General features: G+C 39.7%; 2 protein-coding genes and 19 long non-coding RNA genes across 21 annotated transcripts; all 21 read right to left on the bottom strand.

The window, feature by feature from the left end:
- Nucleotides 1-13,755: 13,755 nt before the first annotated feature.
- Nucleotides 13,756-20,776, bottom strand: LOC113525489 (uncharacterized). Its single transcript, XM_053232767.1, has 11 exons — nt 20,734-20,776; nt 20,350-20,629; nt 20,103-20,257; nt 19,865-19,986; nt 18,558-18,619; nt 18,345-18,452; nt 17,971-18,149; nt 17,728-17,849; nt 17,561-17,622; nt 14,248-14,527; nt 13,756-14,025 (listed from the first exon to the last, which is right to left on the bottom strand). Exons 2-11 carry the CDS (start codon nt 20,457-20,459, stop codon nt 13,930-13,932), a joined length of 1,296 nt encoding a protein of 431 aa, XP_053088742.1. The 5' UTR covers nt 20,460-20,629; nt 20,734-20,776; the 3' UTR covers nt 13,756-13,929.
- A 2,574-nt stretch (nt 20,777-23,350) lies between these two features.
- Nucleotides 23,351-24,018, bottom strand: LOC128318038 (uncharacterized). Its single transcript, XR_008301478.1, has 3 exons — nt 23,976-24,018; nt 23,592-23,871; nt 23,351-23,499 (listed from the first exon to the last, which is right to left on the bottom strand). It is a non-coding gene; the product is annotated as an uncharacterized LOC128318038 (long non-coding RNA).
- Nucleotides 24,019-24,971: 953 nt separating this feature from the next.
- LOC117596826 (uncharacterized) lies at nt 24,972-25,639 on the bottom strand. Its single transcript, XR_008301477.1, has 3 exons — nt 25,597-25,639; nt 25,213-25,492; nt 24,972-25,120 (listed from the first exon to the last, which is right to left on the bottom strand). It is a non-coding gene; the product is annotated as an uncharacterized LOC117596826 (long non-coding RNA).
- Nucleotides 25,640-26,592: 953 nt separating this feature from the next.
- Nucleotides 26,593-27,260, bottom strand: LOC128318037 (uncharacterized). Its single transcript, XR_008301476.1, has 3 exons — nt 27,218-27,260; nt 26,834-27,113; nt 26,593-26,741 (listed from the first exon to the last, which is right to left on the bottom strand). It is a non-coding gene; the product is annotated as an uncharacterized LOC128318037 (long non-coding RNA).
- Nucleotides 27,261-28,214: 954 nt separating this feature from the next.
- LOC128318036 (uncharacterized) lies at nt 28,215-28,882 on the bottom strand. The gene is made up of 3 exons (XR_008301475.1): nt 28,840-28,882; nt 28,456-28,735; nt 28,215-28,363 (listed from the first exon to the last, which is right to left on the bottom strand). It is a non-coding gene; the product is annotated as an uncharacterized LOC128318036 (long non-coding RNA).
- A 954-nt stretch (nt 28,883-29,836) lies between these two features.
- On the bottom strand, nt 29,837-30,504 carry LOC128318035 (uncharacterized). Its single transcript, XR_008301474.1, has 3 exons — nt 30,462-30,504; nt 30,078-30,357; nt 29,837-29,985 (listed from the first exon to the last, which is right to left on the bottom strand). It is a non-coding gene; the product is annotated as an uncharacterized LOC128318035 (long non-coding RNA).
- A 954-nt stretch (nt 30,505-31,458) lies between these two features.
- On the bottom strand, nt 31,459-32,126 carry LOC128318034 (uncharacterized). Its single transcript, XR_008301473.1, has 3 exons — nt 32,084-32,126; nt 31,700-31,979; nt 31,459-31,607 (listed from the first exon to the last, which is right to left on the bottom strand). It is a non-coding gene; the product is annotated as an uncharacterized LOC128318034 (long non-coding RNA).
- Nucleotides 32,127-33,023: 897 nt separating this feature from the next.
- LOC128318033 (uncharacterized) lies at nt 33,024-33,748 on the bottom strand. Its single transcript, XR_008301472.1, has 3 exons — nt 33,706-33,748; nt 33,322-33,601; nt 33,024-33,229 (listed from the first exon to the last, which is right to left on the bottom strand). It is a non-coding gene; the product is annotated as an uncharacterized LOC128318033 (long non-coding RNA).
- Nucleotides 33,749-34,701: 953 nt separating this feature from the next.
- LOC128318040 (uncharacterized) lies at nt 34,702-35,369 on the bottom strand. The gene is made up of 3 exons (XR_008301480.1): nt 35,327-35,369; nt 34,943-35,222; nt 34,702-34,850 (listed from the first exon to the last, which is right to left on the bottom strand). It is a non-coding gene; the product is annotated as an uncharacterized LOC128318040 (long non-coding RNA).
- An 887-nt stretch (nt 35,370-36,256) lies between these two features.
- On the bottom strand, nt 36,257-36,990 carry LOC128318031 (uncharacterized). Its single transcript, XR_008301470.1, has 3 exons — nt 36,948-36,990; nt 36,564-36,843; nt 36,257-36,471 (listed from the first exon to the last, which is right to left on the bottom strand). It is a non-coding gene; the product is annotated as an uncharacterized LOC128318031 (long non-coding RNA).
- Nucleotides 36,991-37,943: 953 nt separating this feature from the next.
- On the bottom strand, nt 37,944-38,611 carry LOC128318039 (uncharacterized). Its single transcript, XR_008301479.1, has 3 exons — nt 38,569-38,611; nt 38,185-38,464; nt 37,944-38,092 (listed from the first exon to the last, which is right to left on the bottom strand). It is a non-coding gene; the product is annotated as an uncharacterized LOC128318039 (long non-coding RNA).
- Nucleotides 38,612-39,507: 896 nt separating this feature from the next.
- LOC128318032 (uncharacterized) lies at nt 39,508-40,232 on the bottom strand. The gene is made up of 3 exons (XR_008301471.1): nt 40,190-40,232; nt 39,806-40,085; nt 39,508-39,713 (listed from the first exon to the last, which is right to left on the bottom strand). It is a non-coding gene; the product is annotated as an uncharacterized LOC128318032 (long non-coding RNA).
- An 897-nt stretch (nt 40,233-41,129) lies between these two features.
- On the bottom strand, nt 41,130-41,854 carry LOC128318042 (uncharacterized). The gene is made up of 3 exons (XR_008301482.1): nt 41,812-41,854; nt 41,428-41,707; nt 41,130-41,335 (listed from the first exon to the last, which is right to left on the bottom strand). It is a non-coding gene; the product is annotated as an uncharacterized LOC128318042 (long non-coding RNA).
- Nucleotides 41,855-42,807: 953 nt separating this feature from the next.
- Nucleotides 42,808-43,475, bottom strand: LOC128318047 (uncharacterized). Its single transcript, XR_008301487.1, has 3 exons — nt 43,433-43,475; nt 43,049-43,328; nt 42,808-42,956 (listed from the first exon to the last, which is right to left on the bottom strand). It is a non-coding gene; the product is annotated as an uncharacterized LOC128318047 (long non-coding RNA).
- Nucleotides 43,476-44,372: 897 nt separating this feature from the next.
- Nucleotides 44,373-45,097, bottom strand: LOC128318041 (uncharacterized). The gene is made up of 3 exons (XR_008301481.1): nt 45,055-45,097; nt 44,671-44,950; nt 44,373-44,578 (listed from the first exon to the last, which is right to left on the bottom strand). It is a non-coding gene; the product is annotated as an uncharacterized LOC128318041 (long non-coding RNA).
- A 954-nt stretch (nt 45,098-46,051) lies between these two features.
- On the bottom strand, nt 46,052-46,719 carry LOC128318046 (uncharacterized). Its single transcript, XR_008301486.1, has 3 exons — nt 46,677-46,719; nt 46,293-46,572; nt 46,052-46,200 (listed from the first exon to the last, which is right to left on the bottom strand). It is a non-coding gene; the product is annotated as an uncharacterized LOC128318046 (long non-coding RNA).
- Nucleotides 46,720-47,673: 954 nt separating this feature from the next.
- On the bottom strand, nt 47,674-48,341 carry LOC128318045 (uncharacterized). The gene is made up of 3 exons (XR_008301485.1): nt 48,299-48,341; nt 47,915-48,194; nt 47,674-47,822 (listed from the first exon to the last, which is right to left on the bottom strand). It is a non-coding gene; the product is annotated as an uncharacterized LOC128318045 (long non-coding RNA).
- Nucleotides 48,342-49,295: 954 nt separating this feature from the next.
- Nucleotides 49,296-49,963, bottom strand: LOC128318044 (uncharacterized). The gene is made up of 3 exons (XR_008301484.1): nt 49,921-49,963; nt 49,537-49,816; nt 49,296-49,444 (listed from the first exon to the last, which is right to left on the bottom strand). It is a non-coding gene; the product is annotated as an uncharacterized LOC128318044 (long non-coding RNA).
- Nucleotides 49,964-50,917: 954 nt separating this feature from the next.
- Nucleotides 50,918-51,585, bottom strand: LOC128318043 (uncharacterized). The gene is made up of 3 exons (XR_008301483.1): nt 51,543-51,585; nt 51,159-51,438; nt 50,918-51,066 (listed from the first exon to the last, which is right to left on the bottom strand). It is a non-coding gene; the product is annotated as an uncharacterized LOC128318043 (long non-coding RNA).
- Nucleotides 51,586-52,539: 954 nt separating this feature from the next.
- Nucleotides 52,540-53,207, bottom strand: LOC117596913 (uncharacterized). The gene is made up of 3 exons (XR_008301488.1): nt 53,165-53,207; nt 52,781-53,060; nt 52,540-52,688 (listed from the first exon to the last, which is right to left on the bottom strand). It is a non-coding gene; the product is annotated as an uncharacterized LOC117596913 (long non-coding RNA).
- A 3,310-nt stretch (nt 53,208-56,517) lies between these two features.
- On the bottom strand, nt 56,518-60,690 carry LOC128318000 (mucin-5AC-like). The gene is made up of 2 exons (XM_053232336.1): nt 57,307-60,690; nt 56,518-56,530 (listed from the first exon to the last, which is right to left on the bottom strand). The coding sequence occupies exons 1-2, from the start codon at nt 59,799-59,801 to the stop codon at nt 56,518-56,520; spliced, it is 2,508 nt and encodes an 835-aa protein (XP_053088311.1). The 5' UTR covers nt 59,802-60,690.
- Between the last annotated feature and the right edge of the window lie 7,553 nt (nt 60,691-68,243).

The following is a 68,243-nucleotide window of genomic DNA, read 5'->3' as shown; positions in this document are numbered from 1 at the left end:
CTTTATGCACCCAAGACCATACTTCTAACGTGGGAGCATTAGCATACATGTCCATCAGGGAAGACAGAATCTGCTGTGTGTTACAGAAGGAAGACTACATGCAGCTTTGGCTGCAGCATCAGCCATAGCATTATCTAAAGCTTCAGCAGGAAGGGTAGTTATTTTTTCCCACCCAGGTTCTAAATGTTGGTTTACATTTTGGGAAAAATGGCACCGTATTGAAATCTGTTGTGTTTTTTTTGTGACCTGAGGTTGTTTGTTTGTTTATAGAAGTTGGCAAAGAGCACACAATTGTTATTTAGGCCCTGATAAATAAAGACATAGAATTGAAGAAGGGTGTACTTTCTTTTTCCTTTCCTTTCTTTTTCTTTTTCTAAGCATTCAGTTGCCTGGTCAAATTCTTTGGGATCAGATGGTGATCCAGTCATGATCAAACATGTTACCTGTCAGGATACTCTCCAGCCCCCAAGTATAAAATATTTTTAAAATGTGGGAGGAGACCTTGAACTTCTGAAGTTGTCTGAGATGGTACAGTCATGGAGTTGTGGGTATGGAGTGACAAGAAGAGGTCTTTGATGATATGCACATCAAGGTATTTGAAGCTGGTCACTCTTACCACTGGAGTCCCATTAATGATTAATGGTGCATATTTTCATGTTCGCTGCTTCCTGTAATCCATCACCATCTCCTAGGTCTTACTGATATTCAGTGCAGTATTATTAGCCAGACACCATTGAGCTAGGTTACCCAGCTGCTTAGTTCAGTGGTTCCTGGCCAAAACTTGGATTTTTTAAAAATCTCATTCCAGATTTAGTCCCACTTTGCTGTTGTAATAACCTCTCTTCTAGAAAGGCTTTCCATTTGATTGTGGAAGATTTTGGAGCATGGCTGTGGGGATTTGCCCATTCAGCCACAAGAGCATTAGTGTGGTCAGGCACTGACGTCGGGTGGGGAGGCCTGGGGCACATTCGGCATTCGAATTCATCCCGAAGGTGTTCAGTGGGGTTGAAGGCTGGGCTTTGTGCAGGCCACTCAAGTTCTTACACTCCAACCTTGTCAAACCAGAAGTCCCAACATGTAAACATTGATATGTAACTTATTCCACACAATCCAGACAAAAACTAAAAGTTTATTCGTTCACAGAATTGGGGAAACCCTATCAAGCATGTGCAAGAATGAATAAGCACTGATATGCATCTTATTCATATCAATCCAGAAAAAGTTTTTAAAAATAAAAGCAAAAGGTTTTGTCCTTCACAGAATGAGGGAACAATACAGCAAGTTGGAGTACATCCAAAACCAACATTCACTTTCTCTGAGATTATTGATACTTGCCTATCTATATTTACAAATAAATTAATTTCCTTTGAACCTGTACATATGTCAATAATTAAAGTTTCATGTTATGAGAACTATGTGAATGAAACATGGCTGTGGCAGCAGTTCAACAGGCAGGAAAAACAAGTTTTATATTAATTACTTTCATAGTTAACACTTGCATAGAAGGGACATGGTGCACTGCCACTCCCTGTGACAGAAATGCTATTAAAGGACCACAATATTTTAAACTGCTGCATTCTTCCAATGACAAACTGCACACCCTGACAGCTTCTTATTTGCCTCTGGGGATTGCCAGTTGGGATATCATTTGAATAGGACAATACATTTTTAAATATGACTTAAGGTATTTTACTTCATAGTACTAAAATGTGGATAAGAAAAATATTTTTTATAATCCCACTACCTGATTTTTTCCTTGCCATGCTAATCTCTGGTTTGTTCATCAGGAATCTAAAGCTACATTCAGTTTTCTATAAAACTGCCTTGTGACAATGTCTATTGTTAAAAGCACTTTTTAAATAAAACTGAATTTTGAATAAAACTGAATTGAAAAATTGGAATGGGGCACTTGTGTAAGACAAGCCTTAAAATTGTCCAAGAGTAAATATTATTATAACTTTTGAACTTAAGTCACCAACTATGAATATGACTCTTAATGCTCATAGTGATAATTATTTGAAAAAGCTACAGTTTGAGAAATCCAAGCTGTAAACACCATAGCATCTCTCATAGCAAACTCCTTCACCACAGGCCGCTTTGCTTTAATTTACGAGAGTAGAATATTACACAGAGGTTGAACATTTGGTGCAGCCAAAACCTGTAAAAAGACTCCGTTGCTAACAACTGACAAGACCTACTGTTCTACAATCCTCTCTGACATCATACATGATCTCAAAAGAACTCAGCTGTCACTCCAGATTTTACACCTGCCATCCTGTTAGGTGAGATTTGAGATTATCTGCAGCAGCAAAATAACTACTTATAAACAAATAGATGACATTTGTGATCCAGCTGTCAAAAAATTTTTGGGGACACGTGTTCAAGACCACTCAGTCACATGCACCATTGCCACTACTCACACAATGAAATCAACACTAATAATCATTAATATCCATTAATGTTCATGCACTGTTATTACTATTCAGAATATACTGAAACACATTAATAATGTGTTCACAAAGTGAAATTTGTCCTGTGTTTTTCAAGCCACTGATATGGACAGAGTGTGCTGCAGACTGTATCATATCACTATAAGAGGAACTTTAAATTAAATGTTAAATTAAATATTAAATATTTTATAATTTTCCAGGTTGAAAATAAAAATAAGAAAAAGAAATCACACTCTGTCCAAAAGACTGAAGTTTTGGTGTAACAAATCCCAACGTTGTTACATGTTCAGCAAGAGTTTTATATAATTCCTACTTAAGGGACAACGGTAATATTAAAATGAGGGGACGATGGGGACGACATAAGCGGTGTGCGAGGAAGGGGAAGTATGGCAAGAGGGCGGGGGTCGGGGCTAGGCTAAAAACAAACCCTAGCCGGCTGGCTCTCCTGTCCATCCTGCTCTCCAATGTCTGCTCCCTGGACAATAAATTGGACTATATCCGACTCCAGCAAACTACGCAGACTGCTGCATCTTTGTTTTGATGGAAACGTGGCTCAGTGACTGTGTCTAACCACGACTGATGTGAGGAAAATTCTACAAAGAATTAATCTACGGAAGGCTGCTGGACCAGACAACATTCCTGGCAGAGTGCTCAGAGGATGTGCAGACAAGTTGGTGGAAGTTTTCACGGACATCTTCAACATCTCCCTGAGCAGCGCCATCATTCCAACGTGCTTCAAGGCCACCACCATCGTCCCCGTGCCTAAGAAGTATCCAGTGTCCTGCCTCAATGACTACCGTCCCGTTGCACTTACGTCATCATGAAGTGCTTCGAGAGACTCGTCATGAGGCACATCAAGACCCTTCTGCCCCCCTCACTGGACCCCTTGCAATTCGTGTATAATCCCAACCGCTCAACAGATGATCATCAGCACCCTCCATCTGGACCTCACCCACCTGGACAAAAAGGACATGTACGTTTGAATGATGGTTAATAGACTTCAGTTCAGCATTCGACACAATCATTCCTCAGTAAGTGATTGAAAAGCTGAACCTGCTGGGCCTGAACACCTCCCTCTCACCTCCCCCAGGGCTGTGTGCTCAGTCCATTGCTGTTCACTCTGCTAACTCATGACTGTGTAGCAACGCACAGCTGAAATCACATCATCAAGTTTGCTGATGAAATGACTGTGGTGGGTCTCATCAGCAAGATCGATGAGTCAGCATACAGAGAGGACTGGTGCAGAGCCAACAACCCATCTCTGAGCGTGGACAAAACTAAAGAGATGGTTGTTGACTTCAGGAGAGCACAGAGCGACCACTCTCTGCTGAACATCGACAGCTCCTCAGTGAAGATCGTCAACAGCACCAAATTCCTTGGTGTACACCTGGCGGAGAACCTCACCTGGTCGTTCAACACCAGCTCCATAACCAAGAAAGCCCAGCAGTGTCTCTACTTTCTGCGAAGGCTGAGGAAAGCCCATCTCCCACCCCCCATCCTCACCATGTCCTACAGGGGACTATCAAGAGCATCTTGAGCAGCTGCATCACTGCCTGTTTTGGAAATTTCACCGTCTCGGATCGCAAAAGCCTGCAGCGGATAGTGAGGACAGCTGAGAAGATCATCTGGGTCTCTCTTCCCTCTGTCACAGACATTTACACCGCACACTGCATCCGCAAAGCCACCAGCATTGTGGATGACTCCACACACCCCTCGCACACACTCTTCACCCTCCTGCCATCTCCAACATCTGTACTGTACATTAACAATTAACCTTTAGTGTATTTATGAATTTATAGTCCTTAATACATTTGAGAAAAAACTGTCCTGAAAGCGAGTGGTCCTGGGTGTGACGTGTCCTTGATGATGTTTTTGGCCCTAGTGAGATAGTGGGAGCAGGCAATGTCTTCCAGGGAGGGTAGTGAGCGGCCAGTGATTTTTTGGGCTGTATTGATTATCCTTTGGAGGGCTCTCTTGTCTGCTGCAGTGCAACTGGTGTACCACACCGAAATGCTATATACTAGCACGCTTTCGATGGTGGAGCGGTAAAAGGCCACCAGCAGCTTGCACTCCAAGTTGTTTTTCCTGAGCACTCTGAGGAAGTGTAGCCATTGCTGTGCCTTTTTGATGATTGCTAAGGTGTTAGCAGACCAAGAGAGGTCATCAGATATATGGACTCCCAGGAATTTAAAGGTGTGGACCCTTTCCACACATTCCCCATTGACGTAGCGTGGGGCTGGGTCAGCGCTGCACCTCCTGAAGTACAGAATGAGCTCTTTTGTTTTTGAGGTGTTTAGAGTCAGGTTGTACTGTCTTGTGCTGTTTGCACATGTTTGCACTATAAACCAATAGCAAATCTCCCCTTTATATCTAAGATCCTAGAAAAGGTTGTAGCACAACAGCTAATACTTGCATAGGAATGACATTCATGAAATCTATCAGTCAGGATTTAGGCCTCAACATAGCACAGAGACAGCACTGGTTAAAGTAGTAAATGACTTACTACTGGCCTTTGATCAGGGTTGTGTCTTCCATTCTGTTCTTGACTTTAGTGCAGCTTTTGATACCATTGATCATGCTGTTCTCCTCGATAGACTAGAAAATGTTGTAGGCTTTAAGGTAATGGCCCTCTTCTTGCTCAGGTCTTATTTGACTGATCATTATCAGTTTGTAGATGTAAATGGTGACTTCTCTACACATAGTAAGGTAAAGTTTGGTGTTCCACGCTCTGCTCTAGGCCCATTGCTCTTTTATCTATAGGTTAACCAGCTGTCTCTGTGCTATGATGAGGCCTAAATCCTGACTTATACATTTCAAGAATGTTATTCCTATGTAGGTACGAGCATAACTGCTGTGCTACAATTCAATTCAATTTTATTTGTATAGCAGTTTTATCAATGGACATTGTCACAAAGCACCTTTACAGAAATAAATACATTCAAAATAAATTGAATCAAAATAGATTGTAAATGTGTGAATTTATCTCTAATGAGCGAGCCAGAGCCGCTGGTGGTGAGGAAAAACTCCCTGAGATGATATGAGGAAAAAACCTTGAGAGGAACCAGACTCAAAAGGGAACCCATCCTATTCTGGTTGACACCGGATAGTGCGATTATAAATTATTCCCTTCTATTAATTTGTACTACATGGACAAATGGTGCAATTGTGCAACCAGTAAATTCATCATAGTTTTCACATGAAGTCTGGTTTGTTGAACCTCTCCACTGTCCACTGATGGAGACCTGAATGCAAAACTGCTCAACTGCAGCCCCAAAGCCACCACAGTACAGCTCCCCACATGTGATCCCCAAGCCATCTCCATGGCCCCCAAGTGGCACCATCACCAGCAATCCCAATGATCTTGGGATCAGGCCGTCCATGTGGGGCCACCCCCAGCAGTACTGTGTACTAGTACTAGTACTGTCGCAACAGACGGTGATCCAATCGTGGTTGATAGATCTGGGATATTACTGATAAAACTCTGTGCAGTTGCTGATGTGAATGTACCTTTAACACGGAAGCATGGCAAGGTGCATATATTATGATTAAGACGCATTTTAAATGAGATGAGATAATGATCTGAGATAGCTTCAGACTGCAGAAATGTGACTATATTTTCTATATTTTATTGGAATGTTAGGATTAAATAAAGAATGTGACCACCATTATGAGTGGGTGCTAATACCTTCTGATTAACCCCTACTGAATCAAGAATGGACACAACCTCTGTTTTTAGAGGGTCTTCTGGATTATCAAATGAATATTAAAGTCTCCAACAATTAATGCTTTTTCTAAAGAAACAACCAGGTTAGAGATGAAAGGAATTCAGAATATGGCCCTGGGGGTCCGTAAATAATAATTAGCAGAATCGTCTGGATAGACTTATTTTTAGTGGCCACGTATGTTATGCTGGTATGAAGAACTTCAAATGGATTGAATTTATGACTAGGTTTTTGTGTGACACCTAGATTATCATTATAAATAGCTGCGACGCCTCCTCCTCTGCCAGTTAGATGGGGCTGAAGTATATAACTGTATCCAGTTATATTGTAACAGCTCATAGTGCTGTTACTATGGATTTATAGTAGGTTGCAGTTCTACTACAGCCCTCTAGGGGCTCCGAGCTGCTCTCCTCCTCTAACTTAACTACAGGTGTAGTAGTAGAGTGAGAGTATTGTTTGGTTAGGAGGAAGCATGGCCTTCTTCTCATGCTACCTGCAATGCTGAAGAGTCCAGATTGAGAAACGTTTGTGTTTCAAGCTCAATCAATAAGGACTCTTTTATATTGGTAGTTTTACTAATGATATGCTCATTGTGTGAATACAGGAAGCATTCCTATGCTAAGACTTCTAGTTCACACCCTATCACTCAAGACTAAAATGTTTGCCTGGAAGCACATGGTGGATGGTGGTTCGTTTGGACAACCATTGGATTCTCATTGACCTTTGTATCTTCATCATCATCATCATCATCAACAACGATAAGTATAATAGACATTCATCAAAAGACAGTCGTGTCTCACAGTGGACAAGGTGCAGGTTTATCTGTCCATAATTCGCACCTTTTGCTATGTTGTTTGCTTTGATGCCAACTGGGTCCATTTATACAAGTTTTGAGCCTGCTGATTTCTTTTGTTTGTTTTTTTATCATTTGCCCTTATTATTCATGCCATTTTCTACTTTTCAATAATAATTTTGTAAACCCCCATCTGTGTGTTTATTTGGATTTTGTGCAGACAGTATATTTCCTTAAAGCTTCTATCTTGATTCAATATTATTTAAGGTACATATATTAAAAAGTGGTTGCTGGTCCCCTCCCTCAAAATATTTTGTTGCAGCTCCTTCTTTGAAAGAGAGGGGGAATGGTTACAATATACATCTATAAATGACATCTATATATATCATTTAATGCTACATACTCCTTTGTTTTATTCCACATTTCTGTTAAACACAGTACATTAAACTCCTGTTCAGTAATAGTTTCATTAACAATAAGCACTTTAGACATAAGAGATCTCTAATATTTAGCAGTCCTAGCTTCAGATCAAAGGTGCTGGCTGTTTTTCTACATTTTTGTTTAGCTCAGGGAACAGACACAGTCTCAATATGTTGGAACCTGAGTGATGACTCAGTGCAGCTAGCAGTGGGTCGGTTTAGCCTGCTTGTCTGCTCCCTGGCCTTGGCTCTGGATTGCCACTGATTAACTAGGCCTGTTCTGAGACTATGTGCTATGCTACAAGAAATGAGAGCAGCACGTTCCCAAGTGGGATGGATACCATCCTGCCCTAACAGGCCAGCCTTGCCCACAGTATAGTTTAAACACCAATGCAGGCAAGAAACTCCTGGCAAATGATTCTAAACAGTTCCTCTACTTCACAGGAACTTTGTCAAGTGAAACCACTCCAAGTGAAGGAAGACATGATCCCAACTTCACTTCTCACAGGTGTCTTAAATCAGTCCCAATGGTGTAGGCCTATGCCTTGAATCAGGCCTACAAGGACTACAAAACTACTCCAATTATCTGTAAAGCCCAGATTGTTTTTGGAGCACCACCTGGACATCCAGCAGTTCAGCGACCATAAGGTGCTGTAAGCTACATCGCCATGCTGCATTCTGATGGGGCCAGAGCATACTACTGCATCAAACATCACCTTCGCTAATTGATACACCTCTACAATATTACTCTTAGTAATCTCTGACTGAGGAAGGCATATATCATTAGCTCCTACCTGAATCAGAGAGTTAATATACAATTAGCACAAATAAAGCTATTACTAATGACTGAGGAAGAATGACTAAACATCCTGCGCTCAACGCACCGAACAAGCTGAATGTTTGCCATGTTATTTAACATACCTTAGTCGAAGATTTGTTTATATTATTTTAAATGTCGTGGATCTGGCGTGGATGGCCTCTGCTCACTGTCTTTAGACAAAAAACAAAAGCGTTCTTCGAAAAAATGAAAAAACGGCAGAAAGGAAAGTGAAAAATACAGCAGATGGAAACAATAGCACAAAATTATTGATTAATAAAGAAATAAACAGTATGGTTTAAACACCGATGCAGGCAGGAAACTCCTGGCAAACGATTCGAAAACAGTTCCTCTATGTCACAGTAACTTTATCAAGTGAAACCACTCCAAGTGAAGGAAGACATGACTGCAATTTCACTTCTCACAGGTATCTTAAATCAGTCCCAATGGAGTAGGCCTATGCCTTGAATCAGGCCTACAAGGACTTCTTTCTGCTTTCTCAGCACACTGTCCACAAATTAATTTATAAGGAGCACCAAAAGATGTAGTCAAAGTCTCTCCAAGAAGCACATTTTCAGTTTTATTCTACAATTTTCAATAATAATTCAGGGAATTCAAAGAAATTATTGTCCAATATTAATCATATTCTGAAACCACAAGCAGCACAGAAAATGAAAACCATGGTGGAGCAGTGTAATAACCCTAGGGACGTTTTTACTACTAAAGTGAACAACATTTGCTCACAGTTAAAGAAAAACTGTCTACCAGTACATACTATTGATGACATTCCACAGGGTTGCATGCCTCTCCATTCTTTTGATGAGCTTACACAGGGTGAAATTGAACATATCATCTGAAGCATGAAGTCATCCACCTGTGCCCTGGATCCTTTTCTTACAACAATATCGAAATAGTTTGTCCTGGTTCTAAGTCCCCTCATCACTCAAATTGTGAACAGTTTCTACAATCAGGCTTGGTTCCATTACTGCTTAAAACTGCTATCATCAGGCTTCTTCTCAAGAAGGACATATTAGATCTAGAAATTTTGCCCGACTACAAATCTCCCTTTTCTGTCTAAATTGCTGGAGAAAGCTGTTGCCACTAAGCATCATCTCAAGCTGAATGACCTGTATGAAAAGTTAAAGTCAGGCTCTGCTCATAAATGACCTGCTGATGGCAGCTGATGGTGGTTCACCTTTCATCCTTGTTTTACTGGACCTTTCTTCAACCTTTCACAAAGTCGCTTACAAAATCCTCATTGAGCACCTCCAGAATATGTCCGGGCTCTCCCAGTTGGCCCTGAGATGGTTGCTGTCCTATTCAGAAGGAAGGCCTGAGTGTGTTTCCTTATGTGACTGAGATTCTTATCTACACATATACTCATCATCTCCTCTCCTCTGGTGTGCCACAAGGATCAGTTCTTGGGCCCATCCTCTTCTCTATGTATATGTTCCCAGACATGTCATGATCAAACATTATCATTTCATTTCACTGCTATGCTGATGACACCCAATTGTTCACAAAAACTGGTCCAACCCCCACTGCAACCACTAAAGAACTAATCTCCTTCCTTGAAGATATAAAGAACTGTATGGGAAACAACTTTCTCTTCTTTAATAGCTCCAAAACAGAGGCTATTTTTGGCACACCTCAGCACTTGCAGCAGTCTCGCATTACACATATAAACTTCTCTGGCCAAAATATACCTCTCTCTGCATCAGTCTGCAATCTGGGTATAAGGTTTGACTCCCTTTTAACCTTCAATGCCCGTATCAAATATCCGTGCAAAACTTTTTACTTCCACCTCAAAAATAACTCCAAAATCCATCCCATCATAAATCAGCTGGATGCAGACAAACTTGTCTGTTGGATTACTGTAATGCAATATTCAATGGGATCCCTGCTAAGAGCCTCCATAAAATTCAGTGCATCCAAAATAGCACTGCCAGGATCCTAATAAGGGTTTGAAAACATGTCCACATCACTCCCATTCTCTGCACTCTTCATTGGTTGCCAATTTATATAGGATGCAATATAAACTCCTCCTCTTGACCCATCACTGTGTCCAAGAATAAGGTCCAGCCTATCTTAAAGAACTGTTTACACCATGACCCCAACCCACAACCTGCAATCCGATCGGGTCTTCTATTCTGCAGCACCTCCCCTGTGGACCATCTCTCCCAGATTACCTGTGGGCATCACACAAATTAGAAAACATTTCTTTTTACAGTGGCATGTCATTTATTATTTTTATGAGTTGTTAATTTGCATTGCTCTCTGGCGTACAGTATCTTTTACCTTTTTTATGCAAGTTTTATAGTTTCACCTGTACTATCTTTTACCTTTGATCACTTTGGGATTTGCCTCAATTGAAATGTGCAGTATAAATAATAATAATAATAATAATAATAATTATTATTATTATTATTATTATTATTATTACTTCTTTCAGTTCTGGATCATAAAGCTTCAGCCCAGACATCCTAATAGGCATGTGGTTATATCCTCTGGTAGAAGTGTGTTCACTCCTGCTCATTGCTGTTGTAGCCAGGCTTGTTTGCTGTTACCTCACTATGACCAGGGCCTAGAACCAGTGAATTTAGGGGAATATTCTTGGGAGCCTCTTTACTATAAATCCAGTAAATTAATTAAGTGAGGCACAGAATTGGACTGAGTTTGAATTTAAGGAGGTAATAGATAGGGTTTATGAAAAAGCATGTTCATGAGAAAAAAAAAAAAGGTTTCTTCTAAAGAATTTCCCATGGGCAGAGCATGGACACTTGAGGTCCCTGGAGGACTAGTGGTTAGGCCTCTGCACTCTCACCGCCATGGTCTGGCTTCGATTCCCGGCCAGAGAACCAACCCAGCCACTGGGGTTGCACAAGTCCAGATAAAATTGGGAAGGGTTGCTACAGGAAGGGTGTAAAAATGGTGTAGAAACTGTGTCAAATCAAATATGTGGACAAATGATCTACTGTGGCTACCCCTAATGGGAGCAGCTGAAAGAACAACAACAGAGCATGGACACTTGATGGGTGTAAAAAGGGTTTAGAGCATGCTATCAAGCATGACTCTAATGAAGAATACCTTTATATCATTAGAATGTACTGGGAAAATAAGTCATTAGAAAATGTGGCCACAGATTTTTTGTGAGCAGTTTGAGAGAACTTTTCTCCACCATTCTATCATTGGAAATTACATTATTGATAACACTGAATATTCTGAGGTAGGGCCTTACTTTATGCAGCTGGTTGATTCATTAAGGCCAGATCTCCATTGGGCACTAGTAACTACAGTGCCAAAGTGGCGAAAGGCCAAATGGTCAGACCTCAAGCTAGAACTTTACCGTCTTGATACTGATTTACAACACCCTACTCCAGCTATTGCTGCTATACATGTGCAGACAGGAGACAGCTCTAAAACCGGTCCCAATCACCCAGAAGAGAGCTCAGTGGATGAGATATCTGAACCACAGGTATTAGCCATTTTGAAAGCTGTTTGTGTTTGTCGAGCAGTCACTGGCAATCAACCAATTGCTTTAAACTAATGTGTTGCTGTCTCTATGTATGTCTTTATCAGAAAAGAGTTGTACAGCCTTCTCTCAGGCAGAGCACAAATCTGCATAGTTCATTGATGACATAGTGTAATAATGACATAACAAGTATAGACCAGAAGTCACATGAGAAATATTTAAAGGAACTTTTAGATTTCTTGGTGAGCAAAGGTCATAAGGCCAGTCATGTGCTGTGTTTGAACATTTTAAATCAACTCTGGTATCTGCTCTAGCCCTAGGCCTCTGTGACTATAGAAAGCTGTACACTTTCTTTGCACAGAAAGACTGTGGATTCATGACATCATGCCTGAGATTATGGTGCCTTATAATGCTCTGTAGCTTATCACTCTGCTAAGCTAGATACTGTGACGTGGTGAAGGACCGTGTCTGTGAGCAGTACAAGCTAATTATCATGCTATTTTGGCTTTTGCACCCCAAGGCTTGGAGCATTCTGGTACAGTCTAATGCCCACATTCATTGTCTGTGATACTGCAGTTATCTCCAAATATGTGAGAATAACTCCAAATTGGCAGGCTTAGCTCTAAATGGGCTGATAGCATGTCTCGGTATTGGCTGATTCTAAGGGCTATCTTCCCTAACCTTAATCTTTCCCATATGTTGCCCATTTTACGTTAGACTCTGCTTTTTGCCATTGAGCAGAGTCATCTAATCAGAAGTGCAAAACAGCAAGTAGTATAAATTAAGTAGACACAACAGTACAACTGAATATAAGGTGCAGTTAGGAGTATGTCCAAAATGTTTAAAGTTATTCCATGTAGAGAAATAGGGATGTGGCTTAACAGTTAAGGCCATGATTCTGGGTGACTGATGGTCAGGGATCAGAATGCTGGGGGTTCAAACCCCAACACTGCCAAGCTGCTACTGTTGGGCCCTTGAGTAAGGTCTCTAACCCTCTCTGCTCCAGGGGTGCTGTATCATGGCTGACTCCAACATCCTAGCAAGCTAGAACATGCAAAGAATATGTATGCTGTAATGTATATGTGTCTCTGTTCTAGGGCTGTGCAGTATGTACAAACAGTGGTGTAAGTTGATCCAAGTGCAAACCACATCACAGACTTGGAGGAATACACAGCAAGTGCATAGATGATGTGTCTTGCTTCAGGATCATCACCGCACCATGGTGTGGACCATCATCCAAACCGTGGATGACTGGTGACGTGCGCTCACTACTAAAAAGCTGAGAGGCTACCTTCAGATCTGATGACAAGGCAGCCCTTCACACGGCAAGGGTCAGTCTGTCCCGGGCTATCAAAGAGGCAAAGTGCAACTATGCACTTGTTGTATGTGGCAAGGTATCCAGTCCATCATGGACTAAAAAGCTTCATCATGTGAAAGTGATGATGATCATGCCTCACTCCCAGACACACTGAACAATTTCTGTGCACCGACCAAGTACTCTGTCTGTATGCAGTGGATGTCAGGAAAACTCTGCCCCAAGTTAACAAATGGAAAGCTGTTGGTCCTGACAACTGGCCAGGTGCTCAGAGAGTATGCTGATTACAGACATCTTCAACGTCTCCCTTAGCCAAGCAGTTGTCACTGTGAGCTTTCAGAGGACCACCATCATCCCCAAAGAAATCATCTGTGTCCTGCCTCAATGACTTATTCATTATCATTATGAAATGCTTCAAGTGGCTAACACATAACAAATGTACACTTTTTCTCCTTTATGTATGTTTTAGTTATGTATGCTCGTTTCAGTAATAGGACTAGTCAATCCCCCTACTGAGAGGTGAGGGAAAACAGAGAACCTGAAGTATACAGTAGGTAATTTAGGGCGATCAAATCTGCACTTGTTTCTATGCAAATCTGATGGAAGGCTGATATTATTATAGTTCATCACAATTTATGACTGGGGTTAAAATAATGTTTTAATGTATCATAAATGTTATCAATATTAATCATTTTAATTGAAATTACAAATTACTTTGCTGCAACATGAAGCATTATACATAACAATTCGAAGTAGAATAATACCCATTTAGAAACATAATTTGATAAGCTTTATTATACATTTGAAGGTTGAAGGTATGAAGGTTAAATAAAATAAAATAAAATAAAATAGACAAATAAATAGAAAAAAGAAACTATGTTAAAATAGATTCCAATGTTTACAAGTCATGTTTTTGTTGTTATTTTACACTCAATCTGTTTTTAAAAGAGTCCATTTCGTGTTGTGTATTGAACATTGTAGGACCGTCTTCTGTTGTAGCGCCTCCTTAAACCAGCACAGCAGCCACACAGCAGACACTGAGAGAAATAGAGAGAAAGTTAAAAAAAAGAGAGACAAGGAGGAATACAGGAGAGATTCTGATTAGCTATTCTTGTTCCTGTAATTGTTAAAGTTAAATAAATAACTTTAGTCAGTGCCTGCAACTGATGCAAATATAGATAAATACAAAAATATATAAAGATTATTTATATTCTAACACACTAAATTTAGAGTTTAGAAGAGATTTAATTGACACTTACACAGAGCAGAATCCAGCACGGTATGAGAATAATGACTATACTGCAGGGGATAATGATGGCCAGGATCCATGCAGCATTTCCCCCAGAGGTGGTGTTGTGTGCTTGGACTGTGGGCCTCAGAACTACATGGACAGGGGGCGTTGTTTGAGCAGCAGGAGTGGTGAAGTTCAACAGGCCGCTAAAGTTGAGTATTGCAGAAAGAAATCCACTTGGTGTCCACTTGGTTTCACCTTCCACAAAGATGTATTCTGAATCAGCCACAACGACTGTACCATTAAACCTGGAGGAAAAGAAAAATACAAACTGAGTGTCCCATTCTGGTTTTAAAAAAAGAGTCTGTATTCAGTTCTGAAAAATAAATATATTAACTATGGCGTCCTGTGCCCCATGGCATTCATAGACAAAGTCCTTTGATTGTAAACTATTTAAAAATTACAGCTCTGAACTGTCTGTCACTGATAAAGCACCACTGATCAGTGATTAAATCTCCCATATAAAGCTTAACATGTTCTTTCTCACAGAGTCTTGGAAGCAGAGTGATGAATTTATTCATCTGGCACATTTTGCTCATTCCTGAACGCTACTTGTCTCTTCTCTGATTCTACAAACCCTAATGTACAGTATAAAATTCTTGTTGGGGTTCATGCCTAGTTGCTATAATGGCCTTTGCAGTCTCTTCTGTCCAGGTGACTGCTGTTAAAGTGTTTAAGTGGGTCTGATGGTCTGAGTGGTGTACAGTTGCATAGTTGAAAACCAAAACAAAGAGACACTGCTCTTTAATTCACATTGCCAGCAGGTTCTCCTCTTCCACCTGTTGCATAAACACTGGTGATTCTACTTTACAAAATGTGATTATAGAGACACAGACAACCATAGTCCAAGGTATTACAAATGCCAAGGTGACAACATCAAAGCAAAATTCAAAGTATAGTCATTAATAAAATAGTTATTTATGTCGTTAGTGACGTCTGGGTACATCGATCAGAGATCACCAAGAGTAATTTTATCTCAGTCAGTAATGTGGTCTGATGCCACCCCTGCATGGTGCAGTGACAAAATTTAATGCAGGTTAACATTGCTGAGTTGTATGTTGTGTAATATTAAGATATTAGATATTGTGTAAGTGTTATCTTGCAAACGGGGGCAGGTTTCTTAGGACACTTTTTCTTATTGACCTTGTCTGTGAAAGAGGTGCTGCTCTCCTGTTAAAGTATTTGTTAGTGTATGTCCTCCTTGACTTGCCAGGACCCAAGCAAACATACTAAAGCAACCATTTCCTAGCTGCCTTGAGACATCACATATACCGATCAGCCATAACATTAAAACCACCTGCCTAATATTGTGCTGATCCTCCTTGTGCCACCAAAACAGCTCTGACCCTTTGAGACGTGGACTCCACAAGACCTGGCAAGAAGATGTGTTCTGGTATCTGTCACCAATAAGTTAGCAGCAGATCCTATAAGTCCTGTAAGTTGTGAGTCCTGTAAGTTGCCTCCATGGCTTGGACTTGTTTGTCCAGCACATCCCACAGATGCTCGATCGGATTGAGATCTGGGGAATATGGAGCCCAAGTCAACACCTTGAACTCTTTGTCATGTTCCTCAAACCGTTCCTGAACAATTTTTGCCGTGTGGCAGGGCGCATTATCTTGCTGAAAGAGGCCACTGCCAATACATTTCTATGAAGGGGTGTACTTAGTCTGCAACAATGTTTAGGTAGTTGGTACATGTAAAAGTAACGGCCACATGAATGCTAGGACCCAAGATTTTCCAGCAGAACATTGTCCAGAGCATCACACTGCCTCCGCCAGCTTGCCTTCTTCCCATAATGCATCCTGGTGCCATCTTTTCCCCAGGTAAGTGACACACACGCACCCGGCCTTCCACATGATGTAAAAGATAACATGATTCATCAGACCAAGCCACCTTCTTCCATTGCTCCATGGTCCAGTTCTGATGCTCACGTGCCCATTGTAGGAGCTTTGGGTGGTGGACAGGGTCAGCATGGGCTCTCTGACCGCTCTGCAGCTACGCAGCTCCATACGCAGCAAGCTGCACTGCACTGTGTGTTCTGACACCTTTCTATCAGAGCAGCTTTAACTCTTTCAGCAGTTTGTGCTATAGTAGCTCTTCTGTGGGATCGGACCAGACGGACCTTCACTCCCCATGCGCATCAGTGAGTCTTGGGAGCCCATGACCCTGTCGCTGGTTCACTGGTTGTCCTTCCTTGGACCACTTTTGGTAGGTACTAACCACTGCGTACCGGGAACACCCCACAAGACCTGCTGCTTTGGCTTGCCCATTTTTCCTCCAACACATCAACTTCGAGAACTGACTGTTCACTTGCTGCCCAATATATCCCACCTTTTGACAGGTACCATTGTAACAAGATAATCAACATTATTCACTTCATCTGTCAGTGGTTTTAAGGTTATGGCTGATCCGGGTATGTTCCAACATACACACAGTGTCTGTCACACATAATGACAAAATATAATGGGAAAATTGTTTTAGAGCCATCTACATGTAAGATTCACATAGTTTTGATGTATTTTGTCACCATGAACTCCCTCAGCCAAGAACCAGAAACCATCTAACATGACTGCTCATATGACATTCCCAAAACCCCAATTTTCATCCAGGCTTTTGATTACATAGACCTTTTCAAAATCACACACAATGCTTTAAATAACCCAGACATTCACCTGATGATTTTGCAGTCTCGCTCCTGCCATTTGAGGGTGATGTTACTAAGCCTTGTTTATACTGTGCCTTATGTTCCCGGGTTTGAGTTTGTTTGCCTAGTTATAGAGTTTGATATAGCTTAGACCAGTCCAGTCCAGATTTATTGTGTTCTACATTTCTGAGTATCGATGATTTACACAATAAATTTACACTTCCATCCAACATGCTTGTACGAAAACCTCTATATTCTCCCACAATATTAACACAGTTCATGTTCAGTTTTTTCACCTGTATTAGTAAACTATTCTGTTGTTTGCTTTCTATCTCTGAAATTCTTGACAATCTGCTCATTCTAAAATTAGACTTGTTCCACCAGTTCTCATAAATGATGAAAGATCTGCTCACATTACTCAATGAAACCTTCCAGTTTAATGTAATGGCTCCAGAACAGACAGATTATCTAAATCAGTACATCAAAGATAACTTTTATTTTCTTCTTTAAAGACAATATCCAAAATGATGATAATGATAATAATAATAATAATAATAATAATATCCAAAATGACAATTTTGGATAATTTATGTTGTAAAGCAGCACTGGACTTGAGATGCAAAAAGAAGTAACTTACGTGTAGTTTGCTCGTGGGAAGACAAATGGAGTAGCAGGTTTATCATTCAGAATAGTGTTCAGCTAAAAATAGGGGATAAAAAAATATTTGAAATGAATATGGTCAAAGTAAATCTTATTTTACTGTGTAAAGTAATTTTGGGACAGAGAACAATGGCTTACACATACCAGGCTGTTGATGGTGTTTTGGATTAAATCATATGTTTCATTCCTCAGCTGAATGTCTTTGGAGATGGTCACATCACTGATTTGGAATCCAAAGCTGATAATGTATGAGTTGTTGTCAATTTCTAAAAGGAAGATAATAATAAAAAAATTATATCCAAAAGATTTTTAAGAAAATACATTACATTTAATGTATTTTAATTACAATTTAAGAATAGCTTAATAAAAATAAAAAGAGAGACTCACTCTGATAGGTGACATTCTGTATGCTCACAGGGTCGTTCAGTTTTTGTGTTGTAAGATCTCGTGCTCTTCTGATCTTTGCATCCAGCAGAGCATTTGCAGCTTTGAGAACCTCAGCCTCACTAGGTACTCTGGACAAGTTCTTAAAAACTAGACGAATGTATATCAGGACATTCCCCAATCTGAAGTAGGAGAAAAGATAAGATATAATTAATAAAATGCATCAAGAATAAGAGGGTAAATAACCAATCATAGCCAATGAATGAAAATTGAAAGGTTAGAATAAAATAGCCAAATCTGTTATTAATTATATATGATAGATATATCACACATGGATTAAAAATGCAGACTGGTGAAATTAATATCAGGACACTTACGTAGGTGTGCTCTGTGCTTTAAGCTCATTCAGGAAGGCTGCTGGTGTTTTGGTGTCTCCATCTTTGAAGTGGTACTTCATGTCACCATTAACCTGGTTTCCTGAACTCCTGTTATCAGTAGAAGAAAGCACAAATGTCACAATACAGTTTATTTTACAATAAGAATTACCAAAAGGTATTTTCAGAAGGGAATATATACTGCTGTGAACTTACGTGAAGAAAGAGCTCTGGGGTTGGAATGATTCTGCACCAGGTTTATTAAGAAGTGTGTTTAGCTGGAGAAAGAAAGATAATCAGTGTTTATGTGCGATATGAGTACATTCTGTAGTATTTGTGCAATGTCTTTTCTGTTACAAGTAAAATGGTTTTAATAGAAGAAATTAGAAATCATGTTATATTTTAAATTTGATTTTTAGAAAAAAAATTTAGATGTAAATGTTAAATTCATGTTGTTTTTTGTAAATACGGTACATCACAAGTGTATATACATACATACACACATATGTTGCACTACAAGAAATTTTGAACACAGGCAATAGCCACTACTTCTCCCACTGACCACATTAGGTCACCCAAATCCTGAATTCTGAACTGCTTTGCACCTCTGATGGCAATTTGCCATGGTAATATTTGCAGTCCACGTCTGACACTATTCTGGATTACTGTTTTTTTAAATAGGCTCTGCTGTTTTGTCTGCATCTGCCTTTTGACCTTTACCTGATTACCCCACCGTGAGTCTGCCTTGCCTCAGACAACACTGTATGTACAGTGTTGAATAACAGACTGTGTAATATTTGCAACTGTTTTTATTAAACTCTGCAGTTGGAGCCAACCTTGTCTCTAGACATTTGTTAGTGCAGGGATTCCCAATCATGTGGAGTTGCATGATTTACAAAGGGGGTCAGAAGAAAAACACACAATCTCCTCTTTTGTTTCATTAAGTTTTACAAATTAATATTATATAAGACCAGTCACAACCACAGGGGAAAGTTTTTTATATGAGATACAGATCTCTTTTGTTTAACAGCACTGTACATGAAATCACTACACATTTTACAGCTTGACTTAGAAACCTAACAGACAGGGATGTTTGGCTCTCATGTGCCATCTAATTAATGTTGCTATTAATCCTTTAAGCTAATTCAGGAAAGCTGTAAATAAGATAAAAATGCTGCTTGCACTGCCGCTGCTTCTGCACCTGTACACAAAGTAATATGTCCATTATAAACCAGACCCCTCTGCATTACGTCAGACTTCATAACATCACCCCGGTGTGTGTCATTTTCCTATAACAACACAACACTTCCCACTAGACTGGTAAGTCAGTGTAAGGAATATTCCTTTGGTTTTTATTCACTTACCTTAAATATACATATGTTAGTAACAAAATAAAGTATTCAAATGCTACAGTAGCCCTATAGTGTAAATCTGGAATTTAAAAAAATGTAGGCTGGTGAAGGATAGACGTCACAGAAACTTGATATTGTTCAGCTGATATGCACAGGGTCTTGTACACTCACAGCGTTGTTGATGATGCTCGACACTTGGTTGTAGGTGTCATTCCTGAGGTTTGGGTTCTTTGACATGCTCATGTTCCTGACGTTCCATGTGAAGATGACTGCATAGGAGGTGTTTGAAATTCCTGTGGAACAAATCAAATGAGTATTAGAATTGTTTACAAAATTATAGATTAGAAACTGATGGGACACTGATGTGAGGAGTTGTAGTGGTATAATGTCAATAGTAAAGAAAACATACTCTCATAGGTGAAGTTCAGCACTTTTACAGAGTCAGTGAGGTTTGTGAGTCGAGCACTCAGAAGAGACCGAATTGCACTGAGGACCAAACTCTCAGTGGGAACAGGAGAGGAGGAACTGAAGACCATCCTGGTCTGAACCACAGCTGAACCAGATCTGAAAAGACCAATTATTCTGGCTGTTATTTTCTCAGAATCAGGATAAAAATTGAATTTTGAATTTCATGCACATGTTGGATATGAACATACACTATTGATGGAGCTGCTACTGACGTCAAAGCGACATGTCTTGTAGTTGCTGGAGAAGCCGTTGTAGACGACACTGAAAGAGAAACAATTTTGTAACAGGCACAGTCCATAAAACCTGCTAGGACTGGCAACTGAAAATATGATAACAGGTGTGATACAAGATATTTTTAATGGCATACCATTCTGTATCATGAGCCTATTGAGGAAGGCTGCTGGTGTTTTAGTGTCTCCATCTTGGAAGTGGTACTCCATGTCACCATTAACCTGGTTTTCTGAACTCCTGTTATCAGTAGAAGGAAGTACAAATCTCACAATACAATTTACTTTACCATAAGAATTACAGACCGTCATTTCCGAGGAGAGATGATACTGCTGTGAACTTACATGAAGAAAGAGCTCTGAGGTTCAAATGGTTCTGCACCGGCTTCATTTAGAAGAGTGTTTAGCTGCAGATGGGAAGATAATCAGGTTTTATGTGAGATGCAGGAACAATTCGTTGTACAGTTTGTCTAAACTTTCTGCTGTTACAGTTGAAAATTATTTTATAAGTTTTCTATTGAAGAATATAGACATCGTGTTGTATTTTAAAGTAGATTTTTAGAATTAATTCAAGGTATAAATGTTAGATTAATTTTGGGCTTTGGAAATACACCACATTTTTAAAGACAGGTTGTACTACAATAAATTTTGAACACAGGAAAGCAACAGCCACTACCTGTACTTCTCCCACTGACCACATGAGGTCAGGCTAATCCTATAATATGAGCTGCATTGCACACCTGGTGGTAAATGCCTTCATTTATGTCCTAATTTATGGAGCATATTTGACGTCTGTCGTTGCCGTCGCGCCGCTATTTGTCATAGTGCATTATTGACCCTTTTCAGTCGGCCCATTGCAGTCCCATATTTAATTACTGTTTTTTATTCTGCTCTGCTGTTTTGTCTGCATCTGCTTTCTAGTGTTTTGACCTTTGCCTGATTACTGCACTGTGAGTCTGCGCTGCCTCAGATAGTCCTGTATTTACTGTGATGACTTTTGGAATATTTTTGATTTTTGCAAGTGTTTTTTATTCAACACTGCAAATGTAATGAGCCCATCTCTGAATAAGTTAGAGCGGTGTTATGCACATGGCCTTGTACACTCACAGCGTTGTTGATGATGCTCTTCACTTGCTTGTAGGTGTCATTCCTGAGCTCAGGGTTCTCTGGCATGCTGATGTTACTGATGTTGAATGTGAAGTTGACTGCATAGGAGGTGTCTGAAATTTCTGTGGAACAAATAAATTGTGCTTTAGAACGGCTGATAAATAATTCACATTGATGAGACCATAATTTGTAAAGTATGTAATTGTGTTATTAGTAAAGAAAACATACTCTCATAGGTGAAGTTCAGCACTTTTACAGAGTCAGTGAGGTTTGTGAGTCGAGCACTCAGAAGAGACCGAATTGCACTGAGGACCAAACTCTCAGTGGGAACAGGAGAGGAGGAACTGAAGACCATCCTGGTCTGAACCACAGCTGAACCAGATCTGAAAAGACCAATTATTCTGGCTGTTATTTTCTCAGAATCAGGATAAAAATTGAATTTTGAATTTCATGCACATGTTGGATATGAACATACACTATTGATGGAGCTGCTACTGACGTCAAAGCGACATGTCTTGTAGTTGCTGGAGAAGCCGTTGTAGACGACACTGAAAGAGAAACAATTTTGTAACAGGTACAGTCCATAAAACCTGCTAGGACTGGCAACTGAAAATATGATAACAGGTGTGATACAAGATATTTTTAATGGCATACCATTCTGTATCATGAGCCTATTGAGGAAGGCTGCTGGTGTTTTAGTGTCTCCATCTTGGAAGTGGTACTCCATGTCACCATTAACCTGGTTTTCTGAACTCCTGTTATCAGTAGAAGGAAGTACAAATCTCACAATACAATTTACTTTACCATAAGAATTACAGACCGTCATTTCCGAGGAGAGATGATACTGCTGTGAACTTACATGAAGAAAGAGCTCTGAGGTTCAAATGGTTCTGCACCGGCTTCATTTAGAAGAGTGTTTAGCTGCAGATGGGAAGATAATCAGGTTTTATGTGAGATGCAGGAACAATTCGTTGTACAGTTTGTCTAAACTTTCTCCTGTTACAGTTGAAAATTATTTTATAAGTTTTCTATTGAAGAATATAGACATCGTGTTGTATTTTAAAGTAGATTTTTAGAATGAATTCAAGGTATAAATGTTAGATTAATTTTGGGCTTTGGAAATACACCACATTTTTAAAGACAGGTTGTACTACAATAAATTTTGAACACAGGAAAGCAACAGCCACTACCTGTACTTCTCCCACTGACCACATGAGGTCAGGCTAATCCTATAATATGAGCTGCATTGCACACCTGGTGGTAAATGCCTTCATTTATGTCCTAATTTATGGAGCATATTTGACGTCTGTCGTTGCCGTCGCGCCGCTATTTGTCATAGTGCATTATTGACCCTTTTCAGTCGGCCCATTGCAGTCCCATATTTAATTACTGTTTTTTATTCTGCTCTGCTGTTTTGTCTGCATCTGCTTTCTAGTGTTTTGACCTTTGCCTGATTACTGCACTGAGAGTCTGCGCTGCCTCAGATAGTCCTGTATTTACTGTGATGACTTTTGGAATATTTTTGATTTTTGCAAGTGTTTTTTATTCAACACTGCAAATGTAATGAGCCCATCTCTGAATAAGTTAGAGCGGTGTTATGCACATGGCCTTGTACACTCACAGCGTTGTTGATGATGCTCTTCACTTGCTTGTAGGTGTCATTCCTGAGCTCAGGGTTCTCTGGCATGCTGATGTTACTGATGTTGAATGTGAAGTTGACTGCATAGGAGGTGTCTGAAATTTCTGTGGAACAAATAAATTGTGCTTTAGAACGGCTGATAAATAATTCACATTGATGAGACCATAATTTGTAAAGTATGTAATTGTGTTATTAGTAAAGAAAACATACTCTCATAGGTGAAGTTCAGCACTTTTACAGAGTCAGTGAGGTTTGTGAGTCGAGCACTCAGAAGAGACCGAATTGCACTGAGGACCAAACTCTCAGTGGGAACAGGAGAGGAGGAACTGAAGACCATCCTGGTCTGAACCACAGCTGAACCAGATCTGAAAAGACCAATTATTCTGGCTGTTATTTTCTCAGAATCAGGATAAAAATTGAATTTTGAATTTCATGCACATGTTGGATATGAACATACACTATTGATGGAGCTGCTACTGACGTCAAAGCGACATGTCTTGTAGTTGCTGGAGAAGCCGTTGTAGACGACACTGAAAGAGAAACAATTTTGTAACAGGCACAGTCCATAAAACCTGCTAGGACTGGCAACTGAAAATATGATAACAGGTGTGATACAAGATATTTTTAATGGCATACCATTCTGTATCATGAGCCTATTGAGGAAGGCTGCTGGTGTTTTAGTGTCTCCATCTTGGAAGTGGTACTCCATGTCACCATTAACCTGGTTTTCTGAACTCCTGTTATCAGTAGAAGGAAGTACAAATCTCACAATACAATTTACTTTACCATAAGAATTACAGACCGTCATTTCCGAGGAGAGATGATACTGCTGTGAACTTACATGAAGAAAGAGCTCTGAGGTTCAAATGGTTCTGCACCGGCTTCATTTAGAAGAGTGTTTAGCTGCAGATGGGAAGATAATCAGGTTTTATGTGAGATGCAGGAACAATTCGTTGTACAGTTTGTCTAAACTTTCTCCTGTTACAGTTGAAAATTATTTTATAAGTTTTCTATTGAAGAATATAGACATCGTGTTGTATTTTAAAGTAGATTTTTAGAATGAATTCAAGGTATAAATGTTAGATTAATTTTGGGCTTTGGAAATACACCACATTTTTAAAGACAGGTTGTACTACAATAAATTTTGAACACAGGAAAGCAACAGCCACTACCTGTACTTCTCCCACTGACCACATGAGGTCAGGCTAATCCTATAATATGAGCTGCATTGCACACCTGGTGGTAAATGCCTTCATTTATGTCCTAATTTATGGAGCATATTTGACGTCTGTCGTTGCCGTCGCGCCGCTATTTGTCATAGTGCATTATTGACCCTTTTCAGTCGGCCCATTGCAGTCCCATATTTAATTACTGTTTTTTATTCTGCTCTGCTGTTTTGTCTGCATCTGCTTTCTAGTGTTTTGACCTTTGCCTGATTACTGCACTGTGAGTCTGCGCTGCCTCAGATAGTCCTGTATTTACTGTGATGACTTTTGGAATATTTTTGATTTTTGCAAGTGTTTTTTATTCAACACTGCAAATGTAATGAGCCCATCTCTGAATAAGTTAGAGCGGTGTTATGCACATGGCCTTGTACACTCACAGCGTTGTTGATGATGCTCTTCACTTGCTTGTAGGTGTCGTTCCTGAGCTCAGGGTTCTCTGGCATGCTGATGTTACTGATGTTGAATGTGAAGTTGACTGCATAGGAGGTGTCTGAAATTTCTGTGGAACAAATAAATTGTGCTTTAGAACGGCTGATAAATAATTCACATTGATGAGACCATAATTTGTAAAGTATGTAATTGTGTTATTAGTAAAGAAAACATACTCTCATAGGTGAAGTTCAGCACTTTTACAGAGTCAGTGAGGTTTGTGAGTCGAGCACTCAGAAGAGACCGAATTGCACTGAGGACCAAACTCTCAGTGGGAACAGGAGAGGAGGAACTGAAGACCATCCTGGTCTGAACCACAGCTGAACCAGATCTGAAAAGACCAATTATTCTGGCTGTTATTTTCTCAGAATCAGGATAAAAATTGAATTTTGAATTTCATGCACATGTTGGATATGAACATACACTATTGATGGAGCTGCTACTGACGTCAAAGCGACATGTCTTGTAGTTGCTGGAGAAGCCGTTGTAGACGACACTGAAAGAGAAACAATTTTGTAACAGGCACAGTCCATAAAACCTGCTAGGACTGGCAACTGAAAATATGATAACAGGTGTGATACAAGATATTTTTAATGGCATACCATTCTGTATCATGAGCCTATTGAGGAAGGCTGCTGGTGTTTTAGTGTCTCCATCTTGGAAGTGGTACTCCATGTCACCATTAACCTGGTTTTCTGAACTCCTGTTATCAGTAGAAGGAAGTACAAATCTCACAATACAATTTACTTTACCATAAGAATTACAGACCGTCATTTCCGAGGAGAGATGATACTGCTGTGAACTTACATGAAGAAAGAGCTCTGAGGTTCAAATGGTTCTGCACCGGCTTCATTTAGAAGAGTGTTTAGCTGCAGATGGGAAGATAATCAGGTTTTATGTGAGATGCAGGAACAATTCGTTGTACAGTTTGTCTAAACTTTCTCCTGTTACAGTTGAAAATTATTTTATAAGTTTTCTATTGAAGAATATAGACATCGTGTTGTATTTTAAAGTAGATTTTTAGAATGAATTCAAGGTATAAATGTTAGATTAATTTTGGGCTTTGGAAATACACCACATTTTTAAAGACAGGTTGTACTACAATAAATTTTGAACACAGGAAAGCAACAGCCACTACCTGTACTTCTCCCACTGACCACATGAGGTCAGGCTAATCCTATAATATGAGCTGCATTGCACACCTGGTGGTAAATGCCTTGATTTATGTCCTAATTTATGGAGCATATTTGACGTCTGTCGTTGCCGTCGCGCCGCTATTTGTCATAGTGCATTATTGACCCTTTTCAGTCGGCCCATTGCAGTCCCATATTTAATTACTGTTTTTTATTCTGCTCTGCTGTTTTGTCTGCATCTGCTTTCTAGTGTTTTGACCTTTGCCTGATTACTGCACTGAGAGTCTGCGCTGCCTCAGATAGTCCTGTATTTACTGTGATGACTTTTGGAATATTTTTGATTTTTGCAAGTGTTTTTTATTCAACACTGCAAATGTAATGAGCCCATCTCTGAATAAGTTAGAGCGGTGTTATGCACATGGCCTTGTACACTCACAGCGTTGTTGATGATGCTCTTCACTTGCTTGTAGGTGTCATTCCTGAGCTCAGGGTTCTCTGGCATGCTGATGTTACTGATGTTGAATGTGAAGTTGACTGCATAGGAGGTGTCTGAAATTTCTGTGGAACAAATAAATTGTGCTTTAGAACGGCTGATAAATAATTCACATTGATGAGACCATAATTTGTAAAGTATGTAATTGTGTTATTAGTAAAGAAAACATACTCTCATAGGTGAAGTTCAGCACTTTTACAGAGTCAGTGAGGTTTGTGAGTCGAGCACTCAGAAGAGACCGAATTGCACTGAGGACCAAACTCTCAGTGGGAACAGGAGAGGAGGAACTGAAGACCATCCTGGTCTGAACCACAGCTGAACCAGATCTGAAAAGACCAATTATTCTGGCTGTTATTTTCTCAGAATCAGGATAAAAATTGAATTTTGAATTTCATGCACATGTTGGATATGAACATACACTATTGATGGAGCTGCTACTGACGTCAAAGCGACATGTCTTGTAGTTGCTGGAGAAGCCGTTGTAGACGACACTGAAAGAGAAACAATTTTGTAACAGGCACAGTCCATAAAACCTGCTAGGACTGGCAACTGAAAATATGATAACAGGTGTGATACAAGATATTTTTAATGGCATACCATTCTGTATCATGAGCCTATTGAGGAAGGCTGCTGGTGTTTTAGTGTCTCCATCTTGGAAGTGGTACTCCATGTCACCATTAACCTGGTTTTCTGAACTCCTGTTATCAGTAGAAGGAAGTACAAATCTCACAATACAATTTACTTTACCATAAGAATTACAGACCGTCATTTCCGAGGAGAGATGATACTGCTGTGAACTTACATGAAGAAAGAGCTCTGAGGTTCAAATGGTTCTGCACCGGCTTCATTTAGAAGAGTGTTTAGCTGCAGATGGGAAGATAATCAGGTTTTATGTGAGATGTAGGAACAATTCGTTGTACAGTTTGTCTAAACTTTCTCCTGTTACAGTTGAAAATTATTTTATAAGTTTTCTATTGAAGAATATAGACATCGTGTTGTATTTTAAAGTAGATTTTTAGAATGAATTTAAGGTATAAATGTTAGATTAATTTTGGGCTTTGGAAATACACCACATTTTTAAAGACAGGTTGTACTACAATAAATTTTGAACACAGGAAAGCAACAGCCACTACCTGTACTTCTCCCACTGACCACATGAGGTCAGGCTAATCCTATAATATGAGCTGCATTGCACACCTGGTGGTAAATGCCTTCATTTATGTCCTAATTTATGGAGCATATTTGACGTCTGTCGTTGCCGTCGCGCCGCTATTTGTCATAGTGCATTATTGACCCTTTTCAGTCGGCCCATTGCAGTCCCATATTTAATTACTGTTTTTTATTCTGCTCTGCTGTTTTGTCTGCATCTGCTTTCTAGTGTTTTGACCTTTGCCTGATTACTGCACTGAGAGTCTGCGCTGCCTCAGATAGTCCTGTATTTACTGTGATGACTTTTGGAATATTTTTGATTTTTGCAAGTGTTTTTTTATTCAACACTGCAAATGTAATGAGCCCATCTCTGAATAAGTTAGAGCGGTGTTATGCACATGGCCTTGTACACTCACAGCGTTGTTGATGATGCTCTTCACTTGCTTGTAGGTGTCATTCCTGAGCTCAGGGTTCTCTGGCATGCTGATGTTACTGATGTTGAATGTGAAGTTGACTGCATAGGAGGTGTCTGAAATTTCTGTGGAACAAATAAATTGTGCTTTAGAACGGCTGATAAATAATTCACATTGATGAGACCATAATTTGTAAAGTATGTAATTGTGTTATTAGTAAAGAAAACATACTCTCATAGGTGAAGTTCAGCACTTTTACAGAGTCAGTGAGGTTTGTGAGTCGAGCACTCAGAAGAGACCGAATTGCACTGAGGACCAAACTCTCAGTGGGAACAGGAGAGGAGGAACTGAAGACCATCCTGGTCTGAACCACAGCTGAACCAGATCTGAAAAGACCAATTATTCTGGCTGTTATTTTCTCAGAATCAGGATAAAAATTGAATTTTGAATTTCATGCACATGTTGGATATGAACATACACTATTGATGGAGCTGCTACTGACGTCAAAGCGACATGTCTTGTAGTTGCTGGAGAAGCCGTTGTAGACGACACTGAAAGAGAAACAATTTTGTAACAGGCACAGTCCATAAAACCTGCTAGGACTGGCAACTGAAAATATGATAACAGGTGTGATACAAGATATTTTTAATGGCATACCATTCTGTATCATGAGCCTATTGAGGAAGGCTGCTGGTGTTTTAGTGTCTCCATCTTGGAAGTGGTACTCCATGTCACCATTAACCTGGTTTTCTGAACTCCTGTTATCAGTAGAAGGAAGTACAAATCTCACAATACAATTTACTTTACCATAAGAATTACAGACCGTCATTTCCGAGGAGAGATGATACTGCTGTGAACTTACATGAAGAAAGAGCTCTGAGGTTCAAATGGTTCTGCACCGGCTTCATTTAGAAGAGTGTTTAGCTGCAGATGGGAAGATAATCAGGTTTTATGTGAGATGTAGGAACAATTCGTTGTACAGTTTGTCTAAACTTTCTCCTGTTACAGTTGAAAATTATTTTATAAGTTTTCTATTGAAGAATATAGACATCGTGTTGTATTTTAAAGTAGATTTTTAGAATGAATTTAAGGTATAAATGTTAGATTAATTTTGGGCTTTGGAAATACACCACATTTTTAAAGACAGGTTGTACTACAATAAATTTTGAACACAGGAAAGCAACAGCCACTACCTGTACTTCTCCCACTGACCACATGAGGTCAGGCTAATCCTATAATATGAGCTGCATTGCACACCTGGTGGTAAATGCCTTCATTTATGTCCTAATTTATGGAGCATATTTGACGTCTGTCGTTGCCGTCGCGCCGCTATTTGTCATAGTGCATTATTGACCCTTTTCAGTCGGCCCATTGCAGTCCCATATTTAATTACTGTTTTTTATTCTGCTCTGCTGTTTTGTCTGCATCTGCTTTCTAGTGTTTTGACCTTTGCCTGATTACTGCACTGTGAGTCTGCGCTGCCTCAGATAGTCCTGTATTTACTGTGATGACTTTTGGAATATTTTTGATTTTTGCAAGTGTTTTTTTATTCAACACTGCAAATGTAATGAGCCCATCTCTGAATAAGTTAGAGCGGTGTTATGCACATGGCCTTGTACACTCACAGCGTTGTTGATGATGCTCTTCACTTGCTTGTAGGTGTCATTCCTGAGCTCAGGGTTCTCTGGCATGCTGATGTTACTGATGTTGAATGTGAAGTTGACTGCATAGGAGGTGTCTGAAATTTCTGTGGAACAAATAAATTGTGCTTTAGAACGGCTGATAAATAATTCACATTGATGAGACCATAATTTGTAAAGTATGTAATTGTGTTATTAGTAAAGAAAACATACTCTCATAGGTGAAGTTCAGCACTTTTACAGAGTCAGTGAGGTTTGTGAGTCGAGCACTCAGAAGAGACCGAATTGCACTGAGGACCAAACTCTCAGTGGGAACAGGAGAGGAGGAACTGAAGACCATCCTGGTCTGAACCACAGCTGAACCAGATCTGAAAAGACCAATTATTCTGGCTGTTATTTTCTCAGAATCAGGATAAAAATTGAATTTTGAATTTCATGCACATGTTGGATATGAACATACACTATTGATGGAGCTGCTACTGACGTCAAAGCGACATGTCTTGTAGTTGCTGGAGAAGCCGTTGTAGACGACACTGAAAGAGAAACAATTTTGTAACAGGCACAGTCCATAAAACCTGCTAGGACTGGCAACTGAAAATATGATAACAGGTGTGATACAAGATATTTTTAATGGCATACCATTCTGTATCATGAGCCTATTGAGGAAGGCTGCTGGTGTTTTAGTGTCTCCATCTTGGAAGTGGTACTCCATGTCACCATTAACCTGGTTTTCTGAACTCCTGTTATCAGTAGAAGGAAGTACAAATCTCACAATACAATTTACTTTACCATAAGAATTACAGACCGTCATTTCCGAGGAGAGATGATACTGCTGTGAACTTACATGAAGAAAGAGCTCTGAGGTTCAAATGGTTCTGCACCGGCTTCATTTAGAAGAGTGTTTAGCTGCAGATGGGAAGATAATCAGGTTTTATGTGAGATGTAGGAACAATTCGTTGTACAGTTTGTCTAAACTTTCTCCTGTTACAGTTGAAAATTATTTTATAAGTTTTCTATTGAAGAATATAGACATCGTGTTGTATTTTAAAGTAGATTTTTAGAATGAATTTAAGGTATAAATGTTAGATTAATTTTGGGCTTTGGAAATACACCACATTTTTAAAGACAGGTTGTACTACAATAAATTTTGAACACAGGAAAGCAACAGCCACTACCTGTACTTCTCCCACTGACCACATGAGGTCAGGCTAATCCTATAATATGAGCTGCATTGCACACCTGGTGGTAAATGCCTTCATTTATGTCCTAATTTATGGAGCATATTTGACGTCTGTCGTTGCCGTCGCGCCGCTATTTGTCATAGTGCATTATTGACCCTTTTCAGTCGGCCCATTGCAGTCCCATATTTAATTACTGTTTTTTATTCTGCTCTGCTGTTTTGTCTGCATCTGCTTTCTAGTGTTTTGACCTTTGCCTGATTACTGCACTGAGAGTCTGCGCTGCCTCAGATAGTCCTGTATTTACTGTGATGACTTTTGGAATATTTTTGATTTTTGCAAGTGTTTTTTTATTCAACACTGCAAATGTAATGAGCCCATCTCTGAATAAGTTAGAGCGGTGTTATGCACATGGCCTTGTACACTCACAGCGTTGTTGATGATGCTCTTCACTTGCTTGTAGGTGTCATTCCTGAGCTCAGGGTTCTCTGGCATGCTGATGTTACTGATGTTGAATGTGAAGTTGACTGCATAGGAGGTGTCTGAAATTTCTGTGGAACAAATAAATTGTGCTTTAGAACGGCTGATAAATAATTCACATTGATGAGACCATAATTTGTAAAGTATGTAATTGTGTTATTAGTAAAGAAAACATACTCTCATAGGTGAAGTTCAGCACTTTTACAGAGTCAGTGAGGTTTGTGAGTCGAGCACTCAGAAGAGACCGAATTGCACTGAGGACCAAACTCTCAGTGGGAACAGGAGAGGAGGAACTGAAGACCATCCTGGTCTGAACCACAGCTGAACCAGATCTGAAAAGACCAATTATTCTGGCTGTTATTTTCTCAGAATCAGGATAAAAATTGAATTTTGAATTTCATGCACATGTTGGATATGAACATACACTATTGATGGAGCTGCTACTGACGTCAAAGCGACATGTCTTGTAGTTGCTGGAGAAGCCGTTGTAGACGACACTGAAAGAGAAACAATTTTGTAACAGGCACAGTCCATAAAACCTGCTAGGACTGGCAACTGAAAATATGATAACAGGTGTGATACAAGATATTTTTAATGGCATACCATTCTGTATCATGAGCCTATTGAGGAAGGCTGCTGGTGTTTTAGTGTCTCCATCTTGGAAGTGGTACTCCATGTCACCATTAACCTGGTTTTCTGAACTCCTGTTATCAGTAGAAGGAAGTACAAATCTCACAATACAATTTACTTTACCATAAGAATTACAGACCGTCATTTCCGAGGAGAGATGATACTGCTGTGAACTTACATGAAGAAAGAGCTCTGAGGTTCAAATGGTTCTGCACCGGCTTCATTTAGAAGAGTGTTTAGCTGCAGATGGGAAGATAATCAGGTTTTATGTGAGATGTAGGAACAATTCGTTGTACAGTTTGTCTAAACTTTCTCCTGTTACAGTTGAAAATTATTTTATAAGTTTTCTATTGAAGAATATAGACATCGTGTTGTATTTTAAAGTAGATTTTTAGAATGAATTTAAGGTATAAATGTTAGATTAATTTTGGGCTTTGGAAATACACCACATTTTTAAAGACAGGTTGTACTACAATAAATTTTGAACACAGGAAAGCAACAGCCACTACCTGTACTTCTCCCACTGACCACATGAGGTCAGGCTAATCCTATAATATGAGCTGCATTGCACACCTGGTGGTAAATGCCTTCATTTATGTCCTAATTTATGGAGCATATTTGACGTCTGTCGTTGCCGTCGCGCCGCTATTTGTCATAGTGCATTATTGACCCTTTTCAGTCGGCCCATTGCAGTCCCATATTTAATTACTGTTTTTTATTCTGCTCTGCTGTTTTGTCTGCATCTGCTTTCTAGTGTTTTGACCTTTGCCTGATTACTGCACTGTGAGTCTGCGCTGCCTCAGATAGTCCTGTATTTACTGTGATGACTTTTGGAATATTTTTGATTTTTGCAAGTGTTTTTTTATTCAACACTGCAAATGTAATGAGCCCATCTCTGAATAAGTTAGAGCGGTGTTATGCACATGGCCTTGTACACTCACAGCGTTGTTGATGATGCTCTTCACTTGCTTGTAGGTGTCATTCCTGAGCTCAGGGTTCTCTGGCATGCTGATGTTACTGATGTTGAATGTGAAGTTGACTGCATAGGAGGTGTCTGAAATTTCTGTGGAACAAATAAATTGTGCTTTAGAACGGCTGATAAATAATTCACATTGATGAGACCATAATTTGTAAAGTATGTAATTGTGTTATTAGTAAAGAAAACATACTCTCATAGGTGAAGTTCAGCACTTTTACAGAGTCAGTGAGGTTTGTGAGTCGAGCACTCAGAAGAGACCGAATTGCACTGAGGACCAAACTCTCAGTGGGAACAGGAGAGGAGGAACTGAAGACCATCCTGGTCTGAACCACAGCTGAACCAGATCTGAAAAGACCAATTATTCTGGCTGTTATTTTCTCAGAATCAGGATAAAAATTGAATTTTGAATTTCATGCACATGTTGGATATGAACATACACTATTGATGGAGCTGCTACTGACGTCAAAGCGACATGTCTTGTAGTTGCTGGAGAAGCCGTTGTAGACGACACTGAAAGAGAAACAATTTTGTAACAGGCACAGTCCATAAAACCTGCTAGGACTGGCAACTGAAAATATGATAACAGGTGTGATACAAGATATTTTTAATGGCATACCATTCTGTATCATGAGCCTATTGAGGAAGGCTGCTGGTGTTTTAGTGTCTCCATCTTGGAAGTGGTACTCCATGTCACCATTAACCTGGTTTTCTGAACTCCTGTTATCAGTAGAAGGAAGTACAAATCTCACAATACAATTTACTTTACCATAAGAATTACAGACCGTCATTTCCGAGGAGAGATGATACTGCTGTGAACTTACATGAAGAAAGAGCTCTGAGGTTCAAATGGTTCTGCACCGGCTTCATTTAGAAGAGTGTTTAGCTGCAGATGGGAAGATAATCAGGTTTTATGTGAGATGTAGGAACAATTCGTTGTACAGTTTGTCTAAACTTTCTCCTGTTACAGTTGAAAATTATTTTATAAGTTTTCTATTGAAGAATATAGACATCGTGTTGTATTTTAAAGTAGATTTTTAGAATGAATTTAAGGTATAAATGTTAGATTAATTTTGGGCTTTGGAAATACACCACATTTTTAAAGACAGGTTGTACTACAATAAATTTTGAACACAGGAAAGCAACAGCCACTACCTGTACTTCTCCCACTGACCACATGAGGTCAGGCTAATCCTATAATATGAGCTGCATTGCACACCTGGTGGTAAATGCCTTCATTTATGTCCTAATTTATGGAGCATATTTGACGTCTGTCGTTGCCGTCGCGCCGCTATTTGTCATAGTGCATTATTGACCCTTTTCAGTCGGCCCATTGCAGTCCCATATTTAATTACTGTTTTTTATTCTGCTCTGCTGTTTTGTCTGCATCTGCTTTCTAGTGTTTTGACCTTTGCCTGATTACTGCACTGAGAGTCTGCGCTGCCTCAGATAGTCCTGTATTTACTGTGATGACTTTTGGAATATTTTTGATTTTTGCAAGTGTTTTTTATTCAACACTGCAAATGTAATGAGCCCATCTCTGAATAAGTTAGAGCGGTGTTATGCACATGGCCTTGTACACTCACAGCGTTGTTGATGATGCTCTTCACTTGCTTGTAGGTGTCATTCCTGAGCTCAGGGTTCTCTGGCATGCTGATGTTACTGATGTTGAATGTGAAGTTGACTGCATAGGAGGTGTCTGAAATTTCTGTGGAACAAATAAATTGTGCTTTAGAACGGCTGATAAATAATTCTCATTGATGAGACCATAATTTGTAAAGTATGTAATTGTGTTATTAGTAAAGAAAACATACTCTCATAGGTGAAGTTCAGCACTTTTACAGAGTCAGTGAGGTTTGTGAGTCGAGCACTCAGAAGAGACCGAATTGCACTGAGGACCAAACTCTCAGTGGGAACAGGAGAGGAGGAACTGAAGACCATCCTGGTCTGAACCACAGCTGAACCAGATCTGAAAAGACCAATTATTTTGGCTGTTATTTTCTCAGAATCAGGATAAAAATTGAATTTTGAATTTCATGCACATGTTGGATATGAACATACACTATTGATGGAGCTGCTACTGACGTCAAAGCGACATGTCTTGTAGTTGCTGGAGAAGCCGTTGTAGACGACACTGAAAGAGAAACAATTTTGTAACAGGCACAGTCCATAAAACCTGCTAGGACTGGCAACTGAAAATATGATAACAGGTGTGATACAAGATATTTTTAATGGCATACCATTCTGTATCATGAGCCTATTGAGGAAGGCTGCTGGTGTTTTAGTGTCTCCATCTTGGAAGTGGTACTCCATGTCACCATTAACCTGGTTTTCTGAACTCCTGTTATCAGTAGAAGGAAGTACAAATCTCACAATACAATTTACTTTACCATAAGAATTACAGACCGTCATTTCCGAGGAGAGATGATACTGCTGTGAACTTACATGAAGAAAGAGCTCTGAGGTTCAAATGGTTCTGCACCGGCTTCATTTAGAAGAGTGTTTAGCTGCAGATGGGAAGATAATCAGGTTTTATGTGAGATGCAGGAACAATTCGTTGTACAGTTTGTCTAAACTTTCTCCTGTTACAGTTGAAAATTATTTTATAAGTTTTCTATTGAAGAATATAGACATCGTGTTGTATTTTAAAGTAGATTTTTAGAATGAATTCAAGGTATAAATGTTAGATTAATTTTGGGCTTTGGAAATACACCACATTTTTAAAGACAGGTTGTACTACAATAAATTTTGAACACAGGAAAGCAACAGCCACTACCTGTACTTCTCCCACTGACCACATGAGGTCAGGCTAATCCTATAATATGAGCTGCATTGCACACCTGGTGGTAAATGCCTTCATTTATGTCCTAATTTATGGAGCATATTTGACGTCTGTCGTTGCCGTCGCGCCGCTATTTGTCATAGTGCATTATTGACCCTTTTCAGTCGGCCCATTGCAGTCCCATATTTAATTACTGTTTTTTATTCTGCTCTGCTGTTTTGTCTGCATCTGCTTTCTAGTGTTTTGACCTTTGCCTGATTACTGCACTGTGAGTCTGCGCTGCCTCAGATAGTCCTGTATTTACTGTGATGACTTTTGGAATATTTTTGATTTTTGCAAGTGTTTTTTATTCAACACTGCAAATGTAATGAGCCCATCTCTGAATAAGTTAGAGCGGTGTTATGCACATGGCCTTGTACACTCACAGCGTTGTTGATGATGCTCTTCACTTGCTTGTAGGTGTCATTCCTGAGCTCAGGGTTCTCTGGCATGCTGATGTTACTGATGTTGAATGTGAAGTTGACTGCATAGGAGGTGTCTGAAATTTCTGTGGAACAAATAAATTGTGCTTTAGAACGGCTGATAAATAATTCACATTGATGAGACCATAATTTGTAAAGTATGTAATTGTGTTATTAGTAAAGAAAACATACTCTCATAGGTGAAGTTCAGCACTTTTACAGAGTCAGTGAGGTTTGTGAGTCGAGCACTCAGAAGAGACCGAATTGCACTGAGGACCAAACTCTCAGTGGGAACAGGAGAGGAGGAACTGAAGACCATCCTGGTCTGAACCACAGCTGAACCAGATCTGAAAAGACCAATTATTCTGGCTGTTATTTTCTCAGAATCAGGATAAAAATTGAATTTTGAATTTCATGCACATGTTGGATATGAACATACACTATTGATGGAGCTGCTACTGACGTCAAAGCGACATGTCTTGTAGTTGCTGGAGAAGCCGTTGTAGACGACACTGAAAGAGAAACAATTTTGTAACAGGCACAGTCCATAAAACCTGCTAGGACTGGCAACTGAAAATATGATAACAGGTGTGATACAAGATATTTTTAATGGCATACCATTCTGTATCATGAGCCTATTGAGGAAGGCTGCTGGTGTTTTAGTGTCTCCATCTTGGAAGTGGTACTCCATGTCACCATTAACCTGGTTTTCTGAACTCCTGTTATCAGTAGAAGGAAGTACAAATCTCACAATACAATTTACTTTACCATAAGAATTACAGACCGTCATTTCCGAGGAGAGATGATACTGCTGTGAACTTACATGAAGAAAGAGCTCTGAGGTTCAAATGGTTCTGCACCGGCTTCATTTAGAAGAGTGTTTAGCTGCAGATGGGAAGATAATCAGGTTTTATGTGAGATGTAGGAACAATTCGTTGTACAGTTTGTCTAAACTTTCTCCTGTTACAGTTGAAAATTATTTTATAAGTTTTCTATTGAAGAATATAGACATCGTGTTGTATTTTAAAGTAGATTTTTAGAATGAATTTAAGGTATAAATGTTAGATTAATTTTGGGCTTTGGAAATACACCACATTTTTAAAGACAGGTTGTACTACAATAAATTTTGAACACAGGAAAGCAACAGCCACTACCTGTACTTCTCCCACTGACCACATGAGGTCAGGCTAATCCTATAATATGAGCTGCATTGCACACCTGGTGGTAAATGCCTTCATTTATGTCCTAATTTATGGAGCATATTTGACGTCTGTCGTTGCCGTCGCGCCGCTATTTGTCATAGTGCATTATTGACCCTTTTCAGTCGGCCCATTGCAGTCCCATATTTAATTACTGTTTTTTATTCTGCTCTGCTGTTTTGTCTGCATCTGCTTTCTAGTGTTTTGACCTTTGCCTGATTACTGCACTGAGAGTCTGCGCTGCCTCAGATAGTCCTGTATTTACTGTGATGACTTTTGGAATATTTTTGATTTTTGCAAGTGTTTTTTATTCAACACTGCAAATGTAATGAGCCCATCTCTGAATAAGTTAGAGCGGTGTTATGCACATGGCCTTGTACACTCACAGCGTTGTTGATGATGCTCTTCACTTGCTTGTAGGTGTCATTCCTGAGCTCAGGGTTCTCTGGCATGCTGATGTTACTGATGTTGAATGTGAAGTTGACTGCATAGGAGGTGTCTGAAATTTCTGTGGAACAAATAAATTGTGCTTTAGAACGGCTGATAAATAATTCTCATTGATGAGACCATAATTTGTAAAGTATGTAATTGTGTTATTAGTAAAGAAAACATACTCTCATAGGTGAAGTTCAGCACTTTTACAGAGTCAGTGAGGTTTGTGAGTCGAGCACTCAGAAGAGACCGAATTGCACTGAGGACCAAACTCTCAGTGGGAACAGGAGAGGAGGAACTGAAGACCATCCTGGTCTGAACCACAGCTGAACCAGATCTGAAAAGACCAATTATTTTGGCTGTTATTTTCTCAGAATCAGGATAAAAATTGAATTTTGAATTTCATGCACATGTTGGATATGAACATACACTATTGATGGAGCTGCTACTGACGTCAAAGCGACATGTCTTGTAGTTGCTGGAGAAGCCGTTGTAGACGACACTGAAAGAGAAACAATTTTGTAACAGGCACAGTCCATAAAACCTGCTAGGACTGGCAACTGAAAATATGATAACAGGTGTGATACAAGATATTTTTAATGGCATACCATTCTGTATCATGAGCCTATTGAGGAAGGCTGCTGGTGTTTTAGTGTCTCCATCTTGGAAGTGGTACTCCATGTCACCATTAACCTGGTTTTCTGAACTCCTGTTATCAGTAGAAGGAAGTACAAATCTCACAATACAATTTACTTTACCATAAGAATTACAGACCGTCATTTCCGAGGAGAGATGATACTGCTGTGAACTTACATGAAGAAAGAGCTCTGAGGTTCAAATGGTTCTGCACCGGCTTCATTTAGAAGAGTGTTTAGCTGCAGATGGGAAGATAATCAGGTTTTATGTGAGATGCAGGAACAATTCGTTGTACAGTTTGTCTAAACTTTCTCCTGTTACAGTTGAAAATTATTTTATAAGTTTTCTATTGAAGAATATAGACATCGTGTTGTATTTTAAAGTAGATTTTTAGAATGAATTCAAGGTATAAATGTTAGATTAATTTTGGGCTTTGGAAATACACCACATTTTTAAAGACAGGTTGTACTACAATAAATTTTGAACACAGGAAAGCAACAGCCACTACCTGTACTTCTCCCACTGACCACATGAGGTCAGGCTAATCCTATAATATGAGCTGCATTGCACACCTGGTGGTAAATGCCTTGATTTATGTCCTAATTTATGGAGCATATTTGACGTCTGTCGTTGCCGTCGCGCCGCTATTTGTCATAGTGCATTATTGACCCTTTTCAGTCGGCCCATTGCAGTCCCATATTTAATTACTGTTTTTTATTCTGCTCTGCTGTTTTGTCTGCATCTGCTTTCTAGTGTTTTGACCTTTGCCTGATTACTGCACTGTGAGTCTGCGCTGCCTCAGATAGTCCTGTATTTACTGTGATGACTTTTGGAATATTTTTGATTTTTGCAAGTGTTTTTTATTCAACACTGCAAATGTAATGAGCCCATCTCTGAATAAGTTAGAGCGGTGTTATGCACATGGCCTTGTACACTCACAGCGTTGTTGATGATGCTCTTCACTTGCTTGTAGGTGTCATTCCTGAGCTCAGGGTTCTCTGGCATGCTGATGTTACTGATGTTGAATGTGAAGTTGACTGCATAGGAGGTGTCTGAAATTTCTGTGGAACAAATAAATTGTGCTTTAGAACGGCTGATAAATAATTCACATTGATGAGACCATAATTTGTAAAGTATGTAATTGTGTTATTAGTAAAGAAAACATACTCTCATAGGTGAAGTTCAGCACTTTTACAGAGTCAGTGAGGTTTGTGAGTCGAGCACTCAGAAGAGACCGAATTGCACTGAGGACCAAACTCTCAGTGGGAACAGGAGAGGAGGAACTGAAGACCATCCTGGTCTGAACCACAGCTGAACCAGATCTGAAAAGACCAATTATTCTGGCTGTTATTTTCTCAGAATCAGGATAAAAATTGAATTTTGAATTTCATGCACATGTTGGATATGAACATACACTATTGATGGAGCTGCTACTGACGTCAAAGCGACATGTCTTGTAGTTGCTGGAGAAGCCGTTGTAGACGACACTGAAAGAGAAACAATTTTGTAACAGGCACAGTCCATAAAACCTGCTAGGACTGGCAACTGAAAATATGATAACAGGTGTGATACAAGATATTTTTAATGGCATACCATTCTGTATCATGAGCCTATTGAGGAAGGCTGCTGGTGTTTTAGTGTCTCCATCTTGGAAGTGGTACTCCATGTCACCATTAACCTGGTTTTCTGAACTCCTGTTATCAGTAGAAGGAAGTACAAATCTCACAATACAATTTACTTTACCATAAGAATTACAGACCGTCATTTCCGAGGAGAGATGATACTGCTGTGAACTTACATGAAGAAAGAGCTCTGAGGTTCAAATGGTTCTGCACCGGCTTCATTTAGAAGAGTGTTTAGCTGCAGATGGGAAGATAATCAGGTTTTATGTGAGATGCAGGAACAATTCGTTGTACAGTTTGTCTAAACTTTCTCCTGTTACAGTTGAAAATTATTTTATAAGTTTTCTATTGAAGAATATAGACATCGTGTTGTATTTTAAAGTAGATTTTTAGAATGAATTCAAGGTATAAATGTTAGATTAATTTTGGGCTTTGGAAATACACCACATTTTTAAAGACAGGTTGTACTACAATAAATTTTGAACACAGGAAAGCAACAGCCACTACCTGTACTTCTCCCACTGACCACATGAGGTCAGGCTAATCCTATAATATGAGCTGCATTGCACACCTGGTGGTAAATGCCTTCATTTATGTCCTAATTTATGGAGCATATTTGACGTCTGTCGTTGCCGTCGCGCCGCTATTTGTCATAGTGCATTATTGACCCTTTTCAGTCGGCCCATTGCAGTCCCATATTTAATTACTGTTTTTTATTCTGCTCTGCTGTTTTGTCTGCATCTGCTTTCTAGTGTTTTGACCTTTGCCTGATTACTGCACTGAGAGTCTGCGCTGCCTCAGATAGTCCTGTATTTACTGTGATGACTTTTGGAATATTTTTGATTTTTGCAAGTGTTTTTTTATTCAACACTGCAAATGTAATGAGCCCATCTCTGAATAAGTTAGAGCGGTGTTATGCACATGGCCTTGTACACTCACAGCGTTGTTGATGATGCTCTTCACTTGCTTGTAGGTGTCATTCCTGAGCTCAGGGTTCTCTGGCATGCTGATGTTACTGATGTTGAATGTGAAGTTGACTGCATAGGAGGTGTCTGAAATTTCTGTGGAACAAATAAATTGTGCTTTAGAACGGCTGATAAATAATTCACATTGATGAGACCATAATTTGTAAAGTATGTAATTGTGTTATTAGTAAAGAAAACATACTCTCATAGGTGAAGTTCAGCACTTTTACAGAGTCAGTGAGGTTTGTGAGTCGAGCACTCAGAAGAGACCGAATTGCACTGAGGACCAAACTCTCAGTGGGAACAGGAGAGGAGGAACTGAAGACCATCCTGGTCTGAACCACAGCTGAACCAGATCTGAAAAGACCAATTATTCTGGCTGTTATTTTCTCAGAATCAGGATAAAAATTGAATTTTGAATTTCATGCACATGTTGGATATGAACATACACTATTGATGGAGCTGCTACTGACGTCAAAGCGACATGTCTTGTAGTTGCTGGAGAAGCCGTTGTAGACGACACTGAAAGAGAAACAATTTTGTAACAGGCACAGTCCATAAAACCTGCTAGGACTGGCAACTGAAAATATGATAACAGGTGTGATACAAGATATTTTTAATGGCATACCATTCTGTATCATGAGCCTATTGAGGAAGGCTGCTGGTGTTTTAGTGTCTCCATCTTGGAAGTGGTACTCCATGTCACCATTAACCTGGTTTTCTGAACTCCTGTTATCAGTAGAAGGAAGTACAAATCTCACAATACAATTTACTTTACCATAAGAATTACAGACCGTCATTTCCGAGGAGAGATGATACTGCTGTGAACTTACATGAAGAAAGAGCTCTGAGGTTCAAATGGTTCTGCACCGGCTTCATTTAGAAGAGTGTTTAGCTGCAGATGGGAAGATAATCAGGTTTTATGTGAGATGTAGGAACAATTCGTTGTACAGTTTGTCTAAACTTTCTCCTGTTACAGTTGAAAATTATTTTATAAGTTTTCTATTGAAGAATATAGACATCGTGTTGTATTTTAAAGTAGATTTTTAGAATGAATTTAAGGTATAAATGTTAGATTAATTTTGGGCTTTGGAAATACACCACATTTTTAAAGACAGGTTGTACTACAATAAATTTTGAACACAGGAAAGCAACAGCCACTACCTGTACTTCTCCCACTGACCACATGAGGTCAGGCTAATCCTATAATATGAGCTGCATTGCACACCTGGTGGTAAATGCCTTCATTTATGTCCTAATTTATGGAGCATATTTGACGTCTGTCGTTGCCGTCGCGCCGCTATTTGTCATAGTGCATTATTGACCCTTTTCAGTCGGCCCATTGCAGTCCCATATTTAATTACTGTTTTTTATTCTGCTCTGCTGTTTTGTCTGCATCTGCTTTCTAGTGTTTTGACCTTTGCCTGATTACTGCACTGAGAGTCTGCGCTGCCTCAGATAGTCCTGTATTTACTGTGATGACTTTTGGAATATTTTTGATTTTTGCAAGTGTTTTTTATTCAACACTGCAAATGTAATGAGCCCATCTCTGAATAAGTTAGAGCGGTGTTATGCACATGGCCTTGTACACTCACAGCGTTGTTGATGATGCTCTTCACTTGCTTGTAGGTGTCATTCCTGAGCTCAGGGTTCTCTGGCATGCTGATGTTACTGATGTTGAATGTGAAGTTGACTGCATAGGAGGTGTCTGAAATTTCTGTGGAACAAATAAATTGTGCTTTAGAACGGCTGATAAATAATTCTCATTGATGAGACCATAATTTGTAAAGTATGTAATTGTGTTATTAGTAAAGAAAACATACTCTCATAGGTGAAGTTCAGCACTTTTACAGAGTCAGTGAGGTTTGTGAGTCGAGCACTCAGAAGAGACCGAATTGCACTGAGGACCAAACTCTCAGTGGGAACAGGAGAGGAGGAACTGAAGACCATCCTGGTCTGAACCACAGCTGAACCAGATCTGAAAAGACCAATTATTCTGGCTGTTATTTTCTCAGAATCAGGATAAAAATTGAATTTTGAATTTCATGCACATGTTGGATATGAACATACACTATTGATGGAGCTGCTACTGACGTCAAAGCGACATGTCTTGTAGTTGCTGGAGAAGCCGTTGTAGACGACACTGAAAGAGAAACAATTTTGTAACAGGCACAGTCCATAAAACCTGCTAGGACTGGCAACTGAAAATATGATAACAGGTGTGATACAAGATATTTTTAATGGCATACCATTCTGTATCATGAGCCTATTGAGGAAGGCTGCTGGTGTTTTAGTGTCTCCATCTTGGAAGTGGTACTCCATGTCACCATTAACCTGGTTTTCTGAACTCCTGTTATCAGTAGAAGGAAGTACAAATCTCACAATACAATTTACTTTACCATAAGAATTACAGACCGTCATTTCCGAGGAGAGATGATACTGCTGTGAACTTACATGAAGAAAGAGCTCTGAGGTTCAAATGGTTCTGCACCGGCTTCATTTAGAAGAGTGTTTAGCTGCAGATGGGAAGATAATCAGGTTTTATGTGAGATGTAGGAACAATTCGTTGTACAGTTTGTCTAAACTTTCTCCTGTTACAGTTGAAAATTATTTTATAAGTTTTCTATTGAAGAATATAGACATCGTGTTGTATTTTAAAGTAGATTTTTAGAATGAATTCAAGGTATAAATGTTAGATTAATTTTGGGCTTTGGAAATACACCACATTTTTAAAGACAGGTTGTACTACAATAAATTTTGAACACAGGAAAGCAACAGCCACTACCTGTACTTCTCCCACTGACCACATGAGGTCAGGCTAATCCTATAATATGAGCTGCATTGCACACCTGGTGGTAAATGCCTTCATTTATGTCCTAATTTATGGAGCATATTTGACGTCTGTCGTTGCCGTCGCGCCGCTATTTGTCATAGTGCATTATTGACCCTTTTCAGTCGGCCCATTGCAGTCCCATATTTAATTACTGTTTTTTATTCTGCTCTGCTGTTTTGTCTGCATCTGCTTTCTAGTGTTTTGACCTTTGCCTGATTACTGCACTGAGAGTCTGCGCTGCCTCAGATAGTCCTGTATTTACTGTGATGACTTTTGGAATATTTTTGATTTTTGCAAGTGTTTTTTTATTCAACACTGCAAATGTAATGAGCCCATCTCTGAATAAGTTAGAGCGGTGTTATGCACATGGCCTTGTACACTCACAGCGTTGTTGATGATGCTCTTCACTTGCTTGTAGGTGTCATTCCTGAGCTCAGGGTTCTCTGGCATGCTGATGTTACTGATGTTGAATGTGAAGTTGACTGCATAGGAGGTGTCTGAAATTTCTGTGGAACAAATAAATTGTGCTTTAGAACGGCTGATAAATAATTCACATTGATGAGACCATAATTTGTAAAGTATGTAATTGTGTTATTAGTAAAGAAAACATACTCTCATAGGTGAAGTTCAGCACTTTTACAGAGTCAGTGAGGTTTGTGAGTCGAGCACTCAGAAGAGACCGAATTGCACTGAGGACCAAACTCTCAGTGGGAACAGGAGAGGAGGAACTGAAGACCATCCTGGTCTGAACCACAGCTGAACCAGATCTGAAAAGACCAATTATTCTGGCTGTTATTTTCTCAGAATCAGGATAAAAATTGAATTTTGAATTTCATGCACATGTTGGATATGAACATACACTATTGATGGAGCTGCTACTGACGTCAAAGCGACATGTCTTGTAGTTGCTGGAGAAGCCGTTGTAGACGACACTGAAAGAGAAACAATTTTGTAACAGGCACAGTCCATAAAACCTGCTAGGACTGGCAACTGAAAATATGATAACAGGTGTGATACAAGATATTTTTAATGGCATACCATTCTGTATCATGAGCCTATTGAGGAAGGCTGCTGGTGTTTTAGTGTCTCCATCTTGGAAGTGGTACTCCATGTCACCATTAACCTGGTTTTCTGAACTCCTGTTATCAGTAGAAGGAAGTACAAATCTCACAATACAATTTACTTTACCATAAGAATTACAGACCGTCATTTCCGAGGAGAGATGATACTGCTGTGAACTTACATGAAGAAAGAGCTCTGAGGTTCAAATGGTTCTGCACCGGCTTCATTTAGAAGAGTGTTTAGCTGCAGATGGGAAGATAATCAGGTTTTATGTGAGATGTAGGAACAATTCGTTGTACAGTTTGTCTAAACTTTCTCCTGTTACAGTTGAAAATTATTTTATAAGTTTTCTATTGAAGAATATAGACATCGTGTTGTATTTTAAAGTAGATTTTTAGAATGAATTCAAGGTATAAATGTTAGATTAATTTTGGGCTTTGGAAATACACCACATTTTTAAAGACAGGTTGTACTACAATAAATTTTGAACACAGGAAAGCAACAGCCACTACCTGTACTTCTCCCACTGACCACATGAGGTCAGGCTAATCCTATAATATGAGCTGCATTGCACACCTGGTGGTAAATGCCTTCATTTATGTCCTAATTTATGGAGCATATTTGACGTCTGTCGTTGCCGTCGCGCCGCTATTTGTCATAGTGCATTATTGACCCTTTTCAGTCGGCCCATTGCAGTCCCATATTTAATTACTGTTTTTTATTCTGCTCTGCTGTTTTGTCTGCATCTGCTTTCTAGTGTTTTGACCTTTGCCTGATTACTGCACTGAGAGTCTGCGCTGCCTCAGATAGTCCTGTATTTACTGTGATGACTTTTGGAATATTTTTGATTTTTGCAAGTGTTTTTTTATTCAACACTGCAAATGTAATGAGCCCATCTCTGAATAAGTTAGAGCGGTGTTATGCACATGGCCTTGTACACTCACAGCGTTGTTGATGATGCTCTTCACTTGCTTGTAGGTGTCATTCCTGAGCTCAGGGTTCTCTGGCATGCTGATGTTACTGATGTTGAATGTGAAGTTGACTGCATAGGAGGTGTCTGAAATTTCTGTGGAACAAATAAATTGTGCTTTAGAACGGCTGATAAATAATTCACATTGATGAGACCATAATTTGTAAAGTATGTAATTGTGTTATTAGTAAAGAAAACATACTCTCATAGGTGAAGTTCAGCACTTTTACAGAGTCAGTGAGGTTTGTGAGTCGAGCACTCAGAAGAGACCGAATTGCACTGAGGACCAAACTCTCAGTGGGAACAGGAGAGGAGGAACTGAAGACCATCCTGGTCTGAACCACAGCTGAACCAGATCTGAAAAGACCAATTATTCTGGCTGTTATTTTCTCAGAATCAGGATAAAAATTGAATTTTGAATTTCATGCACATGTTGGATATGAACATACACTATTGATGGAGCTGCTACTGACGTCAAAGCGACATGTCTTGTAGTTGCTGGAGAAGCCGTTGTAGACGACACTGAAAGAGAAACAATTTTGTAACAGGCACAGTCCATAAAACCTGCTAGGACTGGCAACTGAAAATATGATAACAGGTGTGATACAAGATATTTTTAATGGCATACCATTCTGTATCATGAGCCTATTGAGGAAGGCTGCTGGTGTTTTAGTGTCTCCATCTTGGAAGTGGTACTCCATGTCACCATTAACCTGGTTTTCTGAACTCCTGTTATCAGTAGAAGGAAGTACAAATCTCACAATACAATTTACTTTACCATAAGAATTACAGACCGTCATTTCCGAGGAGAGATGATACTGCTGTGAACTTACATGAAGAAAGAGCTCTGAGGTTCAAATGGTTCTGCACCGGCTTCATTTAGAAGAGTGTTTAGCTGCAGATGGGAAGATAATCAGGTTTTATGTGAGATGTAGGAACAATTCGTTGTACAGTTTGTCTAAACTTTCTCCTGTTACAGTTGAAAATTATTTTATAAGTTTTCTATTGAAGAATATAGACATCGTGTTGTATTTTAAAGTAGATTTTTAGAATGAATTCAAGGTATAAATGTTAGATTAATTTTGGGCTTTGGAAATACACCACATTTTTAAAGACAGGTTGTACTACAATAAATTTTGAACACAGGAAAGCAACAGCCACTACCTGTACTTCTCCCACTGACCACATGAGGTCAGGCTAATCCTATAATATGAGCTGCATTGCACACCTGGTGGTAAATGCCTTCATTTATGTCCTAATTTATGGAGCATATTTGACGTCTGTCGTTGCCGTCGCGCCGCTATTTGTCATAGTGCATTATTGACCCTTTTCAGTCGGCCCATTGCAGTCCCATATTTAATTACTGTTTTTTATTCTGCTCTGCTGTTTTGTCTGCATCTGCTTTCTAGTGTTTTGACCTTTGCCTGATTACTGCACTGAGAGTCTGCGCTGCCTCAGATAGTCCTGTATTTACTGTGATGACTTTTGGAATATTTTTGATTTTTGCAAGTGTTTTTTTATTCAACACTGCAAATGTAATGAGCCCATCTCTGAATAAGTTAGAGCGGTGTTATGCACATGGCCTTGTACACTCACAGCGTTGTTGATGATGCTCTTCACTTGCTTGTAGGTGTCGTTCCTGAGCTCAGGGTTCTCTGGCATGCTGATGTTACTGATGTTGAATGTGAAGTTGACTGCATAGGAGGTGTCTGAAATTTCTGTGGAACAAATAAATTGTGCTTTAGAACGGCTGATAAATAATTCACATTGATGAGACCATAATTTGTAAAGTATGTAATTGTGTTATTAGTAAAGAAAACATACTCTCATAGGTGAAGTTCAGCACTTTTACAGAGTCAGTGAGGTTTGTGAGTCGAGCACTCAGAAGAGACCGAATTGCACTGAGGACCAAACTCTCAGTGGGAACAGGAGAGGAGGAACTGAAGACCATCCTGGTCTGAACCACAGCTGAACCAGATCTGAAAAGACCAATTATTCTGGCTGTTATTTTCTCAGAATCAGGATAAAAATTGAATTTTGAATTTCATGCACATGTTGGATATGAACATACACTATTGATGGAGCTGCTACTGACGTCAAAGCGACATGTCTTGTAGTTGCTGGAGAAGCCGTTGTAGACGACACTGAAAGAGAAACAATTTTGTAACAGGCACAGTCCATAAAACCTGCTAGGACTGGCAACTGAAAATATGATAACAGGTGTGATACAAGATATTTTTAATGGCATACCATTCTGTATCATGAGCCTATTGAGGAAGGCTGCTGGTGTTTTAGTGTCTCCATCTTGGAAGTGGTACTCCATGTCACCATTAACCTGGTTTTCTGAACTCCTGTTATCAGTAGAAGGAAGTACAAATCTCACAATACAATTTACTTTACCATAAGAATTACAGACCGTCATTTCCGAGGAGAGATGATACTGCTGTGAACTTACATGAAGAAAGAGCTCTGAGGTTCAAATGGTTCTGCACCGGCTTCATTTAGAAGAGTGTTTAGCTGCAGATGGGAAGATAATCAGGTTTTATGTGAGATGTAGGAACAATTCGTTGTACAGTTTGTCTAAACTTTCTCCTGTTACAGTTGAAAATTATTTTATAAGTTTTCTATTGAAGAATATAGACATCGTGTTGTATTTTAAAGTAGATTTTTAGAATGAATTTAAGGTATAAATGTTAGATTAATTTTGGGCTTTGGAAATACACCACATTTTTAAAGACAGGTTGTACTACAATAAATTTTGAACACAGGAAAGCAACAGCCACTACCTGTACTTCTCCCACTGACCACATGAGGTCAGGCTAATCCTATAATATGAGCTGCATTGCACACCTGGTGGTAAATGCCTTCATTTATGTCCTAATTTATGGAGCATATTTGACGTCTGTCGTTGCCGTCGCGCCGCTATTTGTCATAGTGCATTATTGACCCTTTTCAGTCGGCCCATTGCAGTCCCATATTTAATTACTGTTTTTTATTCTGCTCTGCTGTTTTGTCTGCATCTGCTTTCTAGTGTTTTGACCTTTGCCTGATTACTGCACTGAGAGTCTGCGCTGCCTCAGATAGTCCTGTATTTACTGTGATGACTTTTGGAATATTTTTGATTTTTGCAAGTGTTTTTTTATTCAACACTGCAAATGTAATGAGCCCATCTCTGAATAAGTTAGAGCGGTGTTATGCACATGGCCTTGTACACTCACAGCGTTGTTGATGATGCTCTTCACTTGCTTGTAGGTGTCATTCCTGAGCTCAGGGTTCTCTGGCATGCTGATGTTACTGATGTTGAATGTGAAGTTGACTGCATAGGAGGTGTCTGAAATTTCTGTGGAACAAATAAATTGTGCTTTAGAACGGCTGATAAATAATTCACATTGATGAGACCATAATTTGTAAAGTATGTAATTGTGTTATTAGTAAAGAAAACATACTCTCATAGGTGAAGTTCAGCACTTTTACAGAGTCAGTGAGGTTTGTGAGTCGAGCACTCAGAAGAGACCGAATTGCACTGAGGACCAAACTCTCAGTGGGAACAGGAGAGGAGGAACTGAAGACCATCCTGGTCTGAACCACAGCTGAACCAGATCTGAAAAGACCAATTATTCTGGCTGTTATTTTCTCAGAATCAGGATAAAAATTGAATTTTGAATTTCATGCACATGTTGGATATGAACATACACTATTGATGGAGCTGCTACTGACGTCAAAGCGACATGTCTTGTAGTTGCTGGAGAAGCCGTTGTAGACGACACTGAAAGAGAAACAATTTTGTAACAGGCACAGTCCATAAAACCTGCTAGGACTGGCAACTGAAAATATGATAACAGGTGTGATACAAGATATTTTTAATGGCATACCATTCTGTATCATGAGCCTATTGAGGAAGGCTGCTGGTGTTTTAGTGTCTCCATCTTGGAAGTGGTACTCCATGTCACCATTAACCTGGTTTTCTGAACTCCTGTTATCAGTAGAAGGAAGTACAAATCTCACAATACAATTTACTTTACCATAAGAATTACAGACCGTCATTTCCGAGGAGAGATGATACTGCTGTGAACTTACATGAAGAAAGAGCTCTGAGGTTCAAATGGTTCTGCACCGGCTTCATTTAGAAGAGTGTTTAGCTGCAGATGGGAAGATAATCAGGTTTTATGTGAGATGTAGGAACAATTCGTTGTACAGTTTGTCTAAACTTTCTCCTGTTACAGTTGAAAATTATTTTATAAGTTTTCTATTGAAGAATATAGACATCGTGTTGTATTTTAAAGTAGATTTTTAGAATGAATTTAAGGTATAAATGTTAGATTAATTTTGGGCTTTGGAAATACACCACATTTTTAAAGACAGGTTGTACTACAATAAATTTTGAACACAGGAAAGCAACAGCCACTACCTGTACTTCTCCCACTGACCACATGAGGTCAGGCTAATCCTATAATATGAGCTGCATTGCACACCTGGTGGTAAATGCCTTCATTTATGTCCTAATTTATGGAGCATATTTGACGTCTGTCGTTGCCGTCGCGCCGCTATTTGTCATAGTGCATTATTGACCCTTTTCAGTCGGCCCATTGCAGTCCCATATTTAATTACTGTTTTTTATTCTGCTCTGCTGTTTTGTCTGCATCTGCTTTCTAGTGTTTTGACCTTTGCCTGATTACTGCACTGAGAGTCTGCGCTGCCTCAGATAGTCCTGTATTTACTGTGATGACTTTTGGAATATTTTTGATTTTTGCAAGTGTTTTTTTATTCAACACTGCAAATGTAATGAGCCCATCTCTGAATAAGTTAGAGCGGTGTTATGCACATGGCCTTGTACACTCACAGCGTTGTTGATGATGCTCTTCACTTGCTTGTAGGTGTCGTTCCTGAGCTCAGGGTTCTCTGGCATGCTGATGTTACTGATGTTGAATGTGAAGTTGACTGCATAGGAGGTGTCTGAAATTTCTGTGGAACAAATAAATTGTGCTTTAGAACGGCTGATAAATAATTCACATTGATGAGACCATAATTTGTAAAGTATGTAATTGTGTTATTAGTAAAGAAAACATACTCTCATAGGTGAAGTTCAGCACTTTTACAGAGTCAGTGAGGTTTGTGAGTCGAGCACTCAGAAGAGACCGAATTGCACTGAGGACCAAACTCTCAGTGGGAACAGGAGAGGAGGAACTGAAGACCATCCTGGTCTGAACCACAGCTGAACCAGATCTGAAAAGACCAATTATTCTGGCTGTTATTTTCTCAGAATCAGGATAAAAATTGAATTTTGAATTTCATGCACATGTTGGATATGAACATACACTATTGATGGAGCTGCTACTGACGTCAAAGCGACATGTCTTGTAGTTGCTGGAGAAGCCGTTGTAGACGACACTGAAAGAGAAACAATTTTGTAACAGGCACAGTCCATAAAACCTGCTAGGACTGGCAACTGAAAATATGATAACAGGTGTGATACAAGATATTTTTAATGGCATACCATTCTGTATCATGAGCCTATTGAGGAAGGCTGCTGGTGTTTTAGTGTCTCCATCTTGGAAGTGGTACTCCATGTCACCATTAACCTGGTTTTCTGAACTCCTGTTATCAGTAGAAGGAAGTACAAATCTCACAATACAATTTACTTTACCATAAGAATTACAGACCGTCATTTCCGAGGAGAGATGATACTGCTGTGAACTTACATGAAGAAAGAGCTCTGAGGTTCAAATGGTTCTGCACCGGCTTCATTTAGAAGAGTGTTTAGCTGCAGATGGGAAGATAATCAGGTTTTATGTGAGATGTAGGAACAATTCGTTGTACAGTTTGTCTAAACTTTCTCCTGTTACAGTTGAAAATTATTTTATAAGTTTTCTATTGAAGAATATAGACATCGTGTTGTATTTTAAAGTAGATTTTTAGAATGAATTTAAGGTATAAATGTTAGATTAATTTTGGGCTTTGGAAATACACCACATTTTTAAAGACAGGTTGTACTACAATAAATTTTGAACACAGGAAAGCAACAGCCACTACCTGTACTTCTCCCACTGACCACATGAGGTCAGGCTAATCCTATAATATGAGCTGCATTGCACACCTGGTGGTAAATGCCTTCATTTATGTCCTAATTTATGGAGCATATTTGACGTCTGTCGTTGCCGTCGCGCCGCTATTTGTCATAGTGCATTATTGACCCTTTTCAGTCGGCCCATTGCAGTCCCATATTTAATTACTGTTTTTTATTCTGCTCTGCTGTTTTGTCTGCATCTGCTTTCTAGTGTTTTGACCTTTGCCTGATTACTGCACTGAGAGTCTGCGCTGCCTCAGATAGTCCTGTATTTACTGTGATGACTTTTGGAATATTTTTGATTTTTGCAAGTGTTTTTTTATTCAACACTGCAAATGTAATGAGCCCATCTCTGAATAAGTTAGAGCGGTGTTATGCACATGGCCTTGTACACTCACAGCGTTGTTGATGATGCTCTTCACTTGCTTGTAGGTGTCATTCCTGAGCTCAGGGTTCTCTGGCATGCTGATGTTACTGATGTTGAATGTGAAGTTGACTGCATAGGAGGTGTCTGAAATTTCTGTGGAACAAATAAATTGTGCTTTAGAACGGCTGATAAATAATTCACATTGATGAGACCATAATTTGTAAAGTATGTAATTGTGTTATTAGTAAAGAAAACATACTCTCATAGGTGAAGTTCAGCACTTTTACAGAGTCAGTGAGGTTTGTGAGTCGAGCACTCAGAAGAGACCGAATTGCACTGAGGACCAAACTCTCAGTGGGAACAGGAGAGGAGGAACTGAAGACCATCCTGGTCTGAACCACAGCTGAACCAGATCTGAAAAGACCAATTATTCTGGCTGTTATTTTCTCAGAATCAGGATAAAAATTGAATTTTGAATTTCATGCACATGTTGGATATGAACATACACTATTGATGGAGCTGCTACTGACGTCAAAGCGACATGTCTTGTAGTTGCTGGAGAAGCCGTTGTAGACGACACTGAAAGAGAAACAATTTTGTAACAGGCACAGTCCATAAAACCTGCTAGGACTGGCAACTGAAAATATGATAACAGGTGTGATACAAGATATTTTTAATGGCATACCATTCTGTATCATGAGCCTATTGAGGAAGGCTGCTGGTGTTTTAGTGTCTCCATCTTGGAAGTGGTACTCCATGTCACCATTAACCTGGTTTTCTGAACTCCTGTTATCAGTAGAAGGAAGTACAAATCTCACAATACAATTTACTTTACCATAAGAATTACAGACCGTCATTTCCGAGGAGAGATGATACTGCTGTGAACTTACATGAAGAAAGAGCTCTGAGGTTCAAATGGTTCTGCACCGGCTTCATTTAGAAGAGTGTTTAGCTGCAGATGGGAAGATAATCAGGTTTTATGTGAGATGTAGGAACAATTCGTTGTACAGTTTGTCTAAACTTTCTCCTGTTACAGTTGAAAATTATTTTATAAGTTTTCTATTGAAGAATATAGACATCGTGTTGTATTTTAAAGTAGATTTTTAGAATGAATTTAAGGTATAAATGTTAGATTAATTTTGGGCTTTGGAAATACACCACATTTTTAAAGACAGGTTGTACTACAATAAATTTTGAACACAGGAAAGCAACAGCCACTACCTGTACTTCTCCCACTGACCACATGAGGTCAGGCTAATCCTATAATATGAGCTGCATTGCACACCTGGTGGTAAATGCCTTCATTTATGTCCTAATTTATGGAGCATATTTGACGTCTGTCGTTGCCGTCGCGCCGCTATTTGTCATAGTGCATTATTGACCCTTTTCAGTCGGCCCATTGCAGTCCCATATTTAATTACTGTTTTTTATTCTGCTCTGCTGTTTTGTCTGCATCTGCTTTCTAGTGTTTTGACCTTTGCCTGATTACTGCACTGTGAGTCTGCGCCGCCTCAGATAGTCCTGTATTTACTGTGATGACTTTTGGAATATTTTTGATTTTTGCAAGTGTTTTTTATTCAACACTGCAAATGTAATGAGCCCATCTCTGAATAAGTTAGAGCGGTGTTATGCACATGGCCTTGTACACTCACAGCGTTGTTGATGATGCTCTTCACTTGCTTGTAGGTGTCATTCCTGAGCTCAGGGTTCTCTGGCATGCTGATGTTACTGATGTTGAATGTGAAGTTGACTGCATAGGAGGTGTCTGAAATTTCTGTGGAACAAATAAATTGTGCTTTAGAACGGCTGATAAATAATTCACATTGATGAGACCATAATTTGTAAAGTATGTAATTGTGTTATTAGTAAAGAAAACATACTCTCATAGGTGAAGTTCAGCACTTTTACAGAGTCAGTGAGGTTTGTGAGTCGAGCACTCAGAAGAGACCGAATTGCACTGAGGACCAAACTCTCAGTGGGAACAGGAGAGGAGGAACTGAAGACCATCCTGGTCTGAACCATAGCTGATCCACTTCTGAAGGGAAAAAAAAGAATTATGAATTATCCCCAATCAGAATCCCCCATGAATTATTTAATAATTTTGTCATATACGAATGCAACATACATTATCGCCGCTTTTATGGTAGATTTTGCATTTGATACTGCTGGGTTTGTAGTGCTTATTTCTTTGATATATTGAGTTGCAGGTGGGGATGAAGCTGCGGTTAGAGCTGCATTTCTAGTGGTTAGAGTTGAAGATGGTTCCTCACTTGTAGTTGGTGATGAGATTTTTTGTTCTGTTCTTGGTGTTGCAGTTGTTGTAGCCTGTATTCTGGTCACAGCAGTGGTGGTTAGTTCTGTTGGTTGTGCAATAGTTGTTAGTGCAGTTATATCTGTCATTGTTTTTTCTGGAGTTGTTAATTCCTCGCTTGAGGTGGTTGGACCTAGACTATATGTAGATTCATTTGTTATTGTTGTTGCTTGTGTTGTGATTGTTTTACCGTTTGTTATGTATACAGTGTTAGAGGTTAATTCAGGTTGTGTTGTAGTTGATGGTACAGTTGTAGCTGTGGTTGTCTCTACTGTAGATGTTGTGTCTTTATTTGTAGTGGTTGGAGCTAGAGTAGATGTAAATTCAGGTGTTTCTGTGGTTGTTGGTCCTGAGTTTGTTGAAGGCTGTGTTGTGGATGCAATGCTAGTACTCAATTCTGGTTTTGGTGATGTAGTTGATGGTGCAGTCGTAGCTGTGGTTGACTCTATTGTAGTTGTTGATTTTCCATTTGTAGTGGTTGGAGCTAGAGTAGATGTAGATTCAGGTGTTTCTGTTGTTGTTGGTCCTGATGTTGTTGTTGGATATGTTATGTGTACGGTACTAGTTATCAATTCAGGTGTTTGTGTTGTAGTTGGTGGTACAGTTGTAGCTGTGGTTGTCTCTACTGTAGTTGTTGAGTCTTTATTTGTAGTGGTTGGAGCTAGAGTAGATGTAGATTCAGGTGTCGTAGGTACAGTGCTAGAACTGAATTCTGACTTTGGTGATGTAGTTGACAGTACAGTTGTAGCTGTGGTTGTCTCTACTGTAGTTGTTGAGTCTTTATTTGTAGTGGTTGGAGCTAGAGTAGATGTAAATTCAGGTGTTTCTGTGATTGTTGGTCCTGAGGTTGTTGTTGGCTGTGTTGTGGATGCAATGCTAGTACTCATTTCTGGTTTTGGTGATGTAGTTGATGGTGCAGTCGTAGCTGTGGTTGACTCTATTGTAGTTGTTGATTCTCCATTTGTAGTGGTTGGAGCTAGAGTAGATGTAGATTCAGGTGTTTCTGTGGTTGTTGGTCCTGATGTTGTTGTTGGATATGTTGTGTGTACGGTACTAGTTATCAATTCAGGTGTTTCTGTGATTGTTGGTCCTGAGGTTGTTGTTGGCTGTGTTGTGGATGCAATGCTAGTACTCAGTTCTGGTTTTAGTGATGATGTTAATGGTGCAGTCGTAGCTGTGGTTGACTCTATTGTAGTTGTTGATTCTCCATTTGTAGTGGTTGGAGCTAGAGTAGATGTAGATTCAGGTGTTTTTGTGGTTGTTGGTCCTGAGGTTGTTGAAGGCTGTGTTGTGGATGCAATGCTAGTACTCAATTCTGGTTTTGGTGATGTAGTTGATGGTGCAGTCGTAGCTGTGGTTGACTCTATTGTAGTTGTTGATTTTCCATTTGTAGTGGTTGGAGCTAGAGTAGATGTAAATTCAGGTGTTTCTGTGATTGTTGGTCCTGAGGTTGTTGTTGGATATGTTATGTGTACGGTACTAGTTATCAATTGAGGTGTTTGTGTTGTAGTTGGTGGTACAGTTGTAGCTGTGGTTGTCTCTACTGTAGTTGTTGAGTCTTTATTTGTAGTGGTTGGAGCTAGAGTAGATGTAGATTCAGGTGTCGTGGGTACAGTGCTAGAACTCAATTCTGACTTTAGTGATGTAGTTGACAGTACAGTTGTAGCTGTGGTTGTCTCTACTGTAGTTGTTGAGTCTTTATTTGTAGTGGTTGGAGCTAGAGTAGATGTAGATTCAGGTGTCGTGGGTACAGTGTTAGAACTCAATTCTGACTTTGGTGATGTAGTTGATGGTGCAGTCGTAGCTGTGGTTGAATCTATTGTAGTTGTTGATTCTCCATTTGTAGTGGTTGGAGCTAGAGTAGATGTAGATTCAGGTGTTTTTGTGGTTGTTGGTCCTGAGGTTGTTGAAGGCTGTGTTGTGGATGCAATGCTAGTACTCAATTCTGGTTTTGGTGAAGTAGTTGATAGTACAGTTGTAGCTGTGGTTGACTCTATTGTAGTTGTTGAGTCTTTATTTGTAGTGGTTGGAGCTAGAGTAGATGTAGATTCAGGTGTCGTGGGTACAGTGCTAGAACTCAATTCTGACTTTGGTGATGTAGTTGGTGGTACAGTTGTAGCTGTGGTTGTCTCTACTGTAGTTGTTGAGTCTTTATTTGTAGTGGTTGGAGCTAGAGTAGATGTAAATTCAGGTGTTTCTGTGATTGTTGGTCCTGAGGTTGTTGTTGGCTGTGTTGTGGATGCAATGCTAGTACTCATTTCTGGTTTTGGTGATGTAGTTGATGGTGCAGTCGTAGCTGTGGTTGACTCTATTGTAGTTGTTGATTCTCCATTTGTAGTGGTTGGAGCTAGGGTAGATGTAGATTCAGGTGTTTTTGTGGTTGTTGGTCCTGAGGTTGTTGAAGGCTGTGTTGTGGATGCAATGCTAGTACTCAATTCTGGTTTTGGTGATGTAGTTGATGGTGCAGTCGTAGCTGTGGTTGACTCTATTGTAGTTGTTGATTTTCCATTTGTAGTGGTTGGAGCTAGAGTAGATGTAAATTCAGGTGTTTCTGTTGTTGTTGGTCCTGATGTTGTTGTTGGATATGTTATGTGTACGGTACTAGTTATCAATTCAGGTGTTTGTGTTGTAGTTGGTGGTACAGTTGTAGCTGTGGTTGTCTCTACTGTAGTTGTTGCGTCTTTATTTGTAGTGGTTGGAGCTAGAGTAGATGTAAATTCAGGTGTTTTTGTGGTTGTTGGTCCTGAGGTTGTTGTTGGCTGTATTGTGGATGCAATGCTAGTACTCATTTCTGGTTTTGGTGATGTAGTTGATGGTGCAGTCGTAGCTGTGGTTGACTCTATTGTAGTTGTTGAGTCTTTATTTGTAGTGGTTGGAGCTAGAGTAGATGTAGATTCAGGTGTCGTGGGTACAGTGCTAGAACTCAATTCTGACTTTGGTGATGTAGTTGGTGGTACAGTTGTAGCTGTGGTTGTCTCTACTGTAGTTGTTGCGTCTTTATTTGTAGTGGTTGGAGCTAGAGTAGATGTAGATTCAGGTGTTTCTGTGGTTGTTGGTCCTGAGGTTGTTGTTGGCTGTGTTGTGGATGCAATGCCACTACTCAATTCAGGTGTTTGTGTTGTAGTTGGTGGTACAGTTGTAGCTGTGGTTGTCTCTACTGTAGTTGTTGAGTCTTTATTTGTAGTGGTTGGAGCTAGAGTAGATGTAGATTCAGGTGTAGTGGGTACAGTGCTAGAACTCAATTCTGCCTTTGGTGATGTAGTTGATGGTGCAGTCGTAGCTGTGGTTGACTCTATTGTAGTTGTTGATTCTCCATTTGTAGTGGTTGGAGCTAGAGTAGATGTAGATTCAGGTGTTTTTGAGGTTGTTGGTCCTGAGGTTGTTGAAGGCTGTGTTGTGGATGCAATGCTAGTACTCAATTCTGGTTTTGGTGATGTAGTTGATAGTACAGTTGTAGCTGTGGTTGTCTCTACTGTAGTTGTTGAGTCTTTATTTGTAGTGGTTGGAGCTAGAGTAGATGTAAATTCAGGGGTTTCTGTGATTGTTGGTCCTGAGGTTGTTGTTGGCTGTATTGTGGATGCAGTGCTAGTACTCATTTCTGGTTTTGGTGATGTAGTTGATGGTGCAGTCGTAGCTGTGGTTGACTCTATTGTAGTTGTTGAGTCTTTATTTGTAGTGGTTGGAGCTAGAGTAGATGTAGATTCAGGTGTTGTGGGTACAGCGCTAGAACTGAATTCTGACTTTGGTGATGTAGTTGGTGGTACAGTTGTAACTGTGGTTGTCTCTACTCTAGTTGTTGAGTCTTTATTTGTAGTGGTTGTAGCTAGAGTAGATGTAGATTGAGGTGTTTCTGTGGTTGTTGGTCCTGATGTTGTTGTTGGATATGTTATGTGTACGGTACTAGTTATCAATTCAGGTGTTTCTGTGATTGTTGGTCCTGAGGTTGTTGTTGGCTGTGTTGTGGATGCAATGCTAGTAATAATTTCTGATTTTGGTGATGTAGTTGATGGTGCAGTCGTAGCTGTGGTTGACTCTATTGTAGTTGTTGATTTTCCATTTGTAGTGGTTGGAGCTAGAGTAGATGTAAATTCAGGTGTTTCTGTGATTGTTGGTCCTGAGGTTGTTGTTGGCTGTGTTGTCGATGCAATGCTAGTACTAATTTCTGGTTTTGGTGATGTAGTTGATGGTGCAGTCGTAGCTGTGGTTGACTCTATTGTAGTTGTTGATTCTCCATTTGTAGTGGTTGGAGCTAGAGTAGATGTAGATTGAGGTGTTTCTGTGGTTGTTGGTCCTGATGTTGTTGTTGGATATGTTATGTGTACGGTACTAGTTATCAATTCAGGTGTTTCTGTGATTGTTGGTCCTGAGGTTGTTGTTGGCTGTGTTGTGGATGCAATGCTAGTAATAATTTCTGATTTTGGTGATGTAGTTGATGGTGCAGTCGTAGCTGTGGTTGACTCTATTGTAGTTGTTGATTTTCCATTTGTAGTGGTTGGAGCTAGAGTAGATGTAAATTCAGGTGTTTCTGTTGTTGTTGGTCCTGATGTTGTTGTTGGATATGTTATGTGTACGGAACTAGTTATCAATTCAGGTGTTTGTGTTGTAGTTGGTGGTACAGTTGTAGCTGTGGTTGTCTCTACTGTAGTTGTTGAGTCTTTATTTGTAGTGGTTTGAGCTAGAGTAGATGTAGATTCAGGGGTCGTGGGTACAGTGCTAGAACTGAATTCTGCCTTTTTTGATGTAGTTGACAGTACAGTTGTAGCTGTGGTTGTCTCTACTGTAGTTGTTGAGTCTTTATTTGTAGTGGTTGGAGCTAGAGTAGATGTAAATTCAGGTGTTTCTGTGATTGTTGGTCCTGAGGTTGTTGTTGGCTGTGTTGTGGATGCAATGCTAGTACTCATTTCTGGTTTTGGTGATGTAGTTGATGGTGCAGTCGTAGCTGTGGTTGACTCTACTGTAGTTGTTGATTTTCCATTTGTAGTGGTTGGAGCTAGAGTAGATGTAGATTCAGGTGTCGTGGGTACAGTGCTAGAACTCAATTCTGACTTTGGTGATGTAGTTGGTGGTACAGTTGTAGCTGTGGTTGTCTCTACTGTAGTTGTTGAGTCTTTATTTTTAGTGGTTTGAGCTAGAGTAGATGTAAATTCAGGTGTTTCTGTGATTGTTGGTCCTGAGGTTGTTGTTGGCTGTGTTGTGGATGCAATGCTAGTACTCATTTCTGGTTTTTGTAATGTAGTTGATGGTGCAGTCGTAGCTGTGGTTGACTTTATTGTAGTTGTTGATTCTCCATTTGTAGTGGTTGGAGCTAGAGTAGATGTAAATTCAGGTGTTTTTGTGGTTGTTGGTCCTGAGGTTGTTGAAGGCTGTGTTGTGGATGCAATGCTAGTACTCAATTCTGGTCTTGGTGATGTAGTTGATGGTGCAGTCGTAGCTGTGGTTGACTCTATTGTAGTTGTTGATTTTCCATTTGTAGTGGTTGGAGCTAGAGTAGATGTAGATTCAGGTGTTTCTGTTGTTGTTGGTCCTGAGGTTGTTGTTGGATATGTTATGTGTACGGTACTAGTTATCAATTCAGGTGTTTGTGTTGTAGTTGGTGGTACAGTTGTAGCTGTCGTTGTCTCTACTGTAGTTGTTGAGTCTTTATTTGTAGTGGTTGGAGCTAGAGTAGATGTAGATTCAGGTGTCGTGGGTACAGTGCTAGAACTGAATTCTGACTTTGGTGATGTAGTTGACAGTACAGTTGTAGCTGTGGTTGTCTCTACTGTACTTGTTGAGTCTTTATTTGTAGTGGTTGGAGCTAGAGTAGATGTAAATTCAGGTGTTTCTGTTGGTGTTGGTCCTGAGGTTGTTGTTGGCTGTGTTGTGGGTGCAATGCTAGTACTCAATTCTGGTTTTGGTGATGTAGTTGATGGTGCAGTCGTAGCTGTGGTTGACTCTATTGTAGTTGTTAATTCTCCATTTGTTGTGGTTCGAGCTAGAGTAGATGTAGATTCAGGTGTTTCTGTGGTTGTTGGTCCTGATGTTGTTGTTGGATATGTTGTGTGTACGGTAGTAGTTATCAATTCAGGTGTTTGTCTTGTAGTTGGTGGTACAGTTGTAGCTGTGGTTGTCTCTACTGTAGTTGTTGAGTCTTTATTTGTAGTGGTTGGAGCTAGAGTAGATGTAAATTCAGGTGTTTCTGTGGTTGTTGGCCCTGAGGTTGTTGTTGGCTGTGTTGTGGATGCAATGCTAGTACTCAATTCTGGTTTTGGTGATGTAGTTGTTGGTGCAGTCGTAGCTGTGGTTGACTCTACTGTAGTTGTTGATTCTTCATTTGTAGTGGTTGGAGCTAGAGTAGATGTAAATTCAGGTGTTTCTGTGGTTGTTGGTCCTGAGGTTGTTGTTGGCTGTGTTGTGGATGCAATGCTAGTACTAATTTCTGGTTTTCGTGATGTAGTTGGTGATACAGTTGTAGCTGTGGTTGTCTCTACTGTAGTTGTTGAGTCTTTATTTGTAGTGGTTGGAGCTAGAGTAGATGTAAATTCAGGTGTTTCTGTTGTTGTTGGTCCTGAGGTTGTTGTTGGCTGTGTTGTGGGTGCAATGCTTGTACTCAATTCTGGTTTTGGTGATGTAGTTGATGGTGCAGTCGTAGCTGTGGTTGACTCTATTGTAGTTGTTAATTCTCCATTTGTTGTGGTTGGAGCTAGAGTAGATGTAGATTCAGGTGTTTCTGTGGTTGTTGGTCCTGATGTTGTTGTTGGATATGTTATGTCTACGGTACTAGTTATCAATTCAGGTGTTTGTGTTGTAGTTGGTGGTACAGTTGTAGCTGTCGTTGTCTCTACTGTAGTTATTGAGTCTTTATTTGTAGTGGTTGGAGCTAGAGTAGATGTAGATTCAGGTGTCGTGGGTACAGTGCTAGAACTGAATTCTGACTTTGGTGATGTAGTTGACAGTACAGTTGTAGCTGTGGTTGTCTCTACTGTAGTTGTTGAGTCTTTATTTGTAGTGGTTGGAGCTAGAGTAGATGTAGATTTAGGAGTTTCTGTTGTTGTTGGTCCTGATGTTGTTGTTGGCTGTGTTGTGGATGCAATGCTAGTACTCATTTCTGGTTTTGGTGATGTAGTTGATGGTGCAGTCGTAGCTGTGGTTGACTCTATTGTAGTTGTTGATTCTTCATTTGTAGTGGTTGAAGCCAGAGTAGATGTAAATTCAGGTGTTTCTGTGGTTGTTGGTCCTGAGGTTGTTGTTAGCTGTGTTGTGGATGCAATGCTAGTACTCATTTCTGGTTTTGGTGGTGTAGTTGATGGTGCAGTCGTAGCTGTGGTTGACTCTATTGTAGTTGTTGATTCTTCATTTTTAGAGGTTTGAGCTAGAGTAGATGTAGGTTCAGGTGTTTCTGTAGTTGTTGGTCCTGTTGTTGTTGGATATGTTGTGTGTACGGTACTAGTTATCAATTCAGGTGTTTGTGTTGTAGTTGGTGGTACAGTTGTAGCTGTGGTTGTCTCTACTGTAGTTGTTGAGTCTTTATTTGTAGTGGTTGGAGCTAGAGTAGATGTAAATTCAGGTGTTTCTGTTGTTGTTGGTCCTGAGGTTGTTGTTGGCTGTGTTGTGGGTGCAATGCTAGTACTCAATTCTGGTTTTGGTGATGTAGTTGATGGTGCAGTCGTAGCTGTGGTTGACTCTATTGTAGTTGTTAATTCTCCATTTGTTGTGGTTGGAGCTAGAGTAGATGTAGATTCATGTGTTTCTGTGGTTGTTGGTCCTGAGGTTGTTGTTTGCTTTGTTGTGGATGCAATGCTAGTTATCAATTCAGGTGTTTGTGTTGTAGTTGGTGGTACAGTTGTAGCTGTGGTTGTCTCTACTGTCGTTGTTGAGTCTTTATTTGTAGTGGTTGAAGCTAGAGTAGATGTAAATTCAGGTGTTTCTGTGGTTGTAGGTCCTGAGATTGTTGTTCGCTGTGTTGTGGATGCAATGCCACTACTCAATTCATGTGTTTGTGTTGTAGTTGGTGGTACAGTTGTAGCTGTGGTTGTCTCTACTGTAGTTGTTGAGTCTTTATTTGTAGTGGTTGGAGCTAGAGTAGATGTAGATTCAGGTGTAGTGGGTACAGTGCTAGAACTCACATCTGACTTTGGTGATGTAGTTCGTGGTACAGATGTAGCTGTGGTTGACTCTATTGTAGTTGTTAATTCTCCATTTGTTGTGGTTGGAGCTAGAGTAGATGTAGATTCAGGTGTTTCTGTGATTGTTGGTTCTGATGTTGTTGTTGGATATTTTGTATGTATGGTACTAGTAATCAATTCTGGTGTTTGTGTTGTAGTTGGTGGTACAATTGTAGCTGTGGTTGTCTCTAGTGTAGTTGTTGAGTCTTTATTTGTAGTGGTTGGAGCTAGAGTAGATGTAGATTCAGGTGTTTTTGTGGTTGTTGGTCTGGAGGTTGTTGTTGGCTGTGTTGTGGATGCAATGCTAGTACTCAATTCTGGTTTTGGTGATGTAGTTGATAGTACAGTTGTAGCTGTGGTTGTCTCTAGTGTAGTTGTTGAGTCTTTGTTTGTAGTGGTTGGAGCTAGAGTAGATGTAGATTTAGGAGTTTCTGTTGTTGTTGGTCCTGAGGTTGTTGAAGGCTGTGTTGTGGATGCAATGCTAGTACTCAGTTCTGGTTTTGGTGATGTAGTTGATGGTGCAGTCGTAGCTGTGGTTGACTTTATTGTAGTTGTTGATTTTCCATTTGTAGTGGTTGGAGCTAGAGTAGATGTAGATTCAGGTGTTTCTGTTGTTGTTGGTCCTGAGGTTGTTGTTGGATATGTTATGTGTACGGTACTAGTTATCAATTGAGGTGTTTGTGTTGTTGTTTGTGGTACAGTTGTAGCTGTGGTTGTCTCTACTGTAGTTGTTGAGTCTTTATTTGTAGTAGTTGGAGCTAGAGTAGATGTAGATTCAGGTGGCGTGGGTACAGTGCTAGAACTGAATTTTGACTTTGGTGATGTAGTTGACAGTACAGTTGTAGCTGTGGTTGTCTCTACTGTAGTTGTTGAGTCTTTATTTGTAGTGGTTGAAGCTAGAGTAGATGTAAATTCAGGTGTTTCTGTGGTTGTTGGTCCTGAGGTTGTTGTTGGCTGTGTTGTGGATGCAATGCTAGTTATCAATTCAGGTGTTTGTGTTGTAGGTGGTGGTACAGTTGTAGCTGTGGTTGTCTCTACTGTAGTTGTTGAGTCTTTATTTGTAGTGGTTGAAGCTAGAGTAGATGTAAATTCAGGTGTTTCTGATGTTGTTGGTCCTGAGGTTGTTGTTGGCTGTGTTGTGGATGCAATGCTAGTCCTCAATTCTGGTTTTTGTGATGTAGTTGATAGTACAGTTGTAGCTGTGGTTGTCTCTACTGTAGTTGTTGAGTCTTTATTTGTAGTGGTTGGAGCTAGAGTAGATGTAAATTCAGGTGTTTCTGTGGTTGTTGGTCTGTAGATTGTTGTTGGCTGTGTTGTGGATGCAATGCTAGTACTCACTTCTGATTTTTGTGATGTAGTTGATGGTGCAGTCGTAGCTGTGGTTGACTCTATTGTAGTTGTTGATTCTCCATTTGTAGTGGTTGGAGCTAGAGTAGATGTAGATTCAGTTGTTTCTGTGGTTGTTGGTCCTGATGTTGTTGTTGGATATGTTGTGTGTACAGTACTAGTTATTAATTCAGGTGTTTGTGTTGTAGTTGGTGGTACAGTTGTAGCTGTGGTTGTCTCTACTGTAGTTGTTGAGTCTTTATTTGTAGTGGTTTGAGCTAGAGTAGATGTAAATTCAGGTGTTTCTGTGGTTGTTGGTCCTGAGATTGTCGTTGGCTGTGTTGTGGATGCAATGCTAGTACTCAATTCTGGTTTTGGTGATGTAGTTGATGGTGCAGTCGTAGCTGTGGTTGTCTCAACTGTAGTTGTTGAGTCTTTATTTGTAGTGGTTAAAGCTAGAGTAGATGTAAATTCAGATGTTTCTGTGGTTGTTGGTCCTGAGGTTGTTGTTGGCTGTGTTGTGGATGCAATGCTAGTACTCATTTCTGGTTTTGGTGATGTAGTTGATGGTGCAGTCGTAGCTGTGGTTGACTCTATTGTAGTTGTTGATTCTCCATTTGTAGTGGTTGGAGCTAGAGTAGATGTAATTTCAGGTGTTTCTGTGGTTGTTGGTCCTGATGTTGTTGTTGGCTGTGTTGTGGGTGCAATGCTAGTACTCAATTCTGGTTTTGGTGATGTAGTTGATGGTGCAGTCGTAGCTGTGGTTGACTCTATTGTAGTTGTTAATTCTCCATTTGTAGTGGTTGGAGCTAGAGTAGATGTAAATTCAGATGTTTCTGTGGTTGTTGGTCCTGATGTTGTTGTTGGATATGTTGTGTGTACGGTACTAGTTATCAATTCAGGTGTTTGTGTTGTAGTTGGTGGTACAGTTTTAGCTGTGGTTGTCTCTACTGTAGTGGTTGAGTCTTTTTTTGTAGTGGTTGGAGCTAGAGTAGATGTAAATTCAGGTGTGTCTGTGGTTGTTGGTCCTGAGGTTGTTGTTGGCTGTGTTGTGGATGCAATGCTACTACTCAATTCTGGTTTTGGTGATGTAGTTGATGGTGCAGTCGTAGCTGTGGTTGACTCTATTGTAGTTGTTGATTCTCCAGTTGTTGTGGTTGGAGCTAGAGTAGATGTAGATTCAGGTGTTTCTGTGGTTGTTGGTCCTGAGGTTGTTGTTGAATATGTTGTGTGTACGGTACTAGTTATTAATTCAGGTGTTTGTGTTGTAGTTGGTGGTACAGTTGTAGCTGTGGTTGTCTCTACTGTAGTTGTTGAGTCTTTATTTGTAGTGGTTGAAGCTAGAGTAGATGTAAATTCAGGTGTTTCTGTGGTTGTTGGTCCTGAGGTTGTTGTTGGCTGTGTTGTGGATGCAATGCTAGTACTCAATTCTGGTTTTTGTGATGTAGTTGATAGTACAGTTGTAGCTGTCATTGTCTCTTCTGTAGTTGTTGAGTCTTTATTTGTAGTGGTTGGAGCTAGAGTAGATGTAAATTCAGGTGTTTCTGTGGTTGTTGGTCCTGATGTTGTTGTTGGCTGTGTTGTGGATGCAATGCCAGTATTCATTTCTGGTTTTGGTGATGTAGCTGATGGTGCAGTCGTAGCTGTGGTTGACTCTATTGTAGTTGTTGATTCTCCATTTGTAGTGGTTGGAGCTAGAGCAGATGTAAATACAGGTGTTTCTGTGGTTGTTGGTCCTGAGGTTGTTGTTGGCTGTCTTGTGGATGCAATGCTACTACTCAATTCTGGTTTTTGTGATGTAGTTGATGGTGCAGTCGTAGCTGTGGTTGACTCTATTGTAGTTGTTAATTCTCCATTTGTAGAGGTTGGAGCTAGAGTAGATGTAGATTCAGGTGTTTCTGTGGTTGTTGGTCCTGAAGTTGTTGTTGGATATGTTGTGTGTATTGTACTAGTTATCAATTCAGGTGTTTGTGTTGTAGTTGGTGGTACAGTTGTAGCTGTGGTTGTCTCTACTGTAGTTGTTGAGTCTTTATTTGTAGTGGTTGGAGCTAGAATAGATGTATATTCTGGGGTTTCTGTTGTTGTTGGTCCTGAGGTTGTTGTTGGATATGTTGTGTGTACGGTACTAGTTATCAATTCAGGTGTTTGTGTTGTAGTTGGTGGTACAGTTGTAGCTGTGGTTGTCTCTACTGTAGTTGTTGATTCTCCATTTGTAGTGGTTTGAGCTGGAGTAGATGTAAATTCAGGTGTTTCTGTGGTTGTTGGTCCTGAGATTGTCGTTGGCTGTGTTGTGGATGCAATGCTAGTACTCAATTCTGGTTTTGGTGATGTAGTTGATAGTACAGTTGTAGCTGTGGTTGTCTCTACTGTAGTGGTTGAGTCTTTATTTGTAGTGGTTAAAGCTAGAGTAGATGTAAATTCAGATGTTTCTGTGGTTGTTCGTCCTGAGGTTGTTGTTGGCTGTGTTGTGGATGCAATGCTAGTACTCATTTCTGGTTTTGGTGATGTAGTTGATGGTGCAGTCGTAGCTGTGGTTGACTCTATTGTAGTTGTTGATTCTCCATTTGTAGTGGTTGGAGCTAGAGCAGATGTAAATACAGGTGTTTCTGTGGTTGTTGGTCCTGAGGTTGTTGTTGGCTGTGTTGTGGATGCAATGCTAGTACTCAATTCTGATTTTTGTGATGTAGTTGATGGTGCAGTCATAGCTGTGGTTGACTCTATTGTAGTTGTTAATTCTCCATTTGTAGTGGTTGGAGCTAGAGTAGATGTAGATTGAGGTGTTTCTGTGGTTGTTGGTCCTGATGTTGTTGTTGGATATGTTGTGTGTACGGTACTAGTTATCAATTCAGGTGTTTGTGTTGTAGTTGGTGGTACAGTTGTAGCTGTGGTTGTCTCTACAGTAGTTGTTGAGTCTTTATTTGTAGTGGTTGAAGCTAGAGTAGATGTAAATTCAGGTGTTTCTGTGGTTGTTGGTCCGGAGATTGTTGTTGGCTGTGTTGTGGATGCAATGCTAGTACTCAATTCTGGTTTTGGCGATGTAGTTGATGGTGCAGTCGTAGCTGTGGTTGTCTCTACTGTAGTTGTTGATTCTCCATTTGTAGTGGTTGGAGCTAGAGTAGATGTAGATTCAGGTGTTTCTGTGGTTGTTGGTCCTGATGTTGTTGGTCCTGATGTTGTTGTTGGATATGTTGTGTGTACAGTACTAGTTATCAATTCAGGTGTTTGTGTTGTAGTTGGTGGTACAGTTGTAGCTGTGGTTGTCTCTACTGTCGTTGTTGAGTCTTTATTTGTAGTGGTTGTAGCTAGAGTAGATGTAGATTCAGGTGTTTCTGTGGTTGTTGGTCCTGATGTTGTTATTGGATATGTTGTGTGTACGGTACTAGTTATCAATTCAGGTGTTTCTGTTGTAGTTGGTGGTACAGTTGTAGCTGTGGTTGACTCTATTGTAGTTGTTGATTCTCCATTTGTTGTGGTTCGAGCTAGAGTAGATGTAGATTCAGGTGTTTCTGTGGTTGTTGGTCCTGAGGTTGTTGTTGGATATGTTGTGTATACGGTACTAGTTATCAATTCAGGTGTTTGTGTTGTAGTTGGTGGTACAGTTGTAGCTGTGGTTGTCTCTACTGTAGTTGTTGAGTCTTTATTTGTAGTGGTTGAAGCTAGAGTAGATGTAGATTCAGGTGTTTCTGTGGTTGTTGGTCCGGAGATTGTTGTTGGCTGTGTTGTGGATGCAATGCTAGTACTCAATTCTGGTTTTTTTGATGTAGTTGATGGTGCAGTCGTAGCTGTGGTTGTCTCTACTGTAGTTGTTGATTCTTCTTTTGTAGTGGTTGTAGCTAGAGTAGATGTAGATTCAGGTGTTTCTGTGGTTGTTGGTCCTGATGTTGTTGGTCCTGATGTTGTTGTTGGATATGTTGTCTGTACAGTACTAGTTATCAATTCAGGTGTTTGTGTTGTAGTTGGTGGTACAGTTGTAGCTGTGGTTGTCTCTAATGTCGTTGTTGAGTCTTTATTTGTAGTGGTTGTAGCTAGAGTAGATGTAGATTCAGGTGTTTCTGTGGTTGTTGGTCCTGATGTTGTTATTGGATATGTTGTGTGTACGGTACTAGTTATCAATTCAGGTGTTTGTGTTGTAGTTGGTGGTACAGTTGTAGCTGTGGTTGACTCTATTGTAGTTGTTGATTCTCCATT

The sequence above is a fragment of the Pangasianodon hypophthalmus genome, chromosome 3, assembly GCF_027358585.1.
Source record: "Pangasianodon hypophthalmus isolate fPanHyp1 chromosome 3, fPanHyp1.pri, whole genome shotgun sequence".
Taxonomy (NCBI): domain Eukaryota; kingdom Metazoa; phylum Chordata; class Actinopteri; order Siluriformes; family Pangasiidae; genus Pangasianodon; species Pangasianodon hypophthalmus.
Note: the sequence above shows the minus strand (reverse complement) of the source record. Positions and strands in the feature narration are given on the sequence as shown.

Coding starts and splice junctions, on each gene's coding strand:
- LOC128318000 (XM_053232336.1), bottom strand. CDS start 59,801: ATGAGTACTAGCATTGCATCCACAACACAGCCAACAACAACCTCAGGA.
- LOC113525489 (XM_053232767.1), bottom strand. CDS start 20,459: ATGGACTGTGCCTGTTACAAAATTGTTTCTCTTTCAGTGTCGTCTACA. Junction 18,453..18,557: donor CCCCAGAGCTCTTTCTTCAC/GTAAGTTCACAG, acceptor TACTGATAACAG/GAGTTCAGGAAACCAGGTTA. Junction 14,528..17,560: donor TTCCCACGAGCAAACTACAC/GTAAGTTACTTC, acceptor CTTTTCCTCCAG/GTTTAATGGTACAGTCGTTG.